The sequence below is a fragment of the Hyaena hyaena genome, unplaced genomic scaffold, assembly GCF_003009895.1.
Source record: "Hyaena hyaena isolate Hyena2069 unplaced genomic scaffold, ASM300989v1 scaffold_235, whole genome shotgun sequence".
NCBI lineage: Eukaryota > Metazoa > Chordata > Mammalia > Carnivora > Hyaenidae > Hyaena > Hyaena hyaena.
The window spans coordinates 537,179-594,344 of record NW_024080867.1 but is presented as its reverse complement, the minus strand read 5'-3'; the positions used below and the strand labels follow the sequence as shown (position 1 = coordinate 594,344).

Sequence of the window (57,166 nt, the reverse complement as noted above, 5' to 3'; positions counted from 1 at the left end):
CATCTTAACTATATTTATTCTTCCTATCCATGAGCATGGAATGTTTTTCCATTTCTTTGTGTCTTCTTCAATTTCCTTAATTAGTTTTCTATAGTTTTCATCATACAGATCTCTTGTATCTTTGGTTAGGTTTATTCTGAGGTATTTTATGGTTTTTTGTGCAATTGTGAATGGGATCAGTTTCTTGATTTCTCTTTCTGTTGCTTCATTGTTGGTGTATAAAAACGCAACCGATTTCTGTACGTTGATTTTGTACCCTGCAACTTGGCTGAATTCTTGGATCAGTTCTAGGCTTTTGGTGGAGTCTGTCGGGATTTCGATGTAGAGTATCATGTCATCTGCGAAGAGGGAAAGTTTGACTTCCTCTTTGCCAATTCTGATGCCTTTGATTTCCTTTTGTTGTCTGATGGCTGATGCTAGGACTTCCAGCACTATGTTAAACAACAGTGGTGAGAGTGGACATCCCTGTCGTGTTACTGATCTCAGGGGGAAAGCTCTCAGTTTTTCCCCGTTGAGGATGATGTTAGCTGAAGGCTTATCATAGATGGCTTTTATGATGTTTAAGTAGGTTCCTTCTATCCCTACTTTCTCTAGAGTCTTTATTAAGAAGGGATGCTGTATTTTGTCAAATGCTTTTTCTGCATCTATTGACAGAATCATATGGTTTTTATCTTTTCTTTTATTGATGTGATGTATCACATTGATTGATTTGCGAATGTTGAACCAGCCCTGTAACCCAGGAATGAATCCCTCTTGATCTTGGTGGATAATTCTTTTCATGTGCTGTTGGATTCGATTTGCAAGGATCTTGTTGAGGATTTTTGCATCTGTATTCATCAAGGATATTGGCCTGTAGTTCTCTTTTTTTGCTGGATCTCTGTCTGGCTTGGGAATCAGAGTGATACTGGCTTCATAAAATGAGTCGAAGTTTTCCTTCAATTTCTATTTTTTAGAATAGCTTGAGGAGAATTGGTATTAATTCTGTTTTAAACGTCTGGTAGAATTCCCCAGGGAAGCCATCAGGTCCAGGGCTCTTATTTGTGGGAGATTTTTGGTCACTGATTCGATTTCTTCACTAGTTATGGGTCTGTTCAGATTTTCTATCTCTTCCCGTGTGAATTTTGGTAGTGAGTGTGTCTCAACCCACTTTTAATGGTGGAATAGTATTCCACTGTCTGTACAGACCACAAGCCTTTTCTTTATCATTTGCTGGACGCTTGGGTCTTTTCACTTTTTGTCTGTTTATCACTTTTTTCCCCAAACATGGAATGTAATATTTCTTATTTGTCCATGCCATTTTAGCACAAAGGCCTGTTAACTTCCCTCTTTTCATGTCTAAGACACAAACTAGTTCACACAGGCAAAAAATTTTAAAAAAAGGAGGAAATCTCTTAAGTATCTGTTGAGTTAGAGCAATCGTTCTCTTCCAATAAATTCTGTAAAAAGGGATGCTGTTATTTTTCCAGAGATCATAGAACTGAGACAAAACGGTGTCTATGTTTGGGCATTAACGGCAGGGTGTCTGTGACACTCAGAGACACACATAGTCACTGTCACTTGCAAATTTCTTTTCAAGCCAATGGATTTCTTCTTCTTCTTCTTCTTCCTCTTCCACTTCTACTTCTTCTTCTCCTCCTTCTTTTTATGTATTTATTTTTGAGAGAGAGACAGAGTGTGAGCGGTGGAGGGGCAAAGAGAGAAGGAGACACAGAATCTGAAGCAGGCTCCAGGCCCTGAGCTGTCAGCACAGAGCCCAATGCGGGGCTCGAACCCACAGACCAGGACATCATGACTTGAGCCAAAGTCAGACACTCAACCAACTGAGCCACCCAGGTGCGCCTGTGTTCCATAAACTTCTATGAGCTCTCTTAGTTACAGCCAAATGGTATCTACCTTAATTTCTGTCACTCAAGGCACAGAGAAGCCTTCAGCATGGGGGGAGGGAGTTCTTTGGGCTCAGGTGAGGCTGTCTGCAGACTGTCAGGCCCACTTAGGGTCACAGACAAGATCCGAGGTGGCCCAGGGTCACACTCAAGTCCAATGCTTCCTGATCTTTCTCAGGGTTCCTGCCTTCTACATCCACAGTGAGGTGAGTGTCTGTGTGCGTGGGGGGGTGGGGGAGGGCGGGGTGGTCCACGAACTGTAACACAGCCTGACAGAAATACAAGAATCTATCCATGACAGAAGCTGACAATCCAGAGGCTTGCTGACATTTGTGAAGCTGGGAAAGCCCCTGGGGCAGGTGGGATCCACACAAGAGACCTTTGGGGGAAAATGGGGTAGATGCTGAGGGCACATCCACCGTGGGGAAACAAAACTCTCCAGATGTTAGCCCTCCAGGGTCCCGTCTCAGCGGCAGCCCCATGGGGACAGGGACTCAGGTTTCAGGACAGACTTTCTCTTGCAGGGCTGTGCGCTGGCCAAGGAAGCAGGGAGACTGATGGTGAGCATTCCTCCAGTTAAACCCTCCCTCTCCTTTGCTCCAAATTCCTCACATCCCTTCTCTTTCCTTAAAAGGGTTTCCTGACAGCGGGCAAGGGCACCAATTCCCGTCCCCGATTTGCTTCCTTCCAGAACCCCTTCCCAAGCCCTCCCTCAGGGCCTGGCCCAGCTCGGTGGCGCCTCGTGGGAGCAACATAACGCTGCAATGTCGGGCCCCAACTAAGGATGTCGACTTTGCTCTCAGGAAGGGAGATATTCTTTTGAGTTTTTCACGATCACCGGCTTCCACAGAGGGCCTGGCTGAATTTCACCTCACTGACCTGAGAAACAGCCAGGCTGGAGACTACACGTGTGAGTTCTATAGAGGCGGGTTCCCCTATATGAGATCACCACCCAGTGATGTCGTCCTGCTACTGGTGACAGGTGAGGCCTGGGGGAGGGACCCGAGGAGGGCAGGGGATGGAGGAGACGCAGAAGCACAGCAACAGAATGACTTGGCCGCTGCATCCAGGGCTTGTGGGGACGGGACCTCCTTCCCGCAGTCAGAGTCGAAAGAGGGTGACACCAGGGACCTGTCGCGTCCCACACTGGGCAGGAACCCCAGCGGGAGAACCAGGGTGAGTGGGGGACCCTGGGCTTCTCCCCGTGACCTCAGAGCCCCCTTCTCTTGCAGGAGATTGGCCTAAACCTTCCCTGCAAGCCCACCAAAGGGGTGAGGTGACCGCAGGAAACACTGTGACCCTGCAGTGCCAGAGGCCTGATGATGTTTTCAGGCCAATAATGTTCGCTCTGCTGAAGGCGGGAGCGACAGGGCCCATCCAGCTCCGGACTCCAGTCGGGAAGGAGACGGACTTCTCCCTGCAGACTGTGACAGCCGAAGACTCCGGGAACTACAGCTGTGTGTACTTCCAGACCCAGGCTCCTTTCTGGACCTCACTGCCTAGTGAGCCTCTTGAGATCCGGGTGAGAGGTGAGGTTTTGCAGGATTTTTCGGAAGTTTGAGAAACCTAATTCATTTCTTAATCAGCTTCTTTTTACTTTGGCTCTTTTATTTGCTTTCTCCAGTTTTGTGGACCTATCACTGACTTATAACACTATTGGTTTAAGGTGTACGACGTGCTTTTTTATTATTTTTTTAAACCTGGAGAGCGTTTCTTCTATTACTTTCTGATTCTTTCTCCCCTGACTTTACTGTCATCTCCTTTGTAAACCTGCCCTTTCCTAATCTCTGGTCTTTGGCCTTTGCTGTTCTGTATTCCTGGATAATTCCTCAAGTTGTTCTTGCAAACGATCCATCCCTTTGCGGCCAACCATCAGCGTCCCTTCCGTCACCCTGTGGGTCACACAGACTTGCCTGTCATCCCGGTGAGGGCAGCGTCGTGGCGGTGCCTCCGTCTGGTCCCTAGTACCCGGTGCTGCCCCGGCCGCCAGCTTCTGTGTCACCGACGGAGGGTCTTCCGCGATGACCTTCTGTGACTGGCCACAACTTTGCTTCCTCAGGTGCCACGCGCTCTGCTTCCGCGGCACCGTGGGTGTGTGTGCGTGGGAGCCATGGGGGCCGAACGCCCCGTGGATAGAAAGCCAGGGCCCAGCAGCCAGCGCAGAGGGGCGCAGAGGGCATCCTGGGCTCGGGGGCGGCACCACGGGACCCTCCTCTCGGACTCTGTCTCCAGGCAATGTTGTTGCTGATGGGCTCACACATGCGCTCTGCCCCCAAGGCCTGTGTGAGATGGAGATTCCCACGCAGGTGGTGGGGAGGAGCGGGCCCCGCGCGAGCCCTCGCTCTTCGTGGCTGCGGTGGAAACCAAGTGCACAGGGGGCTCGGTGCTTAGCTGCCGAGCTTGAATTTTCCGGGGCTTGGGCTGCAGGAAGTCTTTGCTGTGAAGACGGGGTGCAATCATTTCAGCGCTCCGCGCAGCGACTTGGGGCTCCGGGGCTTGCTCCTAAGCCTGATTCCTAGTGTCAGGAGGGAGAAGGGCAAAGGGACGTGCGCGAAGGTGCAAGCAGAGCAAACAAGGGAGAGAGCAGGGCAGGGAGAAGACAAAGGCGAGAAGACCAAGGAAGAGCCGCCACGACTCTCCTGCCGCCGCACGTCGTGTTTTCAGCATCACAAGGTCGGGGCGGCTGCGCTGACCACCGGCCAGGACACACGCGTGGGGGCGGGGGAGCCCCGTCGGGCGGACCCGCGTGGGAGGGACGGGCGCCCCTCTCCCGGCTGGTGCTGACCGGCCCCCGTCTCCCAGTCCCCCCAGGCGCCACCCCGAAGGACTACGCCTTGGGCAACCTCCTCCGCCTGGGTCTGGCGGCCTTCGTCGTGCTTATTATGGGCGCCCTCGTGCTGGAAGCCTGGTGCGGCCTGGAGTCTCCGCGTGGACCCGCGAAGCACAGCTGCGCCCTCGCCGGTCCTGCGCTGGGGTAGTGGCGCCGGGCTCTCCAAACACCACACTCCACCATGGGCACCGCCTGTGCGTCTCACCACGTGGCCCTTTGGGTGGGAGATTTCTCCACCACGTGGGACTGTCCTGTTCTTCGTGGGAACATTCAGCACCATTTGTCTTTCCCAATAAAGGGCAGCTGAAGCCCCAATCCTTGTGGGTCAAGGGAACGAGCAAGTGCTATGATGACCGTTCCCAACATTGCTCATTTGGAGGATGGGGGGGGGGGGGTCCCTGGCGGAGAACCTGAGTTAGGAGGCCGGGGAAATGTTTCCCCTCTTCCTCCTTCTCCGGATCTCAGGCCTGTCCCTGTAGGCATCGGCTCCACAGTTACCGCAGGGAATGACGAGTGTTGATGGAGGCCTGCTGACCCTCGACAGTCTTGTGGAACCTACATTCCTAGCTCTGTGACGAATCACCTGAGGACAAGGCTTACTCTTGCTGTAGCTTTGCTTGGGGCAGAGCACAGGATGGAGCATAAAGACACACCTAATAAACTTGGATGACTTGAAAACATAGTTACAACTTCAGAGTCAGGCTGCGTAGTGTGTCTAGTCACCTCCAAAGGAGACGTTATTCCATCTACAAGTAGGGAAAACATTGCTTCCTGTATATTATTGACCACCCTCCATTCTCTATTTTGTACTTCGGGACTAGCAATTAATCAAGTATGAAAATTTCCTTATTTATCCTACGTGTCTTTTAAATTTTATTTCATGTATTCTCCACATTTTATCTAATTTCGGGAGGCTCCCTCTTGATTTCATAGCATCAAGTTGTTTCTGAGTTGTACCCAATATTTCTTCATCGTCTGATGCAGGTGTAAAATGTTATCCATAATATTTTCACTTTCAAGATCTGTTGTTTGTTCATAATCCTTTTCTTTTTCACAAATACTTATTTTAGAACTATTAGATCCTTTTTTAAAACTCGGGAGATACACTTATAGAAATCCAGTTTTGGAGTCACTTGGATGGCTCAGGCAGGCGCCTCTTTTTTTTTTTTTTTTAAATGTTTTATTTATCTCTAGCAGAGAGAGAGAGAGACAGCGTGAGCAGGGGAGGGTCAGAGAGAGAGGGAGATACAGACTCTGAAACAGGCTCCAGGCTCTGAGCTGGCAGTCAGCACAGAGCCCGACGCGGGGCTCGAACCCACGAACCGCGAGATCATGACCCAAGCGAAAGTCGGATGCTCAACCGACTAAGCCACCCAGGCGCCCCACCTGACTCTTGATTTCAGCTCAGGTCATGTTATCAGGGTCATGGGATCAAGCTCCACATCGGGGTCTGCACTGAGCATGGAGCCTGCTTAAGATTCTCTCTCTCCTTCTGCCCATTTCCTCCACATGCTCTCTTGCTTTCTCTCTCAAAAACAAAATCCTGTTTTGGGGCACCTAGGTGGCTCAGTTGGTAAGTGTCTGACTTTGGCTCAGGTCATGATCTCACAGTTTGTGGGTTCGAGCCCCGCGTAGGGCTCTGTGCTGACAGCTAGCTCAGAGCCTGGAGCCTGTTTCAGATTCTGTATCTCCCTCTCTCTCTGACCCTCCCCTGCTCACGGTCTCTCTCTCTCTCTCTCTCAGAAATAAATAAAACATTTTAAAAATTAAAAAAAAATTCCTGTTCTGATTGGAGTAGAGACGATTTTTGGAGACGTAGTTCTTCATTTCTTCTGCTTCCTTTCATTGCACTGGCTTTCATCAGATCATGGCTGAGTCTTGCTTCAGGGTGCTGGGGGCAGACAGGAAGTTCTTCCAGGCTGCAAATCTCTGGGAGACTTTCTCAGTGTAGACACTCCGGTAGCCTCAGGCACCAGGAGAATTTTTCTGTCCCTTCTACCCAGTGAGTAAAACTCATGGTTCCTGCTAAGAACAGACCTCTTTAGCTGCTATTTGGAAAGGCAGAAAATGTTAGGACATGCTAGTCTTATGCTGTTGATTGTTAGGTTTCTGAGCCCATGGCCTACCGCTTTCTAGTTAAAAAGAGTGATGAACCAGAGATAAAGTTTCTAAAGTCAGCTTTAAATGGATCTTCTCTCCTTGATGTGAAAAGGGCATAACCTGATTGAAAGAGTAATAACTTTCTAATGCCATGATCAAAGCTACAGAATACCGTGTCACTGCGCTGCCTAAAATCATCTCCTAGAGCACCTGTGCTTTGTATTCTACTCTATGGGAAATGTCACTCTGACCCTTGGAAACCCTCCTGTGTGATGGGAGTGGCCCACCTGCGTAGAGGAGGACCCTGAGACCAACAGCTGAGGGTTCCTGCTCAGGACCATATGCAGATGAGCAGAAAAGTCAATTTCAACAGGAAATTAAGATGGATGCAAGTATGGAATCTTCGAAACAGAAATGTCTTTGGGGTACCTGACCAGATGCCGAGGAGAGGAAATTCCAAAGACATAAAAGAGGAGTAGCTCATTGTGCTAAGTGAAAGACCAGTCCCAAAGACCACAAAAGACATGATTCCATTCATAGGAAAGTCCAGAGTAGGGAAGCCCCAGAAAAAGCAGGCTAGTGGTTGTTTAGGGCTGGAGGTGGTGGAAGTGGGGAAATACAGCAAAAGCTTTAGAGTAATGGGGTGTCATTTTTGAAGCCATGAAAATGTTTTAAATTTGTGTGGTATTTGTACGTATCTGTGAATATAGGGAAGCTGTTGGATTGCACATATTAAATGGGTGAACTGTATGGCAGTGAATTACATCTTGTTAAAGCTGTTTTAAAATTTCCTGGGTGTGGAATGGGGTGCAGCTCAGGATGTCTGTGTGCAGGTGCCAAAACCCTGATTTCATCAGGCAAGAAAGGCATTAGGTTCTCAGCTTGGTTTGGGGCACCATGACTAGATCTAAGTTCTTAGCACATTTCTCTGATCCCCAGACTCTAGGATAGTCTATGGGCTCTCTTGACATCAGACCGTCACCTTGGGAAAATGAAAAGGATGTCATTCTTAGGTCTTCTAATTTTGTATCCAGGAAAAGAGTGAATTCAACACACGTTTTGGAGCCTCCTCTCCTGCACACGCGGGGAGTCTGCATTTGAAATACATGACGTGGTGCCTGGGCCCGATTTCCTTATCCAGAAAAGATAAGAACTGTCTGCAGGGCTGTCACAGTGATTCGAGGCTGCGTGCTCATAGGAAGATCACTGCTATTTCCACGGGGAAATGAATCCTTCTATCCTCCCCTCCCCCTGGCTGAGGAGCTATTTCTACTGGAAATCCCTCACAGAGGACTGTCCGCCCCGTCAGTGAAGAAAGAAAGTATCTTCTGTCCTTGAGAGAACTGTGCCCATTATCAGGCTCTGAGGCAGCCCCTGTTAGACGAGACTTCTGACAACAGTGTCCTCTGATCACTGTGGAAGTGCTGTGCAGAGCTGACCTGAGATGTCCTGTGACCTGGGCCAGCGTGATGAGAAGCCAGGTGGTCAAGCCTGTATCCAACCAACATGTTCTTCCTACCATATTGGGTGAAGCTCTTGAGCCCCAGAGTGGAAGCAGGGAGGGGGTCCCGTCCTCACCAGCAGCATCTGTGGCAGTGAGTGAGGGTGGGCAGGAGCTGAAGATGAAGGTTTCAGAACCCACGTGGTCCCCAACCGGGACAAGGCAGGTGGAGAACACTTAGCAGCTACTTCATGATGCTGGGAATCTCTGCTTAACCAGAATGAACTGGAGTCTCACTCCTCAGTCCCTGCTCCACCCCACTCGTCTGACGGCTCCAGGCCAAGAGCAGCCTGCACTTCTGTCGTCTGTGTCCAGGAGTATCCGGTCCTCACCACCCCACCTGCCTCTCTGCGCAGTCACTCAGACATCCTCTGTGTCCATGAGATCAGGTCCTCGCCACCCCACCTGCCTCCTCTGCTCCATGCAGGCATGCAGCTGGCTTGTGGGGTGTCTCCTCCCCCTTTGCACAGACGTATGTCATCACCCCAAGCGCACACACCTGGCCCACCCCACATGGTCCTCACAACAGGGCAGGGTCCAGGCACCAGGGTTCTGATGCACAGGGACCAGGCTCTGCACAGTGGGGGGGCTAGGGTGGGGGCTGTTTTGTCCATGCATCGCTCTCCTGAGTTCCCGGAGATGCCAACATGGGTCCTTTTGCATGCAGAGGGCGTTTTAAAGCCTTTCTCAGGTCACTGGTAGTTCTCAGTTTCTTTGGAGTCTCTTCTTGGAAAATGCCCGTGCTCCCTGGTGGTGGCATCTGCTTGCATTTTCATGCTTCGAGCGGCCCTGCATAGATATCTGTGCATTTGAGGAAGTGGTCACCTCTTCCAGCCTTTCTGGGCCGGGTTAGGTGGGGACGCTTTCCCCTGCAGGCAGCTGCGGTGGTGTCTGAGCTGCTGGGCGTGTGCAGAGCATCCAGCACGGGCCTGGACAGCATGGTGCGCACCGCATAGACACGCTCTAGGGAGGGCAAGCTCAGGCCCCAGCTCCAGCCCCCCGCGAGGAGCACACAGCTGCAGGTACAAGGACAGCCAGAGGACCCAGAGTGGGCAAAGCCTCCACTCTGGACCCAAGGGTGGGTGCAGAGCAGCAGCGGGCCTGGCCAGGCACAGCGGTGTCCCAATTCCAGACCCTGGGCACAGCAGCAGGTGGGGCTCCTGGGGGCAGGAACCACTCCTGTGTCCAGGAGCCCCAGCGGATCAGTGTCGGGGGAATTCTGTGGTGTTCCTGCTGGCAAAGCCTGCACATGCCCACGTGTGAGGGCTGCTGGGGTTGTCGTGCCCTCCGTTCCCCGGCGGGATGCGACCCCTGATAGGGGCTCCCGCCCCGCGCTCCACGGCGCCCTGCCGCTGCAGACTGACTGGGGGGGCGCAGTGCCACAGGTCAGGGGCGCCCTGGCTTTTCTCTGTGGTCACGCCTGGTTTCTGCTGCTTCTTCGTTGCAGTCCAGACGCAATCTTTTTTCATTGTTCTCATTTTTGTGGAGGACACCAGCGTTGGGGCCCCCGCAGCCCACCGCTGTGCTGATGTCACAGCAGTCTGGGGGTTTCCACGGATCCCCCAGGAGCCCCCTGTGTAGCCAGTGCTAAGAACAACCGGCTGCCGGGGTTATGCAAACAGCGCTGCTGTGTGGCATGGGGAGAACGAGGCGTGTTTCGGGCGCGACGCAGCCAGCTTCGTCCTGCGTGCAGAAAGGAGGGATGCAGATGCGCAGTGGAAGAGGTGGTGCGCTCAGGAGCCGTTCGGCCCTAAAGGCTGAGGCCGTCCTCCCGGCTCTCCCCACAGAAGGCTTGTGGCCCCTTCCAGCCGCATGGGTGTGGGAGACATGGCGGCCACAGGCAGGAAGGAGAACAGCTGTAGTTGGCAATGTTTGAACGAACTGACCAGCTACTGTACGGAGAGTTCTAGACGGTGCCAGGAATACAAAGGAGAAGAACGGATACCCATCATCTCCAAAGAAGACTACGCCGCAGTAGAGGACCCAGCCAGCGCCACTCAGACTCGCGGAGTCAGTTTCTCCCTGGAAAGGCCTGTCATTTTCTGGTCCTTGAAGATTAATCTAGGACTTAAACAGTCCTAAGAGGCTGTATTTTTCACCCTCCTTATAAAATCCGAGCTGTGCTTACACTGGGCATCTCGTCAGCCGGTCAGTGTGCATCCCTTGAGGTCCTACTGTGTGCCAGGACCCACTGTGCAGACACTGGGATGCTCACGACGCGAAGACGGAGTCCCTGCCTTCCAGCTGCTCACAGGGAGTGACTCGCATCTCCCATGGCATGAGGTACACAGACTTTTATAAACCCTAACTTTATGACCAAATTGTTTCTGCCTTAATTTATGTCTCCCAAGGCACCAAGAAAACCTTCATTATGGGGGAGACTCTTTTTTTTTTTTTTTAGTTTATTCATTTTGAGAGAGTGTATAAAGTCGAGAGGAGCAGAGAGGGAGAAAAAGAGAGAATCCCAAGCGGGTTCCACACTTTTAGCGTCAGAGCCTGATGGGGGCTCGACCTCTCTAAGTGTGAGATCATGACCTGAGCCGAAATCAAGTCGGAGGCTCAACAGATGGAGTCCCCAGGTGCCCCCTATGGGGGATACTCTCACTCCAGAGGAGACTGGAGGCTCCCAGACCCACTCGGTACTGAGGTCCTTGGGAGGTAAGCCGGCAGCTGTCCATCCCCAGGCGCACTGATGTCTTGCACAGTCCTGTCTTCTTCCTGGAGGAGGGTGATCAAGGAAGTAGAACACAGCCTCTAACAGCAAACGCTGAGAAGAAGTGGCTTGAACGTGACTGGAAGGACTTTCGGAGTATCTGTGGAGCCAGGAGAGGCCCTGGGACTGTGAGAAGCATGAGCCGCACAGGAGACCTTCTGGGAGAAACAGGGCAGGAGCTGAGGGCAGAGCTGAAGCCAGAGGCGGGCGTGGGGAAACGAGAACCCCAGATGCATGGCCTCCAGAGTCCAGTCTCAGTGCCAGCCCCCCAGGGGGCCCACGGGACGGCTCCAGGCGGGGGCTCAGGCCTCACAGACGCTTCTCTTGCAGGGCTGTGCACTGGCCAAGGAAGCAGGGAGACCAGTGGTGAGTGTTTTCTGGTGACTTCCTCCTTACTTTCGTTCCATAGCCCCGATTTCCTCTCCAGGTCTCAAGGCGCAGCAGCTTCTTCGCCCTCTTTTTTTTTTTTTTTTAAATATAATTGTCACACTACATATTAGTTCAGGTGTAAAACACAATGATTCAAAATTTGTACAATTAGGAAATAATCACCCCAATAGATGTCCTTAACCTCCATAACCACCCAGTTACAAGTTTATCTTTGGTTTTTCTTATGAGAACTTTTAAGATCTCCTCTCCTAGCAACTTAAGAATTTTTTTAAATGTTTTTATTTATTTTTGAGAAAGAGAGAGAGAGACAGAGTGTGAGTGGGGGAGGGGCAGAGAGAGAGGGAGACACAGAATCCGAAGCAGGCTCCAGGCTCTGAGCTGTCAGCACAGAGCCCGACGCGGGGCTCCAACTCATGAACCGTGAGATCATGACCTGAGCTGAAGCTGGACGCTCAATGGACTGAGCCACCCAGGCGCCCCTCTTAACAACTTTCCAATACACAACACAGTACCATTAACTACAGTCACTATGCTGCACATCACATCCCCAAGACTAATTCTGTAACTGGATGTTTGGACCTTTTGACCACCTTCATCTATTCCACCATCAATCTGCTGTCTGTGTCTATGATTTCTTTCTTTCTCTCCCTCCCTTTTTTAGATTCCTCATATAAATGACATCATACAGTGTTTCTTTGCTCGTCTGCCTTATCTCACTTAGCATCATGCTTCCAGATCTATCCATATCGACACAAGGGGAAGTATTTCCTTCTTTCTTATGGGTGAATAATATTCCATTATACATGCACGCACCCAATTTTCTTCACCCACTCACTCATCACTGGACACTTAGGTTGTTTCCATGCCTTAGCTGTTGTAAATAATGCTGCAGCGAACATGGGGGCACAGAGATCTTTCTGAGTTAGTATTTGTTATTTTCAGATATATTCCCAGAATGGGATGGCTGGATCATAGGGTAGTTCCATTTTTAATTTTCCAAGGAGGCTCCACACTGTTTTCCGCAGTGACTGCTGCTTACGCTCCCACCGAGAGTGCACAGCGCTCCCTTTTCTCCACATCCTTGCCAACACCCGTTGTCTCTTGTTTTCTGGAGGAGAACCACTCTGACAGGTGCGAGGTGAGATCTCATCAAAGGGCTTCCAGAGAATCGATGAGTCCATCAAATCCAGCCTTGGGCTCTGCTTCTTTCCAGGAACACTCCCCAAACCCTTTCTCAGGGCGCTGCCCATCTTCGTACCTGCCGAGAGTAACGTGACCCTAAGATGCTGGATGCAAGTCAAAAATGTGGAATTTATTTTCGGCAATGGAAGTATCCCACTACCCTCCAAGTCCATGGTGTCCATGGACGTCTCAGGAAGAACGGTTGAAGTCCCCCTCGTTCATCTGCATCAGCAAGATTCTGGGAAATATACTTGCAAATATTTCCAGACGGAGGCCCCCATCAATGTCCACTAGAACAGTGATGTCCTTGTCGTGGTTACAGGTGAGAGAACGAAGGGTCTCAGCGTCTTGCTTGATCCATCCATCCCTCCCGCATGAGAGGATGAGGGAAGAACTCAGAAGAGAGGGCACGAAGTGATCCCCTCCCCCACACCAAGCTTGAGGACGGCAGGAGCAATCTCAGAACACTGGTTTTATCAGGGGCTGATGAGGGGCCCTGATCGCTCTGTGCAGGACTCTGCCCACAAGCGGGCAAAGCTGGGTCTGGAACCTTTGGTTCACACGCCCAAGAAAAGCCCCTCGAGAACATCTGGGATGAGGGGGACCCTGAGCTTCTTCCCGTTATTTTTTAAAATTTCTGAGAGAGTGAGAGTGAGTGAGTGTGCAAGTGGGGGAGGGGCAGAGAGAAAGGGAGAGAGAGAATCCCAAGCAGGCTCCATGCTGACAGCACAGAGCCCGACACGGGGCTTGAACTCACGAACCACAAGATCATGATCTGAGCCAAAAACCGGGGTTGGAGGCTTAACCAACTGAGTCACCCGTGTGCCCCATTCTCCCCATTACTTTTTATTTTTATTTTTATTTTTGAGAGCGAGATCGAGTGCGGGAGAGTGATGGAGGGAGAGAGAGGGAGGGAAGGAGGGAGGGAGGGAAAGAGAGGGAGGGGGAGAGAAGGAGAGAGAGAGGGAGAGACAGAGAGAGAGAGAGAGAGAGAGAGAGAGAATCTTAAGCAGGACCCATGCTCAGCATAGAGCCCAAGGCAGGGCTTGATCCCACAACCCTGGGATCATGACCCGAGCTGAAATCAAGTCAGACACTTAACCGACTGAGCCCCCAGGCGACTTGCCCCATTATTTCTGATCCTCCTTCTCTTCCAGGAAGCTTACCTCAACCTTCCTTCCTGACTCAGATGAGCCTGATGGTGACACCAGGAGACACCGTGACTTGCAGTGCCAGAAGACAGACCTCGTGACTGCAATTATGACGTTTGCTTTGCTGAAGGAGGGCAATCCTGAGCTTACAGACGTCCAGAGGCCGTCAGGGAACATGGCTAACCTCACCTTCTGGACTGTGAGAGTCAGGGACAGCGGGAGCTACAGACGTGCAACTACCAAATCAAGGCTCCCTTCCAGGCCTCACACCCCAGCAAGAGCTTAAAACTGTGGGTGACAGGTAAGGACTGGGAGAATTTTATCATAAATAACCCCAACCCGTCCCTGCCATTGCTTGTACCACGCTGGTTCATTTCACTTGCACATAAACACATACACACACACGCACATAAGCAAACAGAACCCAAATACACTGTTGCCACGGCCGTCCCAACAGTTATCTGCTAGATGATTTAAGACATCACAATTAAAACTTTTATTTTTGCCTTGGCTTATTCCTCCTACGATGCTTTGCCTTTCTCCACGTAGACCCGAGTTTCTGATCCACATCACCTCCCTTCTCGCTAAAAATGTTCTTGTAACATTTCTTGCAAGACAGATGCACTGGTAACAAAATCCCCTCCATATTTGTTTGTCTGAGAAAGTCTTTTCTTCTTCACTTTTGAAGGATCATTTCTCAGGGTCCAGAATGTTAGGTCGGTGTTTTATTTTTTTCCTCCTCAAACCTTCAATATTTCATTACACTCTTCTTGCCTACACAGTTTCCAAGAAGTCAGATGCAATTCTTTTTGCTCCTCTCGAAGTAAGGTGCCTTTTCCTAGGGCTTCCTTCAAGATTTTCTTACTCTCTTTCTACTTTGCAAATGCTACGTGTAGGGGCAGGGTTTTGGGGGTTTTGTTTTTTGCTTTCTTTACTTTTGATGTTTTCCTGCTTGCTATTCTCTGAGCCTGCTGGATCTGTGGTTTGCGTTGACGTTAATTTGGGGGGAACTTTTCAGTGGTTATTTCTTGTATTTCTCTTCTGTCTCTTTCTTTCTTCTCCTGATAATCTCATTGTGCTCATGCCATGTCCCCAGTCCTTGGATACCCTGGGCTGTGTTGTTCCAGCCTTTTCTTTTTTTTTTTTTCTGTTCACTTTACAGTTCAGGAAGCTTCTGTTGGTGAATCCTCAAATAACGAGGCTCTTCCTTCAGCCGTGTCCAGTCCACCAACAAACCTATCAAAAGCCATTCTTCATTTCTGTCACAGGGTTTTGGTCTCTAGATCTTCTTCTTCTTCTTCTTCTTCTTCTTTTTTTGGAGTGACATGAGGGTTTTTTTTTTTAATGTTTATTTATTTTTGAGAGAGACAGAGTGCGAGTGGGGAGACAGAATCTGAAGCAGCTCCAGGTTCTGAGCTGTCAGCACAGAGCCCGACACGGGGCTTGAACCCATGACCTGATCATGACCTGGACCAAAGTTGGACGCTTAACCGCCTGAGCCACCCAGGTGCCCCCTGAAGAGACATGAGTTCTATTTTCAGCTCTGGCCCTGAGAAGTTACATTTCCCTACGGAAGTTGCTTACAAAAACAAACACCAAAACAAAAACATTGAGGTATGACTGACATATTAAAAGTTGCACATACTTAACGTCTACTTGAAGAGGCTGGAGACAAGTGTACAGCTGCAAAACCATCACCACGATGTACGGCAGAAACGTATCCATCACCTCCAAAAGTTTCCTCCAACCCTCTTCAGTTATTATCATCATTATTATTTTGTGATAAGAACACTTAACCGAAGATCTACCTTCTCAGTTAGGTTTTCCAGTATATAACACAGTCCTGCTGACTACAGCCACTATGTAGTCACTACTAGTAAATCTCTAGTACTCACTCGTCTTGCGTAACTAAAACTTTGTACCCTTTGACGAGTACTTCCTTGTTTGTCCTCCTCCAAGCTCTTAGGAGCCGCCATATACACTCTGCTTCTAGAAGTCTATTTTAGATTCCTCACGTAAGTGAGATTATGCAGGGTTTGTCCTGTGTCTGGTTCACCTCACTTAGCAAAATGTCTTCTGGGTTCACCCATGTTATCTCAAATGGCAAGATTTCCTTCTTCTCTTAAGCCTGAATAATATTCAAGTGTACGTATATGACACTTTTTAAAAATCGGGGCGCCTGGGTGGCTTTGTCGGTTAAGCGTCCGACTTTCGCTTAGGTCATGATCTCGCGGTTTGTGGGTTCGAGCCCCGCGTCGGGCTCTGTGCTGGCTGCCAGCTCAGAGCTTGGAGCCTGTTTCAGTCTGTGACTCCCTCTCTCTCTGACCCTCCCCTGCTCACGCTGTCTCTCTCTCTCTCCTAGAAATAAATAAAACATTTAAAAAAAATCTAATCATCCAGTGGGGCGCCTGGGGGGCTCAGTCGGTGGAGCGCCTGACTTTGGCTCAAGTCATGATCTCATGGTTCACGAGTTCGAGCCCCGCATGGGGCTTTGTGCTGACAGCTCAGAGCCTGGAGCCTGCTTCGGATTCTATGTCTCCTTCTCTCTCTGCCCCTCCCCTGCCCATGCTCTGTCTCTTTCTTTCAAAAATAAATAAATGTTAAAAATTTTTTTTAATCTATTCATCCACCAAGGGACATTCAGATTGCTTTCAAGTCTTGGTTATTGGAAATACCGTTGCAATGAACACAGGAGTGCAGATATCTCTTCAAGTTCCTGATTCCAATTATTTTTTTGTCGTCTTGTTTTTGGTTTTGGTCTCTAGAGCTTCAAGTCTTTCTTAGGGCTTTCATCTCTCTCCTGACATTGCCCATCTGGTCTCGAATGCCCTGTACTTTATCTGAGAGAGCCCTTAGCATATGAATCATGGTTGTTTAAAACTTCTGATCTGGGGGCGCCTGGGTGGCTCAGATGGTTGAGCTTGCATCTGACTTTCGCTCAGGTCATGATCTTGCGGTTCATTAGTTCGAGCCCCATGTCGGGGGCTGACAGCTCAGAGCCTGGAGACTGCTTCCGATTCTGTGTCTCCTTCACTCTCTACCCCTCCCCTGCTCACACTGTGTCTACAAAATAAATGTTAAAAAAATTTTTTTTTAAATTCCTGATCTGATGATCCCAACATTCCTGCAATAGCTATGTCTGGTTCTGATGTTGCTGGCTCTCTCAAAACTGTTTTTCTGCGTCTGTGGTACGCCTTGTTCTGGAGGGCTGGCCGTGATGTGCTGGGCAAAGGAACTGCTAAAACAGGCTGTTAGTGACTCGGTGGCGAGGTGCCTCCTTTCGTCCTAGGATTAGGGCTCCGTTTTCAGGGAGCCTGTGCCCCTGGGCTGTGACCCTCACAGGCTTCTCAGCCCCCCTGCCCCCGTGGGCACAGGGTGGACAGAGGGGGCTGTGGCCAGGTGTTTTCTCCTCCTCCAGATTAGTTAGGCTCTGAACTAGCTCCCCCTCCTGGCCTTGTTGAGAACACAGCACTCTGGTGTATGTGAAACTGGCTCCTTTCCCCTCCCCCTGCTTCTGGAGTTTTCCTGGCTCTTCACTAGGAGAACTGGGTAGGTGAAACTCACACAAGTGCGGGTCCCCGATGATCCGGCCCCCGTTGTCAGCTGCCGGGCCCTCTAACCCTCAGACGTGCCCCAGCGGGCCTTCCCCACCTGGCGCAGGGCTGCAGCTCCTCGGCTCCTGCCGTTGTCATTCTCGGGGTGGCCTCTGCAACGAGAGGGGCAGAGCGCTGCTCTGTGACCTCGCTTCCATTTCGGATCCAACAAGAAGTGTACACTTCTCTGTCCAGTTCTTTACCCACGGCCAGGCTGCAGTGGCGACTTGCAAGCTTCTCCATGCCCACCAGAAGCTGGAAGTCAAGATCTATAAAATTATCATCTCCGCCTGGGGACATCTTTGTATGGGAACTCGTCTTTTTTTTTTTTTTTTAATTTGTATTGAAAAAAACTTTTCTATTTATTTTTACTTTTGAGAGAGAGCGAGCGGGCAAGAAAGAGAGACAGAGTGTGAGCAGGGGAGGGGCAGAGAGAGAGGGAGAGTCGGAAACAGGCTCCAGGCTCGGAGCTGTCAGCACGGCGCCCGACGCGGGTCTCGAGCCCATGAACTGCGAGATCATGACCTGAGCGGAAGTCGGACATCAAGCGACTGAGCCCCCAGGAGATCTGGGTCTCGGTGTGCACAGGGACTGGGTGCACGCCCACGCGTGTGCAGGGGCACGGTCTCTACAGCCGTGTTTCTCAGCGGCACAGGGAGAGCTGAGGCCTGGGGAGCCGGACACCCCCGTGCGAGGGGCCTCACGCACAGCGCGGGAGGCAGGACGGCGACCTCGCCCACGTGGCCTAACCCACGTGACCTAACCGGGGACTAGCTGGGTCTCCCCTCCTCCCCCATCCGTCCCCCGCCTCGCCTAACGAGGGCGCTCTTCTCCCCTGGTCCTCCCGCGTCCGGGTCCTGCGCTCTCTCCGCTGCCGCTGCCCGTGGGCCAGGGCGGTGGCTTCGCGGGGCGTCCTCAGGCCCGGCTCCGGCGGGTCGGACCCAGACCAGCCTCTTCCGCCCGGCGCGGCCACAGAGGTCTCCGCAGGGACCCAAACAACCGAGCGTGCCTCCTTGTCACGGGTGTCCTGGCGATGTGGGGCGGTGTAGACGCCTACTCGGGGGACCTCGTCTGTCTCGCAGCAGTGGCGCGGCTGGTGTCTCCGGTGGGAGGTCCTTTACCGCGTAGACCTGCCTGGTTCACTGCAGGGGCACTCGGCACCCTCTCTTCTCCCACTAAATGAGACGAAGTCCCAGTCGCTGTGTAGACAGACTAACACTGCCGTGCCCTCTCGCACATCCCCAGATACGGAGGAGGGGGAGCTGGGTGTTCCCCTGGTGACAGACCTGTGCCTCCCTCCCCTGACGGCTCTCTGTCCTCCCTCCCGACTGAGCCCGCAGCCGCTGAGGGGCCGGGGGCGGGCGAGGTCAGACCTACCGTCACCTCTGACACGTCTGCTGAGAGCCGCTCCGCACAAGATGACGGCTTCCTCTTCCGCACTCTTCACCTGGGACAGAGGACGGGCCTGGGCGTCAATACTCGTCCGCCAAACTATTACCTTACGCCCTGCTGAACGGTCCCTAGTTTGTTAAATCAACAGGACATGCCACTTGGGTCACAACCCGAATTTCCACACATGTATGAACCTGTTTCTGGGATCATTACTCTAGTTACTTGGTCAGTGTGTTGTTAGTTTGCATTTTTCCGTCAGCTACTGACGTTGAGCATCTTCTCCTGTGCTACTGGCCTTTAAAGTTTTTATTGAAGGGGCGGCTGGGTGGCTCAGTCGGTTAAGCATCTGACTTCAGTGCAGGTCATGATCTCATGGTTCATGGGTCTGAGCCCCACGTCGGGCTCTGTGATGACAGCTCAGAGCCTGGAGCCTGCTTCAGATTCTGTGTCTCCCTCTGCCCCTTTCCTACTCACGCTCTGTTTCTGTCTCTCAAAAATAAACATTGAAAAAAATGGGGGGAAAAAGTCTTCCTTTTTTTTTTTTTAATGTTTTATTTATTTCTGAGAGAGAGACAGCGTGAGCAGGGGAGGGTCAGAGAGAGAGGGAGACACTGAATCTGAAACAGGCTCCAGGCTTCAGGCTGTCAGCACAGAGCCCGACGCGGGACTCAAACCCACGAACCGCGAGATCATGACCTAAGCCAAAGCCGGACGCTTAACCGACTGAGCCACCCAGGCGCCCCAAAAAAGCCTTTTGTCTTTAAAAAAATAAGGTAAAATAAAAATTTTTATTGAAATATAATTAACATACAATGTTATGCTAGTTTCAGGCACACAACAAACTGATCCAACAAATCTCCATGTTACTCCATGGCTCCTGTGATAAGGGTAGTCTCCCTTGGTAACTATACAACCTTTACTGTAATTCCTGATAAAGTATCTGATTAAATATCTGCCTATTGTTAACTGGGTTGTCTGTCTTGATAAACTTCTATCTCCTTAAAAAAAAAACAACAAAGGAGGAAGTGTCTATATTGCTACCAATATAGCATTTTTTTGCTATCAGAGCAAAGAAAATCACCAAGGGCATTACATAATGATAAAAGGGTCAATTCACCAAGAAGACATAGCAATCCTCAATATGGATACACCAAATAACAGAATTTCAAAATATATGAGGAAAAAGAATTAAAATGTTTTTTTTGTTTAATTTTGAGACACACAGATAGAGAGAGAGCCCGACATGGGGCTCAAACCCACGAACTGTGAGATCATGACCTGAGCCGAAGTCGGACACTTAACCAACTGAGCCACCCAGGCACCCCAATTATTTTTAATTCCAAGGGAGCCAAGGAGTAGCCAGGAGTAGGAACTGGGTCGGAGTGTCCCCTACTTGTACAAACTGAATGAATGTGTTTCCCGAAAGTTCACATATGGAAACCCTAACCCCCGAGGTGATGGTGTCAGGAGGCAGGGCCTTTGGACCATAACCAGGTCTAACTATGGTCTTCGTGCAATGGACTGGTCTCTTCCTATAAGAGACACAAGAGAGATAATCTGCCTTCACTACGGGAAGATACGGGGGAAAGACAGTGGTCTAAAAAGCGGGAAGAACGTTCTCACTAAGGATCCAAACATGGCTGTACCCTGGTCTCGGGATTTCAGCCTCCAGAGCGGAGAGAAAGCAGCATTTGCTCCATAAACCCCCCAGTCTACGGTCTTCAGGGAGAGTGGCGGGAGCTGACAGAAGCCACAAATCTCCCTGGATGGGGACACAAATCCCCCTGGATGAGGACGGAGGCAGACGGACCTTTATCCTTTCCTGAACATCCACCTGGATTTACAGGCTTGTTTTAGGACACTGAGCAGGAAGCCTTGTCTGTCCGGAGTATCAAGGAATGAAAAGAGACGATGGAAAAAGACAGGTCCAAAACCCTTTCGATGCCAGAGCTAAGGCCGGCACAAGCAGTTCCCTGCGATGGTGGGGCTTCCTCCGCTCTGAGCTACCCTGTACCCCACCAGCTGGATGTGGGTGACCACAGCACGGTGCGGGAAGTGGAGCTCACCGGGCGCAGGAAGAGGGGAGTTAGGCTGAGTCTGCATCTCCTCGCGGCCCTTCGTGAGCCACGCCCTGACGCTGGGCACCCTGCCAGCCTCTGCCACTGTGAGCTTGCTGACGCCCTACTACTGCCAGGACCTGCGCAGACACCGAGATGCCAAGGTGGATGGCACAGAGCCGGGCTTTCTGGGTGAGGGACACTTTGTGTCCCCCACGGCGCGAAGCACATACACGTGTGTAAACCCACACAAGACTTTACAACCAGAGCGAATTCAGCATCAGGGTGACGGGAGTTGGTCCTTTTCTCTCTCACCTCTGCACACCCCCCAGAGAGCCATCCTTCTGTGCAAGGAGGGTAGGTGGCTGGGGCCTGGAGGCGGCTGCCGGGCGATGGCAGCGGAGGAGGTGGGCAGCGAAGGGCTCAGTGAGAGTCTGCATGCCCGGCTGGGGCTGGAGGGTCCCTGGTTCTCCAGCAACTCCCCCATTTAGGAGGAGAGAGTGCCAAGGCCAGAGGGAAGGCTGGGGGCAGGCTGGGTGGGGGAGCACGCACAGAGAACTGAAGAACTGGCTCCCGCTGTCTGCCCAGGTTGGGGGTCCCGGAGCTCCTCTGACGTTGGGGACCCACCCAAAGCCACAGTGCTAAGCTATACTTCCCCCCACTTTGAGCCACCCCCACCTTTTTCCTCAACCTGCTTTTTCACATGCTCCCAACCTTAGCTGGCCGGCAGCTCAGGTGAGAGAAACCAAGGCTTATGCCCTAGCGCCACCTTCTGGAAAACGAAAGAAGGGCTCCTACAGGGCCCACTGGTTGAACCATTAGATTAGAATCAAAGTAAACAGAACCTTACCCAAGTCAGAAGAGGGTCCCTACTTCAAGCGCAGGGGCTGGGATACTTCTCATCAAACGCCATGAAAAATCATAGCAATATTGCATCACAAAAAGCAAATGAGAATTTTCCAGCAACCAACTAAACCCAAAGACATAATACTGTGATCTGATTTATAAGAAGTGAAAAGAGCTTAGATGCCTGGCTGGCTCAGTGGGTGGAGCACACAACTCTTGATCCTGGGGTTGTGGGTTTGAGCCCCATGTTGGGTGTATGGGTTACTTAAAAAAATAAAATCTCTGGGGTGCCTGGGTGGCTCAGTTGGTTAAGGGTCTGACTCTTGATTTTTGCTCAGGTCATGATCTCATGGTTTGTGAGTTCGAGCCCCACATCGGACTTTGTGCTGGCAGTGAGGAGCCAGTTTGTGATTCTCTCTCTCTTTCCTTCTCTCTCTCTGTCCCTCCCCTGCTCATGCACACATGCTCTCTCTCTCTCAAAATAAATAAACTTAAACAAAAAAACCTCAAACACACACACACACACACACACACACACACACACACAAAACCGTACAAGAACACTCAGACTCCATTAGAGGAAAAAACACAAGATAAACAAATATACCAGAAGGAGAAGAGAAGGTGAGAGGAAAAGAGACTGTTTTTTAGAAACAATAGCTAAGAACTCCCCAACCCTGGGGAAGAAACTGGATTTAAAAGTCCGTGAAGCTAGGGTGCCTGGATGGCTTAGTCGGTTAAGCGTCCGACTTTCGCTTAGGTCATGATCTCGCGGTTCATGGGTTCGAGCCCCACGTCGGGCTCTGTGCTGACTGCCAGCTCAGAGCCTGGAGCCTGTATCAGTCTGTGACTCCCTCTCTCTCTGACCCTTCCCTGCTCACACACTCTCTCTCTCCTAGAAATAAATAAAACATTAAAAAAAAAATCCGTGAAGCTAACAGAACACCTTATCATCTGAAGGCAAAAAGACCTTCTCCAACACACATGCAAAAGACAATGATAAAGAGAGAATTTTAAAGGCAGCTGAGGCTGGGGAGGGAAGGGAGGAACCTATAAAGGAACCTCCCTCACAGTATAAGCAGATTTCTCAGCAGAAATTCTAGAGGTCAGGAGAGAGTGAAATGACATCTTCAAAATACTGGAAGATAAAAACTGCCAGCCAAGAACACTCTTCAGATGTGAAGGAGAGGAGAGACTTTCTCAGACAAAAGCTGAGGAAGCTCATGGTCACTCAACCTGCCTAACAAGAAATGCTGAATGGAGTTCTTCAACAAAAAAAAAGGACACAAATACCAAAAAAATCTGATCAAGGTTATAAATAGACAGGTGATAAAAAATCAGAAAAGTGTAACTCTTTTTTAGAATAGTATATTAAACACTTTAATACAGCATGAAGGTTAAAGAAAAAGAGCATTAAGCATAACCATAGCTACCGCAATTTGGTGATGAAATCAAGGCATCAAAGAGATAATTTATAACATCAAAAATATACAGGAGGAGGAGTGAAAAGATGGGGCCTTTATGGGAGAATGACGATAAACTGCTACAGGCAGCAAGGGCACTATTCCATCTATGAGATGTTTGATGTAAACCTTATGTTAGCCACAGAGCAAAAATGAATCTATGGCAAAGACTTGAAACATAAAGAAAGGACAGACTGAACAAATCACAATGGAAAACCACCAACTTACAAAGATAGAAACGGGGGTGGGGGTGGGTGGACAACAGAGAGACAAAGTAACCAGAAGGTAAAAAGATAAAAGGGTAATAGTGAGTCCTTACATATCAGCAATCACCCTAATTGTAAACTGGCTGAACTTGCCAATCAAAAAGGCATAGACCGGCTGGCTGGATTTTTACAAAACCACTCAAATCTATGCTGCTTGCAGGAGACTCATTTCTGCTTTAAAGACACAGACAGGCCCAAGCTTAAAGGATGGAAAATGATCTTCCAGGGAAACATAAACCAAAAGAAGGCAGGCAAAACCATACTTCTATCAAACAAAACAGACCTCAAGCCAAAAAGGGTAACCAGGGACAAAGAAGGTCATTATATAATGATGAAGGGGTCAATACAACAAGAAGATAGAGGGGCGCCTGGGTGGCTCAGTCGGTTGAACGTCCGACTTTGGCTCAGGTCATGATCTCACGGTTTGTGGGTTTGAGCCCCTCATTGTGCTCTGGGCTGACAGCTCAGAACCTGGAGCCTGCTTCGGATTCTGTGTCTCTGTCTCTCTCTGACACTCCCCTGCTCACACTGTCTCTCTCTCTCTCAGAAGTAAATAAAAAACATTAAAAATTAAAAAAAAAAAGAAGATAAGAAAGTCATAAATATATATGCTCCTAATACCTGAGCACCAAAATGTATCAAGCAAATGCTAACAGAGCTTAAGGGAGAAATAGACCATAATACAATAATAATAATAAGGGACTTCAATATCCTCCATCAACAATGGATAGATCATCCAGACAGAAAATCACCAAGGAAATGTTGGAAATGAACCACACTTTGGAACCAAAGAACTAATACAGAACATTCTATCTGACATTCACAGAATCCACATTCTTTTCAAGTTCACGTTGAGCATTCTCCAGGGCAGATCATGGACAGGCCACAAAATAAATCTTGGCAAATATAAGAAGACTGAAACCACACCAACTGTCTTTTCTGACTATTATGGTCAGAATGACCAGTGAAACATAAATCAACAACAAGAGGAAAGTGTCAAAGAAGATCTACAAATATGTAGAAACTAACCCACTTCTTCTTCCTTTTTAATGTTTTATTTCTTTCTGAGAGAGAGAGAGAGACAGTGTGAGCAGGGAAGGGTCAGGGAGAAAGAGAGACACAGAATCCGAAGCAGGCTCCAGGCTCTGAGCTGGCAGTCAGCACAAAGGCCGATGCAGAACTCGAACCCACAAATCATGAGATCATGACCTGAGCCGAAGTCAGACACTTAACCGACTGAACCAACAGGCGACCCGAAACTAACCCACTTCTAAACAATGGGTCAGGGGTGCCTGGGTGGCTCAGTCGGTTGGGTGTCCGACTTCGGGTAAGGTCATGATCTCACGGTTCGTGGGTTCGAGCCCCGTGTCAGGCTCTGTGCTGACAGCTCAGAGCCTGGAGCCTGCTTCAGATTCTGTGTCTGCCTCTCTTTCTGCTCCTCTCCTGCTCATGCTCTGTCTCTCTCTTTCTCTCTCAAAAATAAATAAGTAAACATTAAAAAAAATCAATAAATGGGACTACATCAAATTCAAAAGCTTCTGCAGAGCAAAAGAAACAACAAAATGAAAAGACAACCTACAGAATGGGAGACAATTTTTGCAAGCCATGTATCAGACAAGGGGTTAATATGCAACATATATAAAGAACTCACATAACCTAGTAACAACAATAACAAAAACAATCCAATTAAAACATGGGCCGAAAAAGTAATAGACATTTCTCCAGAGGAGACATCCAGATGCACAACAGGCATGAGAAGGAGCTCAACATCACTAATCATCAGGGAAATGCAAACTGAACCACAATGAGATTTCACCTCACACCTGTCAGAACTGCTATCATCAAGAAAAGGGGCGCCTGGGTGGCTCAGTTGGTTACATGTCCTACTCTTGATTTCAGCTCAGGTCACGATCTCCCAGTTCATGAGATCGAATCCTGCTTCCGGCTCTGCACTGACAGCGCGGATCCTGCTTGGCTTCTCTCTTTGCCTCACTGCTACTGAGGCATGCATGCACACATGCTCTTTCTCTCTCTCAAAATAAATAAACTTAGAAAAAAAAAGACGAGACAAAAGGTGCTCGTGAGGATGTGGTGAAAAACAAAACCAAAAACAAACCCTTGTTCACTGTAGGGGGGGGATGTAAATTGGTCCAACTACTATGGAAAACAATATGGAGACTCCTCAAAAAATTAAAAACAGAACTCTATGTGATCCAGCAATTTCACTTCTGGGAATATACCCAAATGAAATGAAAACAGGATTTCAAGGAGACCTCTGCACACCCATGCTTATCAAAGCATTGTTCACAAGAGCCAAGATAAGGAAACAACAAATGCCTATCAATGGATGGATGGATAAAAGGATGTAGTACGGGGGCCCCTGGCGGGCTCAGCTGGTGGAGTGTGCGACTCTTGATCTCTGGGTTGTGAGTTCTAGTCCCACGTTGGGTGTAAAGACAAACTGAAAATAAGATCTTTAAAAAAGAAGAGGTATAGGGGCTCCTGGGTGGCTGAGTCGGTCGAACATGTGACTTCGGCTCAGGTCATAATCTCATGGTTCATGGGTTCGAGCCCCTCATGGGGCTCTGTGCTGACAGCTGAGCCTGGAGCTGCTTCAGATTCTGTGTCTCCCTCTCTCTCTCTGCCCCTCCCTTGCTGGTACTCTATCTCTGTCTCTCTCTCTCTCAAAAAAAAAAAAAAAAAAAGAGGTATAATACATATACACAACGTAATATCAAGGGAAGACAACCTTGTCCCTTTACAACAACATGGATAGATGCTGAGCACATCACGCTGAGATACGTCAGACAGAAAGACAGGTACTGTGTGGAATCTAAAAAAAAATCTAAACCCGTAAAACAACCAGAGAGTAAATGGTGATTAGCAGGGGATGCAGAGATTAGACGGAGGCTGTTTCAAAGTACAAATTTGTAACAAGTAGGGAATAAACCACGGAGATCTAAGGCAGGGCATAAAGAATACAGATGATAATATTGGATAATACTGTACTATAATTACACAATGTAATAATATTGCTACAGTCATATTACAACATATAAACATCAAAATGACAGCTGTACATCGTAATTTTATACAAGGTTCCACCAATTTTTTCAATGTTTATTTTTGAGAGAGAGAGAGAGAGAGAGAGAGAAAATCTGAAACAGGCTCCAGGCTCTGAGCTGTCAGCACAGAGCCCGACGCGGGGCTCGAACCCAAGAACCATGAGATCATAACCTGAGCTGAAGTCTGACGCTTAAGCGACTGAGCCACCCAGGCGCTCCTACAAGTCAAATTTAGTCAAAAATAATTTTTAAAAAAGGTCTCGCATGCCCTACTTTAAGACTTTAAAGTGTTAAGGGGCGCCTGGGTGTCTCAGGTCATGATCTCGAAGTCCCTGGGTTCCAGCCCCGCGTCGGGCTCTTTGCTGACAGCTGAGATCCAGGAACCTGCTTCCGATTCTGTGTCTCCTCCCTGCCCCTCCCCACTCCAGCTCTGTCTCTGTTTCTTTCAAAAATAAACATTCCCACAAGGGCACTTGTGGGGATGAGCACTGGGTGTTATATGGAAACCAACTTGACAATAAACTATTTTTTAAAAACTAAAAAATAAACAAAAAAATTTTTTTCAAGACTTTAAAGTGTTAAATTGGTTACACTAATGGCCAAAGTGTAACGGAGAGACCAAGACACCCCTGCATACTTAGGGCGCTCTTTGGAATGCCACCCCCAGAGCGCCTGAAGTCTGGGGCTTCAGAAACCCTCTTCCCCAGCAAGGCAGGGGCGGAGGCGGGTGGGGGAGGCAGTGGAGACGTGTCCGGCGGGTGCCCCGGGCCCTTCCCCCTGAGGCTACAGGGCGCCCCTAGGGAGCGGGGAGCGCTCTCCAGGACCCGGTTCGGGAGCGTCCTCCTGGGAACGCGCGCTCCTCTGGCGGCGCCGGGGAGCTTCGGGGGCCCCTACTCACCGGATGCGGACACCTCTCCTCCACACCCGGACGAGAGGGGCGCGCCCACGCCTCTCCCACGCCACGCACACCTCTCCTACGACCCTCCCACGGCCCGCACGCCTCTCCCACGCCCCAACGCCCCGCCCACGCCCCGCACGCCTCTTCCACGCCCCTCCCACGGCCCGCACGCCCCTCCCACGCCCCCACGCCCCTCCCACCTCTCCCACGCCCCGCCCACGCCCCCACGCCCCGCCCACCTCTCCCACGGCACGCCCACGCCCCGCACGCCCCGCCCACGCCCCCACGCCCCGCCCACATCTCCCACGCCCCGCCCACGCCCCGCACGCCCCCCACCTCTCCCACGGCCCGCCCACGCCCCTCCCACGCCCCCACGCCCCGCCCACCTCTCCCACGGCCCGCCCACGGCCCGCACGCCTCGCCCACGCCCCGCCCACGCCCCCACGCCCCGCCCACGCCCCTCCAGCACCGACGTGGGCGGCGCCAGGGCGCGGACTGCGCGCACCGAAGCTTCCCGACGGCGCACGCGGCGCGCACCACTTAGCAAAGGTCTGCGGTGCGTCCAGGGCAACGTCGGATCCCTCCCCAGCGCGGTGAGAGGCTCCAGCATTTTGTTCGGCAGGAGCCGCTCTAGGTGGAAAGCACCTGCGCGTCCCCTGCCCCCCGCCCTCAACCCCGGGCACAGGGCCAGGCCCGCAGGGGCCGCTGGGACTTAGAGTCCCCAGGGCGGGGCCGACGCGTCCAGCATCCCTCTGGGAACCTGTAGGCGTGGGGACCCGTCCGTTTGCTTCACCCGCACCAAGTCCGGGTCGGCGTTACTTGAATGCCTGCTCTGTGCTCAACTCCTCCTGGGACTGGTGCAGAGTAGGTGAGCTCATGCCCACTTTAGCTTAAGCAGGAAGATGAACTTGCAAGGTAGGAGGTACGGAACAATAAATTGACCAAAAAAAAAAAAAAAAAAAGTGCTGTTTGAAGGTTGCACTTCGCTTTTGAGTTTCCCTTCCTCCAGCGGAGACTGTCAGTACAGGTTGGGAGATGCATCTTGAGGCTTAAATAAAAGATGGCATCTCCTCGATTGTTTCCAGGCTCTGGACCTCGTAATTTGTGTTGCCCTAAGAATACACGCGCTTTTGTTAATCCTGCAATTAACTAGTGAGTAGCAAAATTAGACTGCATGGTGTGTGCGTGTGCTGGATATAAACTTTCAAAATATGCTATAGTTCTTGTAAATTGTTTTGGCATTTATCCCATTTTTAATGTGCCCAAAATCCCAAGGGACGTGGACTCAAATCTTTCTTGACCTAACGGAGGACGTTGATGCTTTGGGGCTTGTCCCTGAGAGGAATGGATGATTTGTGAGAGCAGTTTTGATGCCTTTCAATGACTTATATGTAAATTCACACATCAGAAAATCCTTTGGGGCGCCTGGGTGGCTCAGTTGTTTAAGCGTCCGACTTTGGCTCAGGTCATGATCTCACCATTTGTGAGTCTGAACCCTGCGTCGGTCTCTGTGCTGACGGCTCAGATTATGAGTCTGCTTGAGATTCTGTGTCTCCCCCTCTCTCGGCCCCTCCTCCCCCACCTCAAAAATAAATATTTTTAAAAAAGACTCTCCTTTTCTAGGTCACTTGCTCTTAGCTTTTGATTTCAGAAAACAAGATCACAGTTAAGTAAAAGATATTTGTTCTCCAATTTGTCAGCTAATGGAACACCTAGAAGTCATGACTCTTTTCTTAAAACGCTTCTAAATGCTGTATCACAACTAACTGTAGAAATTTTTTTGGTTAAATTCTACCTTTTTCATATCCTAGGACTGGTAAAAGACAGCTGGTGCCATATATTTTATTAATTTTGATTTTGACATGCAAACAAATTACAAAGAAATGATTCTATCTTAATTTATGTCATTCTGAGTACCAAGCAGCATTTAACATAGGGAACAGTTCCTGGTCACTCTATCCCAGATGTCACTCTTAGGAGACACAGGGGGCACTTTGCACCTTTGATATTGGCAGCAGATGAGTGAGACCCCATCTTATCTACAAATTTCCCAAACCTCCTTCCTACCCCCCTACCCCAACCATGCTGAGCTTCTGTCCCAGAAGGGAAGAGAACCTGTGAAATCTCACACAGTGGTAACTTGGTCAAGGACTCATCATTCCCTGCGGTAACTGTGGAGCCGATGCCTACAGGGACAGGCCTGAGATCCGGAGAAGGAGGAAGAGGGGAAACATTTCCCCGGCCTCCTAACTCAGGTTCTCCGCCAGGGAACCCCCCCCCCCCATCCTCCAAATGAGCAATGTTGGGAACGGTCATCATAGCACTTGCTCGTTCCCTTGACCCACAAGGATTGGGGCTTCAGCTGCCCTTTATTGGGAAAGACAAATGGTGCTGAATGTTCCCACGAAGAACAGGACAGTCCCACGTGGTGGAGAAATCTCCCACCCAAAGGGCCACGTGGTGAGACGCACAGGCGGTGCCCATGGTGGAGTGTGGTGTTTGGAGAGCCCGGCGCCACTACCCCAGCGCAGGACCGGCGAGGGCGCAGCTGTGCTTCGCGGGTCCACGCGGAGACTCCAGGCCGCACCAGGCTTCCAGCACGAGGGCGCCCATAATAAGCACGACGAAGGCCGCCAGACCCAGGCGGAGGAGGTTGCCCAAGGCGTAGTCCTTCGGGGTGGCGCCTGGGGGGACTGGGAGACGGGGGCCGGTCAGCACCAGCCGGGAGAGGGGCGCCCGTCCCTCCCACGCGGGTCCGCCCGACGGGGCTCCCCCGCCCCCACGCGTGTGTCCTGGCCGGTGGTCAGCGCAGCCGCCCCGACCTTGTGATGCTGAAAACACGACGTGCGGCTGCAGGAGAGTCGTGGCGGCTCTTCCTTGGTCTTCTCGCCTTTGTCTTCTCCCTGCCCTGCTCTCTCCCTTGTTTGCTCTGCTTGCACCTTCGCGCACGTCCCTTTGCCCTTCTCCCTCCTGACACTAGGAATCAGGCTTAGGAGCAAGCCCCGGAGCCCCAAGTCGCTGCGCGGAGCGCTGAAATGATTGCACCCCGTCTTCACAGCAAAGACTTCCTGCAGCCCAAGCCCCGGAAAATTCAAGCTCGGCAGCTAAGCACCGAGCCCCCTGTGCACTTGGTTTCCACCGCAGCCACGAAGAGCGAGGGCTCGCGCGGGGCCCGCTCCTCCCCACCACCTGCGTGGGAATCTCCATCTCACACAGGCCTTGGGGGCAGAGCGCATGTGTGAGCCCATCAGCAACAACATTGCCTGGAGACAGAGTCCGAGAGGAGGGTCCCGTGGTGCCGCCCCCGAGCCCAGGATGCCCTCTGCGCCCCTCTGCGCTGGCTGCTGGGCCCTGGCTTTCTATCCACGGGGCGTTCGGCCCCCATGGCTCCCACGCACACACACCCACGGTGCCGCGGAAGCAGAGCGCGTGGCACCTGAGGAAGCAAAGTTGTGGCCAGTCACAGAAGGTCATCGCGGAAGACCCTCCGTCGGTGACACAGAAGCTGGCGGCCGGGGCAGCACCGGGTACTAGGGACCAGACGGAGGCACCGCCACGACGCTGCCCTCACCGGGATGACAGGCAAGTCTGTGTGACCCACAGGGTGACGGAAGGGACGCTGATGGTTGGCCGCAAAGGGATGGATCGTTTGCAAGAACAACTTGAGGAATTATCCAGGAATACAGAACAGCAAAGGCCAAAGACCAGAGATTAGGAAAGGGCAGGTTTACAAAGGAGATGACAGTAAAGTCAGGGGAGAAAGAATCAGAAAGTAATAGAAGAAACGCTCTCCAGGTTTAAAAAAATAATAAAAAAGCACGTCGTACACCTTAAACCAATAGTGTTATAAGTCAGTGATAGGTCCACAAAACTGGAGAAAGCAAATAAAAGAGCCAAAGTAAAAAGAAGCTGATTAAGAAATGAATTAGGTTTCTCAAACTTCCGAAAAATCCTGCAAAACCTCACCTCTCACCCGGATCTCAAGAGGCTCACTAGGCAGTGAGGTCCAGAAAGGAGCCTGGGTCTGGAAGTACACACAGCTGTAGTTCCCGGAGTCTTCGGCTGTCACAGTCTGCAGGGAGAAGTCCGTCTCCTTCCCGACTGGAGTCCGGAGCTGGATGGGCCCTGTCGCTCCCGCCTTCAGCAGAGCGAACATTATTGGCCTGAAAACATCATCAGGCCTCTGGCACTGCAGGGTCACAGTGTTTCCTGCGGTCACCTCACCCCTTTGGTGGGCTTGCAGGGAAGGTTTAGGCCAATCTCCTGCAAGAGAAGGGGGCTCTGAGGTCACGGGGAGAAGCCCAGGGTCCCCCACTCACCCTGGTTCTTCCGCTGGGGTTCCTGCCCAGTGTGGGACGCGACAGGTCCCTCTTTCGACTCTGACTGCGGGAAGGAGGTCCCGTCCCCACAAGCCCTGGATGCAGCGGCCAAGTCATTCTGTTGCTGTGCTTCTGCGTCTCCTCCATCCCCTGCCCTCCTCAGGTCCCTCCCCCAGGCCTCACCTGTCACCAGTAGCAGGACACGGTCACTGGGCGGTGATCGTATGGAGGGGGCCCCTTGTCTGTAGAGCTCACAGGTATAGACTCCAGCCTGACTGTTTCTCAGGTCAGTGAGGTGAAATTCAGCCAGGCCCTCTGTGGAAGCCAGTGATGGTGAAGAATCCAAAAAAATATCTCCCTTCCTGAGAGCAAAGTCAACATCCTTGGTTGGGGCCCGACATTGCAGCGTTATGTTGCTCCCATGAGGCACCACCGAGCTGGGCCAGGCCCTGAGGGAGGGCTTGGGAAGGGGCTCTGGAAGGAAGCAGATCGGGGATGGGAATTGGTGCCCTCACCCGCTCTGAGAAAACCCCTTTAAGGAAAGAGAAGGGATGTGGGGAATTTGGAGCAAAGAAGAGGGTGGGTTTAACTGGAGGAATGCTCACCTTTAGTCTCCCTGCTTCCTTGGGCAGCGCACAGCCCTGCAAGAGAACCGTCTGTCCTGAGACCTGAGTCCCTGTCCCCAGGGGCCTCCCCAGGGGAGTGCTGCTGAGACAGGACCCTGGAGGGCTAGCATCTGGGGGTTCTCTACCACCTGCACTGCCCCAGGACCTCTGCTCATTCCACAAACATCCACCAAATGCTTGATTCTTGAGAGTTTATGTATCCGTGCCACAGGACACACACGGTGTCACTGCTCTGCAAACACCTGGAAGGTAACTACTCTGTGCTGCTCACCTCAGCCTCCCCAGTGTCTGGAACATACTGAGACTCAACACATGCATGGTAACCGACCAAAGCGATGCCCCAATGGAAACGTGACTCAGAGAGATTTTTCAAGTGGAAAAACCAGTGTCTTTGGAGGCAGACGGGCCAGCGTTTGAATGTTGACCTTTCTGCTCATTCTCTGCATGGTCCTGAGCAGGAACCCTGAGCTGTCAATCTCAGGGCCCTCCATGGGGCTCCTGGGTGGCTTAGTCGGTTTTTCGCTTAGGTCCTGATCTCGTGGTTCGTGGGTTCGAGCCCCGCGTTGGGCTCTGTGCTGACTGCCAGCTCAGAGCCTGGAGCCTGTTTCAGTCTGTGACTCCCTCTCTCTCTGACCCTCCCCTGCTCACGCTGTCTCTCTGTCTCTCCTAGAAATAAATAAAACATTTAAAAAAAAATCTCAGGGCCCTCCTTTCTCAGCGTGGGGCAATTCCCACCACGCGGGACTGCTGGCAAGGGTCAGAGTGGTGTTTCCCACAGGGTGGATTACAGACCACAGGTGCGCTAGGAGATGATTTTAGGGGATGATCACGGCATCGGAAAGGTATTACCCTCTCAAATCACTTCCACTTCTTTGATCACAACAAAGAACTTTTCAGGCTAGAGGTCAAGCTTCTTACACATCTGTCTCTGGCTTATTGCCCTTTGTATTAAGGAAGGAGCTGGCCATGGGCTCAGAAATCTGATGGGCAACCCTTCTTGGCTAGAATGTCCTAACATCTTCCTTTGCAATGTGTATATGCTTACCTCAACCTATTTTTGGTAAGTGACCCTGGCTTTTCTTTTAACTTTTATTTATTTAAAAAAAAAGTTTAATGCTTAATTTATTTTGAGAGAGAGAGAAAGAGAGAGAATGAGTGGGGGAGGGGCAGAGAGAGGGAGACACAGAATCCAAAGCAGGCTCCAGGCTCTGAGCCGTCAGCACAGAGCCCTACACGGGGCTCGAACCCACAAACCGCGACATCATGACCTGAGCCAAAGCTTAACCGATTGAGCCACCCAGGCACTCCTAAATTTTTATTTAAGCGATTGGCATAAAGTTTCCAGCTTCAAATGAATGTAGTTGTTTAAAATAAAGACATTAAAAAAATAATAAAATAAAGATACTGAATCAGTAAAATGTTAAATAAATAGGGATGATAGAGGCCTACGGGATAGACCGTGGATGTGGAAAGTAAGGATTTGCATGCTAGAAAACATTTGATGTGACTAAAGCCTCCACAGGGTGCCTAACACGTATGAAGCAATCAGTAAGGACAAGCAGGTGTTATTAGTTCTCTTTCCAGTTATAACCACCACATTTCTTTCCATCCACCCCCACCTCTAATCCCAGTATTCAGGCCCAAGAAACTTACCAAGGCAGACCAGGCAAATGAATTCAGAGATCATACTGGTCCTTCAGGCTGCTCTAAGGGTCCTTCTTCTGTTTCAGCCACAACAGGGAGGGAAGCTGCATGTGGGTGTGACAACTTTGGTTGACTTTTCCCTTCCTTCCTCTCATGTGACATTTTGTGTTCCAACCACATCCAGAAAACAAGAAGTAAGTCAAACATACATGTTGCCAGCCATAGGATAATCACTAAAATAAATGAACAAAAAACAAATAGAGGTTAAAAAAAAAAAAGGAGAGTTAAAATGGCCTATTAAAAAATAACAGTAGGGGTGTCTGAGTGGCTCACTTGGCTACGCATCCAACTCTTGGTTTCGGCTCAGGTCATGATATCATGGTTCATGAGATCAAGCCTGGTGTCAGGCTCTACACTGGGTGTGGAGCCTGCTTGGGACTTTCTCCTTCTTTCTCTGCCCCTCCCCCATTTGTGTGCACTCTCTCTCTCTCTCAAAAATAAATAAACTTAAGAAAATAACAATAATTGTTTTTAAAACAAAGACTTTGGAAAAGAGGAAACATAAAAGAGATGCACAAAGAGAAGGACTAGCAAGATGATAAACTTACATTCTATAAATAAGTAATTGCATTAAATATAAATGGACTCAAAAATTCAATTAAAAGACTATTAGACTGGATGTTTTTTAAAAACCTAAATATATGCTGGTTTTTTAAAATTCTTTAATGTTTATTTATTTTTGAGGGAGAGACACAGAGTACAAGCAGGAGAGGGCAGAGAGACAGAGAGAGAGAGACTTCGAAAGAGGTTCCAGGCTCTGAGCTGTCAGCATGGAGCCCAATGCGAGACAAACCCATGGACTGTGAGATCATGACCTGAGCTGAAGTTGGATGCTTAACTGACTGAGCCACCCAGGCGCCCCATATATGCTGTTTAAAAAAAACAAACACTTTAAAAAAAAAAAAAAAAAAAAAAAAAAAAAAAAAAAAAAAAAAAAAAAAAAAACCACCAAAACCAAAAAAACCCCCAAAAGATATAACATATAACCAGCAAAAGAAATGTGAAATGGCTATACTAGTAGATTTTAAGGCAAGAAATAGCATTAGATATGAAGAGGAATATTTACTAATGATAAAATAGCCAATTGAAGGGAAATACAAATAATTCTAACTTTGTATGCACCTACTAACATACACACAAAAATCCATAAAAGAATTGTTGACACTATAAAGAACTTAAATAAACATATAATCACTTTATCTTTTAACGTATCTCTCTCAGTAACTACATTCCACATGGAAAAACAAAAAACAAAACAAAAACACAAGTCCAAACAAAGAAAGGAAAGAAAGACATTTGCTACCCAAGCAATCAAACCCAGAGAAAGTAAAATGCTATTTCACTCTACAAAAAAAATTTATTTTTGAGAGACAGAGCAGAAGTGAGGGAGGGGCAGAGAGAGAATGAGACATAGAATCTGAAGCAGGCTCCTGGCTCTGAACTGTCAGCACACAGCCCAACATGAGGCTCAAATTCACAAACTGTGAGATCATGACCTGAGCTGAAGTTGGACGTTTAACTGACTGAGCCACCCAGGCACCCCCAAAAAGTTTTTAATGCTAACATGTAATGTTGACTAGAATTTTGCAAAATATACATGTGCATAATCAGTTTTTAGAATGACAAATCAATATTCTTTACTAAATGGCAACTCGCTTATGAAGCTTATCTGCCTCCTCCCACCACCACACAAAACATTTATAGCCTTCCACCTGGGAGTTTGAATTCCAGTAGTTTACCCTGAGGAATAATTAAAGTTGTCCAAATGATTTTCAAGTTGCTCATTTTAATTATGTTTATATTAACAAGTGAATTGGAAGCAATATAACTGTGCAGAAGTAGGAGATTGGTTAGTTACAAGTTCTTACTTCCATAGAGAGGAAGACTATGCATCAAGTTAAAGTACATCGTGAAGCATAAAAATAAAATTTCAATTTTCCAAGAAGGTATGATAATGTATAAAAATATGTATAAACAAATAAAAGAGACTCAAAATTCTAAAACTTTTAAGAATAAATCACACTGTGGAAGCAATTTATAACTGCGTTATGGGAAAGTACTCATTGGGATAGAACACTCTTTAAAATGTATTGGGGGGCGCCTGGGTGGCTTAGTCGGTTAAGCGTCCGACTTTCGCTTAGGTCATGATCTCGCGGTTCGTGGGTTCGAGCCCCGCGTCGGGCTCTGTGCTGACTGCCAGCTCAGAGCTTGGAGCCTGTTTCAGCCTGTGACTCCCTCTCTCTCTGACCCTCCCCTGCTCAAGCTGTCTCTCTCTCTCTCTCCTAGAAATAAATAAAAACATTAAAAGAAATTTAATAAATAAATAAATAAATAAAACGTATTGGTTTGTGGGGTGCCTGGGTGGCTCAGTCGGTTGGGCGGCTGACTTCGGCTCAGGTCATGATCTCACGGTTCGTGGGTTCAAGCTCCGCGTTGGGCTCTGTACTGACACCTCAGAGCCTGGAGCCTGTTTCGGATTCTGTGTCTCCCTCTCTCTCTGACTCTCCCCTTCTCACGCTGTCTCTCTCTCTCAGAAATAAATGAAATGTTAAAAAATTTTTTTAAATAAATAAAATGTGCTAGTTTGTGACAAAAGAAGATAACAGTATAGGATATACATATATATATATATTACACACACACACACATATACACATACATACATATATTACCCCCAAACATTCTGAAGTAGGCGAGCCTTTTAAATGAACATCCTTGGGGTGCCTGGGTGGCTCAGTCAGTTAAGCATCTGACTTCGGTTCAGGTCATGACCTTGTGGTTCGTGAGTGTGATCCCCATGTTGGACTCCATGCTGACAGCTCAGAGCCTGTAGCCAGCTTCAGATTCTGTATCTCCCTCTCTCTCTGCCCCTTCCTTGCTTGCTCTCTCTCTCTCCTTCAAAAATAAATAAACATTAAAAAGAAAAAGAAAACAAATTACACAAAGACTTGAAGCCTCAGTTTTCTATGTGCAGAAAGTAAGCTGAGAAATCAAGAGAGTCATATTCTCCAGGGTCCTCTTCAGAAGTGGAGAGGAGGGTTGATCAAATAAAGATAACTCAGAGGGAGGAACCAAGAGCTGTGAAGAACAGTGGACTGGGAACCCCTTCACAGAGAATAGGACTGAAACTTTATGAAGGAACATTTCCATCCCCAGAACCGTGGCATCTTGCAGCATTTCCCCAGAGTGATTTGGCAAATGCTGTGAATCAGTGACTACTGGTGTTTCCCACAGGGAAGAAGCCTTTTCACTTGGGAGTATTGTGGTTATCCCACTTCTGTTTTATAGTTATATGGATGATGTATGGGACAGCTAATTTGTCTCTTTAGTTCATGAATCCCAGTTCAAAAGGAGCCACATATAGACTTGATAGTGATCAGTAGATCCTGGATTTGAAGACAAATGCCATTATTGGATGAAAATTTGGGGGAGCAGGTCCTGGGATGGGAATGAGCATATTTCGTACTTGGGATGGATATGAATAACTGTGGTCAAGAAGTCATAGTGCAATAGATTTCATTAAAGCCCTTTGACTATGAGTTCACCACGTTATTTGCTTTGGTCAACAGGATAAAGCGCAAGCGGCAATATTTTAGCTCCAGCCCAGGTCCTTAGGGGCGTGGCATATTTTGAGTTAGCCCCCAGCATATCTTCCATTTCCACCAGAAGAATGTGTGAGGGCTAGCACATTGTTCTCAGGAGGAAGATGAAAGACATGTGAATAAGAGCCAAGTCAACCCGTCTGAATGCAGAAAGAGCTGGACAGAAATAAGCAGATCTGGGAAATATGGAGAGCATGTGTGCACATGTGCATTTATACACACATTCCTATGACTAGTTAGGGCTGAACCTGGGTGATTTCAAATCTTAATGAAAATCAGAACTCACTTTCCACTGGTGTTTTGTTGGAAACTTAACTTCTGAAAAGTTGTACTTGAAAAATAATCATTTGCAGGACAAGGTTGAGGTTGAATCAGAAGGCGTATAAGTATCAAATGGTCTTTTTTTTAAAAAATGTTTTATTTATTTCTAGGAGAGAGAGAGAAATAGCGTGAGCAGGGGAGGGTCAGAGAAAGAGGGAGTCACAGACTCTGAAACAGGCTCCAGGGTCTGAGCTGGCAGTCAGCACAGAGCCTGACATGGGGCTCGAACCCACAAACCGCAAGATCATGACCTAAGCGAAAGTCGGATGCTTAACCGACTAAGCCACCCAGGCGCCCCTCAAACAAATGGTTTGTAATAGGCATGGGGTAGTCCAGCATTGGGCCTTCTCCCCACTTACTCTGTCTTCCCTTCCAATCTTAATCCCTTCCAATCTTTTCAATCCAATCTGAGGGACTTGATCTATTTTTCCCTCTCCGAGAATGTATGAGAATCTACTTTTCAATTCTTGCTCAGCTGTGCATTACCTCTGTCTAGGGTATAGTGTATTTGAAGTGCTGGGGCGCCTGGGTGGCTCAGTCAGTTAAGCGTCCAACTTCAGCTAAGGTCATGATCCCACGTTTGTGGGTTTGCGCCCCATGTCGGGCTCTGTGCTGACAGCTCAGGGTCTAGAGCCTGTTTCAAATTCTGTTACTCCCTTTCTCTCTGTCTCTCCTCTGTTCTCTCTCTCTCTCAAATAAATAAACGTAAAAAAATTTTTTTAATGAAGTCACCAATATTTCCTCCTTTGTTCCTGGAAAATGGAATTACACTCTTCCCGTGTGGGAAAAAAATTAATGGAGGCTTTCCAATTTCCCAGGATTACTTTCTCTTCTGTAAAAGAAAATACATTAAAAATCTGATATGTGACCCATTTGTCAACGTTTACTAAGAGACAAGTTTACTCAGCTTCAAAGGCAGACATCCATTTCTGCTTTCTTGTTGACCAACCTGCTCTCAGGGGTAGTGGGTGTCCAGCTTTTACCAGAGACTCTTGCATTTTAGACGTTACCATGTGCTTGCCCAGCCATTGTATCGTGCTGATGCCAATTTTCTGGTTTTGATAATGTACTGTACTTCTATTACCATAGGGAAAGCTGGTTGATGGGTACATGAGAACCCTGTATTTTTTTTCAACTGTAAAATGTTTTCCAAGACAATTATTATTTTTTTAAAGAAAATGTCTTGGTCAGGACTTTAGATGAGATAAGACAGATCTTGGCGTGGGTGGAGCTAGAGCCTCACACACCGGATTTATGAAGGAGATGTTGTCATTGATCATTTCCTGGCTTGGTTGTGAGAAGGAAACGCTACACCAGGTGGTGGAGAACCAACGTGTCAGGGTAAAACCTCTACCCACACAGCCTGGGCACAAAGTGGGCAGGAGGGAACCATGATGGTCCAGTCCCCTGTCTTCCTTTGAACTATAAAACTGAAGACAGGATCTTGGTCTGGGTGGAAGAGACACTATGATCACAGAATTCCTGTCCTTGCTTTGCCTCGGTGAGTCTCCAGGACTGGGATGGATGGGTTTGGGTGGGTGAGAAAATCTACTGTGAAGTGGGGGGTGATGTGAGTTGATGGCTTCTGTGTCTTGGATACATGCTGCCTGTCAGAGTTTGGTGGGCTGTGGTACGACATGGCTCTATACTGGTGCTTGCATATAAGAAATGAGGAACCAAGGTTCAGAGACATGTAGTGACACCCTGGTTTACTCAGCTGAGAAATGCAGCGCTCCCATGGGGTCCCCAAACCTGTTTCATCTAAATACCAGTCTCACCATGAATGCTTGTTGGCATATACGTGGGTGGGATATATGGGCTGTGGAGCTGTGGGTTTGAGTACAAATCAGGAATTCAGTAAAGAGCTATGTCTGGAGACAATGGATGAAATGCAAATTTTCTGGTCAGCCCTATCCTTAGCCTGATTTTAACTGTCCTTGACTTGAATATGATGTAATCAGATGGACCTCAGCCTGTAGAAGGGAACCCCTCGATTGTAACTGTGGCTTGGTCACAAAGGAGCTCTAGACGTTGAACCAGCAGCTCCACTGATCAAGTCCCCACTTCCTCCCTCTTTCGTGAGTTGGGGGTGAGGGGTGTGTGTGGAGGACATCAGGACTTGTCATCTGTCCCAGTTCCTTCTTCCCTCTTGTGGGGGAAGCATTTGGGGTAGCGCTCCTTCCACACACACATTTGAGCTTCAGGGGCAGCTGTCTGTCGTGGTACCCCAAACCTCCCATTGTAGGGCAGAATAAGCTGGGCAGTCAAGAGACTGGCCTTTTCCTGCCTGTATTCATTTCCTGGGGCTGCCGTGACAAAGTGCCACAAACCAAGTGGCTTAAAACAATAGAAATGTATTCTCTTACAGTTCTGGAGGCAAGAAGTCCAAGATCAAGGTGCAGAGTTGCTTCCTTCTGAGGGCTCTGAGGCTTCATGGGAGAAGCTGTTCCAGGCTCTCATCACTTCTGAGGATGGCAGGCAGTCCTTGGGTTCCTTGTCTGTAGGTGCTTTGCTACAATCTCTCATGTCTTCACGTGGCCATCTTCCCTCTGTGTCTGTCTCCATGTCTCTCCACCTCTTCTTATGGGGACACCAGTCATACTGGATTAGGGTGCCATCTTACTCCCCAATAGCACTATTTCCAAATAAGGTCACATATTAGGACCTGAACATATCTTTTGGGGGGACACAAATCAACCCATAAGACTGCCCTCCTCTCTGACCATAATCTTTATTCCAGGGATGAGTCTATGATGCAAAGCAAGTCAGTTCATTTCTATTGGGAAGTTTCTCAAACTGGCATCAGGATGCAGATAAAGTTTGGTCCTCTGAAGTGACCTTCCAAAGATGTCATACTGTAGCTGCCCTCTGCCCCGCTTCCAGGCTCTTGGTTCTATCCTGACAATATTCAGAGGGAGTGACACATGCCAGTGGAGAGAAAGGGCCCTAACAGCACTGAATCCCTGGATCAGGCAGCTCTGGAGGCCAGCCAGACCCACCACTGCACTTGATGCAGGCTGCTTGCAGAAACTAATGCAACTTGTCATTTCCGCTTAATCTTATTTTGGGTGGACTTTTGATATCTGAATCCTTATACATCTTTAGTACAGAGGGTAAAAGTACCCAACTTCCATAAATTTTCTTTAATGTATTGAGGTACAGTTCACAAAGTAGTAACCATTTTAAAGTATTCAATATAGTGGCATTATAGACATTCACAATATTGTGTAACCATCACAAAACGACTTCATCACTCGTAAAGGAAATACTATACCCATGAGGCAGTCACTGATAATTCCCCTTCCCCCAGACCTGCCGGCCACCAATCTATTCTCTGTCTCTCTAGATTTAGCTATTCTGAATATACCATGTAAATGGAATCATATGACCTGTGACCTTTCATGTCTGTCTTCTTTCTCTTGGTATGATGTTTTTAAGGTCCATCCATGATGTAGCATGTATCGCTGTGACATTTCTTTCTATAATAGAATAAGATAATATACCATAATCTGAATAATCCTTTACAGAAAATTTTTAAGCTTTCCAGATGATGATTTCAAAGGATCTGTTAAATTGTAATTTGACAGTAACTGGGAGATCCAATTCCAGCACCTAGTTCTGGTATGTGAGGGTGGGACCCTGATACCACCAAGCAAGTCTTGAACATCAGTTGGGTATCCTATAATTTAACCCAATTCTGACACTACCTAGCTGGAGGTAGCATCAGATTCTGTAGGTAAGGTGTCAGTTCTACAAGAATGCCTCCTACCCATTTCAGATTCCAGTCACCAGTCCAGGTGGTCACCTTGGATTCTGATCAACTGTCTGTATATCAAGAGTTCCCATGACCCCCTCTTTTGGCCCAAGTTATTTGCTAAAGAGGCTCACAGAATTCACAGAAATATTTTATTTACTAGATTACTAGTATATTATAAATATATATATATATTTATTTATTTATATGTATATGACTCAGAAATGGCCAGATGGAAGAGATGAGGAGGGCCAGGTATGGGGAAAGGACACAGAGTTTCCATGTCCTCTCCAGGTGCACCACTCTCCCTGCACCTCCATATGTTCACCAACTTGGAAGCCCTCTGAACTCGTCCTTTTGAGCTTTTATAGAGGTTTCATTACATAGGCATGATTGATGAGATCATTGGCCATTGGTGATTGATTCCATCTCCAGCCCCTCTCCGCTCCGAGGTCAAGGAGGTGGAACTCAAAGTTCCAACCTTGTCCTCCTATGGTTGATTCCCTTGGCAACCAGCCCCCATCCTTAGGTTCAGTCCAAAGTCACTTCATTTACATAATGAAGAGATCTTTATTGCTTTCAACACTTAGAAAATTCCAAGGGTTTCAGGACCTCTGTGCCAGGAACCAGGACAAAAACCAAATGTCTATTTCTTACCATAAATCTCAGTATCACATTAGTTTTTAGGGAACTGTGGTTTCTAGTGCTCCCACTCCTTCCTATCTGAGTAGAAGGTACTAGCCCCTAACTAGGCTGGACACTGTACAGCTCTCCATTTGATGTACGTAAAGGCCATTCTAAAGGTTAAGTGTTGGATACATGGTAGAGGCAGGCAAATATGTAGCTGTATGGTAAGTGACTGTTGTCTGCAAAGGACCTCCTAAGTCATATGAGTATGTAAGTGGTCAATGTCTGTAAAGTGTCAGCCAAATGACAGATACTTGATCATTGGTAGTTTTTCTATTGTAATTATTCCTGGGAAATGTGCTTTTTCAAGTTATCCTGAATGCCAATGGGTCTCTTCCCCCTAATGACAGTTTTCTCCATTGCAGCCGGTCTTCCTTGTGTTAGTCAGCTGTGGTCCTTTGTTAAAAAGATGGACAAGTTCTGAGGGATCCAATGCACACAATGAGGACTTTAGTTAATAATTTGGTATTCTCATCACACACACACACTCACAAAGGGTAGCTATATGAGGTGATGGATGTGTTAACTAGCTTGATGGTGGTAGTGATAGATAGATAGATAGATAGATAGATAGATATAAAATCATCATATTATATAACTAAAATATACACAATTTTATTTGTCAAAGAAAGAGGACCCGTCACTTTCTATTCTCTGGTAGTGTTTCACAATGTAAAATGAACTAAAAGGGATTCACTATTTGAGCAGAATATTGGCTGATATCAGAGCTGAGATAACATGAGTCTGAAAGCAGGATTGGGAGGGGGCATTAAAAAGGGACCATGAGATCTAGGACCCCTGACCACCCAGAGAATGATTTCAAATCATTAGAATGATTACTAATCCCAGACACTGTCACTGCAGGTGCTCTCTCAGTACACTGTCTAGCACCCACTTCCTTCCTTCTTGGTGAAGCCTGAGGGTCCATGTTGTAAGTTGGCCTCTGAGTTTAAACAAGGGCCAGATGTCTTGAGTTACTCTTGCACTGAGAAATTCTAGCTTCAACTCTTGGCAGACCCCAAGACTGGTTTCCCATATTTTCATCCATGGGATTACATTCCTGTCCCAGAATGAAATAAATAGAACAGAACACAGAGGAGCTAATGTTTGTCAAGATCAAAGCCATGAGTGAAGAAAGCATTTAGGACCATGAATGTCTTGAATTCTTTGTGAAAAGAAGAACTTTGTTAGAGCAACTGCTCTCCATCTGAATCAGAGAGGAAACCCTCCACTCACACTCTACAGTAAAATAACCACTGTATCATTTAAGTGGTAAGGGTGAAAAGTGCAGTCATACAAGATAGGAGAGGAAAATACAAGTAAATGTGCAATGATTTCTAGAAGGTGAAACAAAAGACTAATTGTGAAAGGAACACAATAAATCAGGAAAGGTTACTGGAGTTTTGTACATAAACATAACTCCTGAATGAGAAACAATGGGACATTAGCAAAAGGTAAAAACTTAACTCAAGGAAGTACCTTCAAGAAAAGGGATGGATCTTTAACAAATTACTCATGCATTGCCTGCCTGATTTGTACTCAAAGACAAGTATATAATTCACGTCTCACGAGGGTTTCTCTTCCAGGGCTTTCCCTGGGCTTTGAAGACGAGAAAAAGAATGGTGAGTTTTCTTGCATAAACTCAATCTGTTCCTATATCCCAAGTTTTCTGTCAGATCCTCTGAATTCTGGGAGGGCATTGGCCGTCATCATGAGGAAGAGTCAGACTAACTCTGAATTCTTTCCAGAGACACTGACCAGACCCTACCTCAGTGCCTTGCCCAGCCCAGTGGTGGAACGCGGAGGTAATGTGATCTTGAGGTGCCAGGGTCACTGCCAGAATGTGACATTCATGCTGGGGAAGCTGCAGGACTCTAGGTACAGACAGGAGCAGAGATCTGCAGGACATGCAGCTGAATTCTTCCTCACTTACCTGGAGCCAAAGGATTCTGGGACATACTTTTGTGCCTACAAGGCAATGGACTCCCAGGAGTGGTCAGAGAAGAGTGAACATCTGCAGTTGGAGGTCACAGGTGAGAAAGGCAGCTTCAGGTCTGTCCTTGAGGCACATATTCCTTGTCCTTTGATGGAAGCTGCCTGAGGAAAGAAGAATCCAGGAAACAAAGACAGGTGTGACTGGTTGAGTGTAGAGAATTGGGGGTGGTAGTGGATGGGAACTGAATTTGGAGACCAGTTCTCATCAGAGATTCTGAGTGGGTATCAATGAGGTGGGTGTGGGAGAGTGTTCCAGAATACAGGTATTAACAGAAAATTTGAGGTAGAGTCGGACCAAAGATGGAGAGGTCATTGTCATTAGAAAAAAAAGGGGTGTTGTTATACTTCCCAAGAAGAGGGGGGCGCTATGCCATTCAGGACCACAAAGAGAAGCACCAGGACTAGTCAGGAAGCAGAGGGAGAGACAACACAGGGCCAGAGTCTTTACTGTGGTTTCTGCGGGAAGGAACAGGTTTAGGATTGGCTCTGGGGTATAGAGGCTGTCTCTGATTGTTTGGTATCTAGCTCTGGAGTCATTAGGGCCAGCAAACAGTGGTCCAGAGTGCGGGAGCCATAGTGGAGGTGGTTGGGAGGGTGAGCTCCGGATTGCTTGGGTTGCGTTTGAGAGGCATGCTTGAGGAAGAGCTGTCTCCTATCTCTAGGAAGTAGACACCCTGGGAGGGGAATATCTCCAGTGTCAGCAAGGTCCCAAGATGTCAAAGAATCAAAAACAGAAAATAAAAGTTGTGGTTAACACAGAGATGGTAAGAATGTCCCCAGGTGCTTTGGAAAAGGGGAAACCCTGGTCCTCCCCCTCACACCCCTTTGCTTTGTCCTCTTCAGGATCAATCCTAAAACCTACCCTCTTACTTGGCATAGACCCTGAGATGATTCCAGGTCACAGTATGAGACTCTGATGTCTGAGTCCATACAACAGAACTGAATGTAAGGATATCGTTCTGCTGAAAACGGTGATCGCAGAGCTGCTACAAGTTGAGAAAATAAGAAAATCCAAACTGAGCATCATGGCGGCATAAGACATCCCTTAATTTTGTTACCCCCCCCACACTTCAACAACAGCAATGTGGCATCCATGCACAAACAAAAGTGCTTCTGTGGGAGTTGTCAGTTCTGGCACCATACACCAAGGAACCCAAGAGGAGTCTCACCCTCCTGTGCATTGAGTAAAAGGCAGACAGACCTCAGTACCAGCTGTGGAACCTTCAGGAGACTGTAAATTAGTTCCAGGTCCTATTGGCCATGGTCCAGAAGCACCTGGAAATGTGACCAATCACTTACGGACAAGGGAACCTGTGTGGAAGTCTACAAATAAGACCGAATCATGAAGAAATGGAAAATACGAACAGATCAATAACGGAGAGTTGAGGAGAATGTCTCAAAAATAAAAAACCTCCCAAAGAAGAAGAGCCTAGGACCAACCAGATGGTTTCACTGATGAATTCTACCAGACATTTAAAGAAGAAATAATGCCAATCCTTCTCAGAGTCTTCCCAAAAGTTGAAGAGGAGGGAACACTCCTACTCATTTCATGAGGCCAGCATTACTGATACCAAAGCCAGACAGCAACACTAAAAGAAAACTACAGAGCAATATAATAAATATCCCTGATGAACAAAGATGCAGAAATACTCAACAAAACATTAGCAACCAAGTTCAACAGCACGTTAAGAAGGTTACACTCCATGGTTAAGTGGGATTTATCCCTGGGGTATAAGGATGGCCCAACATATACAATCAATCAATAAATGTGATAGACCACATTAATGAATAAAGGATGAAAGTCATATGATCATCTCAATAGATGCAGAGAAGGTATTTGACAACATACAACATGCTTTCGAGATAAAAAACTTTCCACAAATTGGGTATAAAAGGAATGCATCTCAACATAACAAAGGACATACAGAAGCCCACAGCTGGCAACATACTCAAAGGGGAAAGGTCAAAAACTTTTCCTCTAACATCAGAAACCAGACAAGAATGTCAACTCTCACCACTTTGATTCAATGTAGTAAAACGTAGTAACAGAGCAATCAAATAAGACAAAGTAAAAGATATCCAAACTGGAAAAGAAGAAGTAAAACTGTCTTTATTTGCAGATGATGAAATCTTATATGTGGAAAATCCTAAAGTCTCAACCAAAAAACTACGGGATCCTGAATGGTCAAAGCAATACTGAGAAAGAAGAACAAAGCCGGGAGTATCACACATCCTGATTTCAAACTATACTAAAAAGCTATAGTAATCCAAATGGTATGGTACTGGTATAAAAATAGCCACATAGACCAGTGAAACAAAACCAAGAGCCCAGAATTCAATCCTCACATATACAATCAACTAATATTTGGCATGGCAGCCAAAAATACTCATTGGGGTGAGGGTAGTCTTGTCAATAAACGGTGTGGGGAGAACTGGATAACCATATGCAGAAGAATGAAATTGGACCCCATCTTGCACCATTCACAAAAATTAACTCAAAGTGTATTAGAGCCTTAAACGTAAGACCCCATACCATAAAACTCCTGTTAAAAAAAAAAAAAAAACGGGAAAATTCCTTTGCTTGATCTTGACAATGAGTTTTTCAGATATGACACATGAAGTATAAAAAAACAAATGCAAAAATAAATAAGTGGGAATGCATCAAGCTAAAAAGCTTCTGCACGGCCAAAGAAACGGTCAACAAGATGAGAAGACAACCTACAAAATGGGAGAAAATATTTGCTAAATGGTGGTGCTCTTTCCTGGGATAGGGAAGACGGGCAAGGAATAGGATTGGAAGTGTGTGTGTGTGTGTAGGGGGGGATTAGTGGAGTCATATAAATAGTTTTGTTATTAAAAATGATATCAAAACTCCAGGAATATTAGAAAGAGCAATCTAACATTATGACCCTGGTTTGGGGACCCAGCAAGCATCCCAAGAGTGGAAAATACATTCTCTGCTTCCTAAAGAAGGCATAGTAGAGTCTATGAGTGGAGCAAGAGAACTTAGATCCCTTAGATTCCCACACAATCATTGTGACTTTTTTCTTGCATCCTGTTTTCTAGATGACCAGGATAAACGTAGAGGTCCTCCAGAGGAAAAAGGTAAGATAGCTCGAAAAATGTTTTTCCAATAAGTCAGGCAGAGAAAGGCAGATACCATGTTTTCACTCATATGTGGATCAGGAGAAACTTAGCAGAAGACCATGGGGGAGGGGAAGGGGAAAATAGTTAAGGAGAGGGAGGGAGGCAAATCATAAGAGACTCTTAAATACTGAGAACAAACTGAGGGTGGATGGAGGTGTGGGGGAGAGGGGAAAGTGGGTGATGGGCATGGAGGAGGGCACTTGTTGGGATGAACACTGGGTGTTATACGGAAACCAACTTGACAATAAACTATATTTTAAAAAATAAGGAAAAAAAAAGAATCCCCACAAGTATAAGAGAATGGTTATTTTCATCATTTTAGTGTGTGTTCAGAGGCCAGCCAGATATTAACCAAAAAAAAAAAAAAGTACATTTTTGTTAATCAGTTATAAAGGTGACTTATGTACCATATGACAAGGCATGTAACTAATGTGACTTATTCAGATGCAATCATAATTTCAAGATTTACTTCATTTCTTTATAAATATTTTAATAAAAAATCAAGAAAGCACCAAGTAAATACTAGTAGGAATAGAATAGTGAATTCCATATTATTACTAAACCTTCTTAGTATGTATATTCGACAAGTGTTTTCAGAAATGGAAGGCACTGATGGGAAAAAAAAAACAACAACAACTGTTCACCATAGTAAGGGTTAGCAAACTACAGCCTGCAAGCCAAATCTGGCCCACCACTTGGTTTTGTAAATAAAGATTTATTGGAATACGAAGAAGAAGGAGAAGAAGAAGAAGGAGGGGGGGAGGGGAGGAGGAGGAAAAGGAGGAGGAGAAAAAGAAAAATGTTTTTCCAAATTATACTCACCTCATGAGGCGGGGGATCCCCTTTGATTAAAAGGCACGAGAAGCATCTTGATGCCTGATTTTTCGATATGATTGGGAGAATGTTTGCCTCTCCAGGGGAGACGACCCCCAGGCCCCTCCTGGGTTCATAAAAATCTGATGAGTGAGAGCACAAGATGCATCGTCTGTCGTTCTACGTAACGAGAAAGCTATGATGGAGTTTTGGGAAGAATGGGGTGGCTCGTGTGTCTGGTTTGAGCCGCAGCACCCCTATACTGCGGAGTCCGCGTGCTGTGGAAACACGTGTGACCAAAGGACTTGCTAAAACTTCAAAATTCAAAGCACAGCTGAACATTCAGTTACTTTTCTCTAATGTTGCTTTTCCACAAAGAATTGGCTAAGATTCTATCCTCAGAGATGCCTGTAAAAGTTAGAGCTTTTGACATCTTTGGATGAAAACAGGAGCTCATCCAGATTTTAATGGCCAAATATATAATGTAAGTTGGCAACTAGAAGCTTACTCATCTTAAATTTCTGCAACTCGTAACCTCCCTGTAAGCTATTCCAAAGAGCCAGAATTGTTCAGGGCCGTCATTAGGGTGAACACTGGCATGACCAGTTTTGTTTTTGTTTTTGTTTTTGTTTTTTTTAAGGTTATCTCCCAAAATGTCCTTACAAAATACGTAATAGCCTTTGACAATGTTTTTATTCAGTATTAGCAGACTTGGGAAATGATTTCTATTCCAACTCCAGGAACGTAATGCATGCCACAAATGTTTTCTTGGAGAGGTCTGAAATCGGATAGCATCAAGGAGCATGAAAATGTCAGAGGTAGAGCCGGAAGTCCAGTGGTCATGAAAGAGGAAGAGAAACATTCGTGGTTTCAGCTCTTGCGTTATTTTCTTTCTGTTTGATTGATACATAATTCACACTCGGTAAATTCACCCTTTTAAAGTATACGACTCAGTGGCATTTTCGTACATCTGCAAAGCTGTGCAAGCATCACTGCTATACAATTCCAGAACATTCTCATCACCCCCAAATGAAATCTCCAGCCTGTTAAGCGGTCTCTCCCCACTCCCATCCCCATGGTGGACATTTGGGTTGTTCATACCTTTCGGGTATCGCAATAATGCTGCCCTGAGCCGGGGTAGAATTAGAAGGGCATATAACTCTATGTTTAACTCTTTGAGAAACTGCCAAGTTAGTTTCCAACGTGGCCACCCATTTTACATTCACACCAGTAATACATGTGGGTTCCAATATCTCCTCATCCTTGCCAACCCTTATTTTCCTTTCATTTTATTATAGACTCCCTAGTGGGTGTCTACTTAAGATGTACTTTCTGAGTTCAAGTTTATACCACCGCAATCCTAAACAGAACAGAACCTTAAGCTCAGATAGGATGTCCCCAGCCTGCACGTGAGGCCGGCCTTCTCTTCTGTGCCTGTGACTTTATTTACCTCCCATGTCAAGCCGTATCCACTTGCTTGTCTGATTCCTCTCCCACCAACACCAGAGGCTCTTTGTAATTTATTCTGGCACCTTGTAAACAGCAGTGTGAAATTTAACCAGGATATGTGGACATCTCAGGGTGAACTCAGATCAGCGCGTGTGGGGCCATATGAAGACGAAAATCTTGTAAGAGTTTACTTCTCATTTCTAGTGAGTTGCTGTGGGAGAGAAATCTAGGCTAGAAAGAAGGCTGAGGTATCTCTGCGTCCATTCGGGGCCTTGCTGGTCCAGGAAGAGCCGCTCCTGCCCCATTTCTCACATCCCTGGGGATGCACTGATAGATTGCTGTGTTTGAGTGTGTCTTGGATTCAGGGCCACCAGAAGCAGACTCTCACATAAGTCTGAGGGTGGAAGTGATCTCGTAGGGAGCACAGGAGAAGAAGAAATGAGAAGAAAAGGACAGATCAAGAGTGAGTGTCTTTTGCTCAATGCTGCAGGAAAGTGTGGGACACAGAGAAGGTCACACACACTGGGCGGCCAGGGGATAGGGTGGCTGTGCTCCCACAAAAGGCAGTCATCGGGTAGAGAGATGTCCCTGGGTACATAAATCCCAAAGCATTCGGGATCCTTCCTGGCAGTCCCCGACAAAGAGATGCAAGTGCTCACAGTGGAAAGTGAAGGAAACCATGATCCAGAGTGCATAAAAATGGCAAAGGAATCTGGGGGAGCGGGGAAGGAGAAGTATCGGCATCATCTGTTACAGAGGGAGACAGGTGTGGGCGAGATATCGGGGGAGAAAATAATCATTATCGCTGCAATCTCATTATCCTACACGATGAGTCAGATTCTAGACTGAGTGCTTTAAAGCCAGCACTTTCCATCATTATCCAGCTCTACAAGTTAGGGATTCTCACCCCCACCCCTCTCCTTCTGGCCTCATCTTTATGGAGAGGCAATCAACAAATAAAATATTTAAAGTGTGCCACGTGATGGTTGGATGTACGTTTGCACCATGAAAGGAATCCCTTCATTAAGTTAATGAATAGGTCTTCCCGTCACATATTCACCTTGTTTTTTAAGTGAAAATGCTTAAGATCTCCTTTAGCACATTTCAATTATACAATAGGGTGTCATCAACAACTGTCACATGCTATATGTTACATCTCCAGAACTTATTCAGTTTTTATTTTTATTTTTTTAATGTTTATTTATTTTTGTGAGAATGAGAGACAGAGCGTGAGGGAGGGAGGGGCAGAGAGAGAGGGAGACACAGAATCTGAAGCAGGCTCCAGGCTCTGAGCTGTCAGCACAGAGCCTGACACGGGGCTCGAACTCACAAACCTGAGAGATCATGACCTGAGCCCAAGTTGGATGCTTAACGAACAGAGCCCCCCAGGCGCCTCTATTCATCCTTTAACTGGAAGCCAGTAGCCTTTCACCAGCCTCTTCCCACTTACCCCACCCTCAGTCCCTGGCAACACCATCTACTCTCTGCTTCTGGGACTTCAATTAAAAAAATTTTTTTTTAAAATTTTTTAGATTCCAAGTGTAAGTAGAATCCAATCATGTAGTGTTTGTCTTTGGTTCCTGTCACTTAGCATAATGCCCTCCAGGATCATAGGCTTTGTTGCACACGGTAGGATGTTCTGAATAGTATCCCAGCGTGTGTCACATGTAAACAACCCTTGAACTGGGACGGAGTTCGGACTTCCACTCATCTGATGGGACTTGCCATTGCCTCTGCAGCATCACTGTTGTGTGCGTAGACACGCATCTGCCCAGACTGTGAGCTCACTTCTCTGAGGTTTCCACAGCCAGGGGCCAGCGCAGGGCTGCCCTGACCTGTGGCTGCCTGGCCTGAAGGGTAGGCATCCCAGGACTCAAAGCCCATCCCGGCTGTGTGCCTTTTTTTTTTTTTTTTTTAACATTTATTTACTTTGAGAGAGAGAGACAGAATGTGATCAGGGGAGGGGCAGAGAGAGAGAGAGACACAGAATCTGAAGCAGCTCCAGGCTCTGAGCTGTCAGCACAGAGCCTGATGTGGGGCTCGAACCCACAAACTGTGAGATCATGACCTGAGCTGAGTTCTGATGCTTAACCGACTGAGCCACCCAGCCGCCCCTAAATCTTCGATATTACTGATACACTTATTGGCTGACACACTTATTGGGAATTTCCCTCAGGTGAGGCTGTCTCTGAGAATGCTGACCGGGCCCCCCACCCCCACCCCAACCATGCAGGACAGTAGCTACTATTCCGATCCTTGCTTTGAATGGGGAAATGCAAAGTCGGAAACATTCCCCCAAGTCACTGGAAGTTCCAGCTCAGAGCAGCAGCTGAAGGTTTAGAGGCCAGGCTGTCTGGCTGCTCACGACTGTTCAAGTAAACTCGATCAGGGTGTCACGGGAGCCAAACTGACTCTCTGACCTGCTCCCCTCCCAGCAGCCACCGGATCCACCATTGCTGCCATCTGTAGCTGCCTTTCCATCTTGATCCTCTTTCTCTCCATCTTCTTCATCAACAAATGCACCCAAGATGGTGAGTTCAGGGACGCACCAATTCAAAACGCTGGGGAAGGGGAGTGAAGTGAAGGATTTTCTCATTAGATAAATTCCTCCCTGTTATTCTTCTTCTTCTTCTTTTGTAGGTCCATCACATGAAGAAGAATTCACCAAGAGGTAGATCAACTTGATGTATCTTGTGCCCCCCCTTCTTCACAGACCCTGTTTGCGTGTGATTCGCACGCCTGTCCGGCCTGTGCTATGACTCTCCTCTTCTCTCCAAAACCCTATCCTGCTCCCCAATCTTCAGATCCCATACTTTAATGTGTGTCTCTCTCTCAGAGCCAGCCACTCCCAAGTTCCCCAGCAGGAGGCTACGGGTGAGTGATGAGGGAAGAAACCACAAGGGCATCGGAGGATAGAAAGAATAAGTCTGACTCCTACAATCTGAAAACTAATTATTTTTCCTTTTCACTCACATGCAGATTCACCCGACCTGGAAAGGATATCTGTCTCGGTGAGTTCTCCCCATGGGCTCACTTATCTCCATAGGCTGACTTTGTTCGCCCCTACCCCGTTAGCCCATAGTCTGGTTACGTGAATGCCCCCCATCCCATGCAGCTCACACAACATTGAGGAGCCAACTAACATTGTGTTTAAAAACATATGCTTCGACCAAACTCATAAAAACAGAGAGTAGATGGTGGTTACCAGGGGGGTGGGAAACCTGGGGAGATGTTGGCACATCAGTAAGTCCTGGAGATGAAATGCATAGCATTGTGATTATGGTCCATAACACTGTGTGCAAACTTCAGAGTTGCTAAGAGACTAGATCTTAATTGTTCTCACTGCAAAAAAGACATGATAATTATGTGACAGAATTCATGTGTTAGCTAACACTGTGGCGGTAAACATGTAACATATAAATGTATCAATTCAACACTTGGTACATTTATATATTGCAACATGATCACCACCATAGTGGAAGTAAAACCTATACAATGTTATATGTCAAATATATCGTAATCAACAAAGATACACGTGCTTTTGAATTCCAGAGTAGCTAGACTCCAGCTGCCCATGGCTACTATGTATTACCTATATGGTCTGAGGCAACTCACACAACCCCTGTGATCTGGACCCCTCCCTGTTAGTTTAGATAACTAAAGGCCTGTGTGAATCCAGTGATGTACTAATCATAAAGGGTTTGCTGGAGTTTCCAGAAAATTTTAAACATCAGATGGATGGCATGAAAGCATCAATTAACAAATGTTAATCAATGTACATCATCAATTTTTTTCTATTTAAAATACTGTTTACTTGTGATTTAACATTAATTAGCATTACCTCGGGGGCACCTGGGTGGCTCAGTTGCTCAAGTGTACGACTTCAGCTCAGGTCATGATCTCACGGTCCTGAGCTCGTGCCCCACGTTGGGCTCTGTGCTGACAGTTGGGAGCCTGGAGCCTGCTTCGAATTCTGTGTCTCCTTCTCTCTCTGCCCCTCCCTGACTCACGCTCCGTCGCTCCCTGTCTATCAAAAATGAAAAAGCATAAAAAAAAATTTTTTTAATTAACATTACCTCTAAGAACAGTATCAGGTAACATTTATACATTTTCCCATGGGACACAGAAGTTCATTGGTTCATTCTTTATGTCAAAGCAAGTAAAGAGAGGCATTAACAAAAAGTGCAGATGGTTCACTGTTGTGTTTTAAAAATATTTATGCACATGGCATTCATTTAGATATGTGTATAATTTTTTTAACGTGTGGAAAACATAGTTCACAGATTCACAAATGAAGCCTCCATGAACAAATCTGGCCTATTTTAAGCACTGGATTAATGGCATTGATTGGCAAATTGTTGATAATAATACTAAAATAATATAATATTATGATGTGCTACCTCCATACAGTGAAATTCTATTCAGCAATAAAAAAGGAAGAAACTAGGTACATATGGTAAACAGATGCATCACAAAACCATTTTGCCAAGTGAAAAAAAGCCAGATACAGAAGACTGTCTATGGGGGTGTTTGATTTGTGTAAAATCTCCAGAAAAAGCAAATCAGTAGTTGCCTGGGGGTGGGGTGGGGAGAGCAGGTGTAACCACACACAGGCACCAGGGAACTTTTTTGGGTGATGAATGTTCTAAAACTTAGTGTGGCCATGGCCACATCAATCTACCAATTCACTAATTACATAACCAGTAGGTGTTCTGTTTTGTTTTGTTTTTTATTTTTTTTGGGAAAGGGAGAGACAGAGCATGAGCAGGGGAGGGGCAGAGAGAGAGGGAGACACAGAATCAGAAGCAGGTTTCAGGCTCTGAGCTGTCAGCACAGAGCCCGACGCGGGGCTCGAACCCACAAACCGTGAGATCATGACCTGAGCCGAAGTTGGACGCTTAACTGACTGAGCCACCCAGGCGCCCCACCAGTAGGTATTCTTAAAGGGTGGTGGTTCTTATTCTCAAACCATACATTTGCAATGGCTGTTATTAGTACCAGTTATAGTTATTAGCATCGTTCCGTTAAAAACAGAGTCACAACCCTCACTGCCTGTGAAACACGGCCATTCCTAGGATGGAGCTGTCCAGTCGGACTTCCCACCATGGTGGGAGGGCCCTGTAGCTGTGCTGTTATAACAGCCACTGGCTACGTGTGGCTGTTGCACATTTGAGATGCATCTGGTGCGACTGAGGGCCCGAGTTTTAAGTTAGATTTCATTTTAATTCGCTTAGATGTAAATAACCATATGTGGCTCGTAGGTACCATATTAGACAGCTAAGCTCTAAATGCCCTTGTTTTTTCCCCAAAGGCTGAAAGACTCCCAGAGAGTGAGCTATGCTGATCGAAATCCCAAGGCACCACCTGAGGCAGCTTCTTTCCCCGGATGAGGAGCACCCAGGATTCTTTGAACGTTCAGTGTTGCAGAATCCCGGGAAGAAGGAGAACAGGGCTTAAGATGGTGGAGATGACTGGACACATGGAAACCAGGTCACTGTGTGTCCTTGGCTCAGAGTCCACAGTAATAAAATTACATTTCTGCCTTTTTGCTTCCACACTTTCAAGAATTACTGGCTGGGTTTCCCCAAAATTTGGAGTGTGACTTTAGTACAGTTTGACTTAAAATATAGGCTAAGAACACGTACCACGTGTATGGGCTGGTAGTACCATGATACCCACTCAGGGAATGCTGGATGGGACCCATACATAGAAAACTGTTCCCCTTGGGGCACCTGGGTGGCTTAGTCGGTTAAGCGTCCGACTTTCGCTTAGGTCATGATCTCGCGGTTCGTGGGTTCGAGCCCCGCGTCGGGCTCTGTGCTGACTGCCAGCTCAGAGCCTGGAGCCTGTTTCAGTCTGTGTCTCCCTCTCTCTCTGACCCTCCCCTGCTCACGCTGTCTCTCTCTCTCTCCTAGAAATAAATAAAACATTTTTTAAAAAATTAAAAAAAGAAAGAAAGAAAGAAAGAAAACTGTTCCCCAGAAAAGTCCATTGGTTGCTGTTGGGTGAGGCATCCCATAGACTGAGGGATTTTGAAAAGGAACACAAGGTACAAGCCACAAATGTAGACACCCAACTGTGACCTATTAAAAGCAACCCTAAGTGGCATGGGCCACAGTAAGTCACTAGATGTATTTCGTTCATGATCCTTCCAAGCCGTGCTGGGCAGAGCCATCTATTCTTAAAGTCAAGACCAGTTTCCTTTCTGACCTGCATGGAAGAGTTTTCTCAGTGCCCATCATATCTCTGTTTACATTATTTCTTTAAAATCAAAGGATACAATGAAGCTAGACTTGCCACATATATGTGGGTATTATTGCTTGGAGCCCATAACTTCATTAATTTACGTATTATGTCATTGTAAGGATCTTTCTGAGGGTGGTCTTTTTTTCTGTGACAACGACTCCGAATGGCCAGGAACATGTAAACACAAACACATGACCCTGATTCCAAAGTTACATCACCTGATCAAGTTTGAAAGTCATTTTTTAACATATGAATGAACTAAAATGTAAGGATTCAGGATGCACATATAAATATTCTTAGCTCACAAGCATATACAGGGTAACTTTTCTCTTTCTAGGTTAGGTTTTTAATTATGAAATGATTCAATTATTATGGAAAACACCAAATATAGGGGCACTTGGGTGGCTCAGTTGATTAAATGTCTGACTTCAGCTCAGGTCACGATCTCACGGTTAGTGAGTTCGAGCCCCGCGACTGGCTCTGTGCTGACAGCTCAGAGCCTGGAGCCTGCTTCGGATTCTGTGTCTCCCTCTCTCTCTGCCCCTCTCCCACTCATGCTCTGTCTCTCAAAAATAAATAAAAACATTTAAAAAAAATAATAACTAAAAAAAGAAAACACCAAATATAAATGGAAATAGGCATACTGACCTTACTTTCTGCACATTAACATTTTGCCGTGTTTCAATTCTACCACTTCCAGTCTGTTCTCCTTCCTCTCTCCCTGGAGGTGAGTATTATCCAAGCTGTTATATGTTGTTCTTGTGCATTCTTCACACTTCTACTACACAGACATCTACTGATTGTCAATATAGGGCAAGAGTCTATGTGTTATTAATATATATATATATATACAAATATATGGAATCACGTTGTAGGTTATAATCCTGTGACTTTTTAATTGTCCTCAATATTATGCTTTTGGAAATCACCCAGGTGAATTTCGTGGGTCTGGCTCATTGCCCACTGTATAGAATTCAGCTGTTAACCATACCACGGAATGTTACGTTTCAGCCATAACAAGGAATGACCTGCCACAGCATGGATGAACCTTAAAAACATTATGCTCAGTGAAGGAAGCTGGTCACAAACAAAAAACTACATACTATAGCATTCCATTTATGTGAAATATCCAGACTAGGCAAGCCCTTAGACACAGAAAGCAGATGCATGGAT

The 57,166-nt window shown here is 47.4% G+C and overlaps 3 protein-coding genes across 12 annotated transcripts in view; 2 read left to right on the top strand and 1 right to left on the bottom strand.

The window, feature by feature from the left end:
* The window catches only part of TARM1 (T cell-interacting, activating receptor on myeloid cells 1), a 33,836-nt gene extending 28,443 nt beyond the window's left edge, over positions 1-5,393 (top strand). For 4 of the 6 annotated variants that reach the window (XM_039244111.1, XM_039244106.1, XM_039244109.1 and 1 more), the window contains 3 exons: positions 2,575-2,865; positions 3,116-3,412; positions 4,686-5,393. In XM_039244111.1, the coding sequence (XP_039100042.1) occupies positions 2,575-2,865; positions 3,116-3,412; positions 4,686-4,861 (764 nt within the window). In that variant the 3' untranslated portion in view covers positions 4,862-5,393. Of the gene's footprint in view, positions 1-2,407; positions 2,444-2,574; positions 2,866-3,115; positions 3,413-4,685 lie in introns of all 6 variants that reach the window. The other 2 variants (XM_039244110.1, XM_039244108.1) reach the window with 1 other exon arrangement.
* Positions 5,394-29,214: 23,821 nt separating this feature from the next.
* Positions 29,215-34,036, bottom strand: LOC120239652 (T-cell-interacting, activating receptor on myeloid cells protein 1-like). Of its 2 annotated transcripts, XM_039244059.1 has the most exons (5): positions 33,929-34,036; positions 32,255-32,290; positions 31,833-32,123; positions 31,297-31,593; positions 29,215-30,023 (listed from the first exon to the last, which is right to left on the bottom strand). In XM_039244059.1, exons 1-5 carry the CDS (start codon positions 33,960-33,962, stop codon positions 29,848-29,850), a joined length of 834 nt encoding a protein of 277 aa, XP_039099990.1. In that variant the 5' UTR covers positions 33,963-34,036; the 3' UTR covers positions 29,215-29,847. The 2 variants fall into 2 exon arrangements, with proteins under 2 accessions (XP_039099990.1, XP_039099991.1); XM_039244060.1 differs by lacking the exon at positions 32,255-32,290.
* A 5,166-nt stretch (positions 34,037-39,202) lies between these two features.
* LOC120239657 (V-set and transmembrane domain-containing protein 1-like) lies at positions 39,203-55,302 on the top strand. Of its 4 annotated transcripts, none has more exons than XM_039244069.1 (9): positions 39,203-39,403; positions 43,930-43,965; positions 44,092-44,148; positions 47,405-47,443; positions 52,183-52,278; positions 52,388-52,418; positions 52,584-52,621; positions 52,727-52,758; positions 55,059-55,302. In XM_039244069.1, the coding sequence occupies exons 1-9, from the start codon at positions 39,370-39,372 to the stop codon at positions 55,089-55,091; spliced, it is 396 nt and encodes a 131-aa protein (XP_039100000.1). In that variant the 5' UTR covers positions 39,203-39,369; the 3' UTR covers positions 55,092-55,302. The 4 variants fall into 4 exon arrangements, with proteins under 4 accessions (XP_039100000.1, XP_039099998.1, XP_039099997.1 ...); XM_039244067.1 differs by having other exon boundaries at positions 44,092-44,376; positions 52,186-52,278; XM_039244066.1 differs by having other exon boundaries at positions 44,092-44,376.
* Positions 55,303-57,166: the final 1,864 nt, after the last annotated feature.

Bases quoted from the DNA above. Each gene is read 5' to 3' on its own strand.
- LOC120239652 (XM_039244059.1), bottom strand. From the start codon at position 33,962: ATGATCTCTGAATTCATTTGCCTGGTCTGCCTTG. The intron at 32,291-33,928 runs GTAAGTTTCTTG...GTTCTCTTGCAG, and splicing joins CATTTGCCTGGTCTGCCTTG to GGCTGTGCGCTGCCCAAGGA. The intron at 31,594-31,832 runs GTGAGGCCTGGG...CTTCTCTTGCAG, and splicing joins TGTCCTGCTACTGGTGACAG to GAGATTGGCCTAAACCTTCC.
- LOC120239657 (XM_039244066.1), top strand. From the start codon at position 39,370: ATGATCACAGAATTCCTGTCCTTGCTTTGCCTCG. The intron at 44,377-47,404 runs GTGAGAAAGGCA...CCTGTTTTCTAG, and splicing joins TCTGCAGTTGGAGGTCACAG to ATGACCAGGATAAACGTAGA. The intron at 52,419-52,583 runs GTAGATCAACTT...TCTCTCTCTCAG, and splicing joins GAAGAAGAATTCACCAAGAG to AGCCAGCCACTCCCAAGTTC.